Here is a 54467-nt window from a genome sequence, read left to right as displayed (position 1 = left end):
AGTTTTCAGTTCTTTCCACTGATTCTCAACTGGATTGAGGTGTGGACTTTGATTTGGCCATTCAAACACCTTGATGTATTTTCTTTTGTGAACCATTCCATTGTAGCTTTTGCTTTATGTTTTGGATCATTGTCTTGTTGGAAGACAAATCTCCATCCCAGTCTCAGGTCTTTTGTGGACTCCATCAGGTTTTCTTCCAGAATGATCTTGTATTTGGCTCCATCCATCTTCCCATCAATTTTAACCATCTTCCCTGTCACTGCTAAAGAAAAGCAAGCCCAAACCATGATGCTGCCACCACCATGTTTGACTATGGGGATGATGTGTTGAGGGTGATGTGCTGTGCTGCTTTTACGCCAAACATAACGTCTTGCATTGTTGCCCAAAAGTTCGATTTTGGTCTCATCTGACCAGAGCACCTTTTTCCACATGTTTGTTGTGTCTCCCAGGTGGCTTGTAGCAAACTTTAAACGACACCTTTTATGGATGTCTTTAAGAAATGACTTCCTTCTTGCCACTCTTTCATAATGGCCAGATTTGTGCAGTATACCACTGATTGTTGTCCCATGGACAGATTCTCCCACCTCAGCTGTAGACCTCTGCAGTTCGTCCAGAATGATCATGGGCCTCTTGGCTGCACTCTGATCAGTTTTCTCCTTGTATGAGCTGAAAGTTTAGCGGGATGGCCCGATCTTGGTCGATTTGCAGTGGTCTGATACTCCTTCCATTTCAATATTATTGCTTGCACAGTGCTCCTTGGGATGTTTAAAGTTTGGGAAATCTTTTTGTATTCAAATCCAGCTTTAAACTCCTCCACAACAGTATCTCTGACCTGCCTGGTGTGTTCCTCGTTCTTCATGATGCTCTGCGCTTTAAAGAGACCTCTGAGACTATCACAGTGCAGGTGCATTTATACAGAAACTTAATTACACACAGGTGAATTCCATTTATCGTCGTTATTTAGATCAACATTGAATCATTTAGAGATCCTCACTGAACTTCTGGAGTTTGCTGCACTAAAAGTAAAGGGGCTGAATAATTTTGCACACCCACTTTTTTGTTTTTTATTTTTTTTAAAGTTTAAAATATCCAATAAAGTGTGTTCCACTCTATGATTGCGTCCCACTTGTTGATTTTTCACAAGAAATTACAGTTTTATATTTTAACGTTTGAAGTCTGAAATGTGGCAAAAGGTCACAAAGTTTAAGGGGGCCCAAATAGTTTCGCAAGCAATTGTATGTGTAGATTTTAGGAATTCTTGCATGTCTTCTAACACCTTGGTACTGTATGATCAAGTGTCTTTATGAAAAAGTACATCTTAGATAAGGTATTGAAGAAGGAAGGACTATTCTCCCGAGTTTTCGTTCAACATCTGGGTCTTAAACAAGATAAAAGATAGAAAAAGTTTGAATGTCATAAGTGAACAGTCAAATTCACTGACAATTACTTTTATACTGGGAGGGTGGTTCCACACCTAAGGAAAACAATACTAAGTAAGCTGAAGTGAAAATCCCCCAAAACAAGTATTTGCTTCTAACAGGATTGATATGATGAGCCAGATTTCTGGATACAACAGCTGAGATAATGGAGAATCTCAATCATAGGCATAACTAGCCCTTTTTTGGAGGGGTGGCTTAAGCACCAGACAGGAAAGGCTTAAAATATGATTAAAAAAAAAATATATATATATATCTATATAATGTATACTCACTTTCTTAAAACAAAAAAATGTGAACAATGTAGCTTGGGAACTGCCTTGAAATGGTTCAGTCCTTTCGATTTATAGCACCGTTTTCACCAATCTTTCGCGAGCTAGTATCATAGCGGCAGAGTCTGTGGAGGCTCCGGTGTATTACGGTGACACTCCTGAACAGTGTTGAATGATCCTAAATTACTTTAAGTGAAATGAAAAAAAATTGTAACCACCCAGACACTGGGTGCTTAGAACCTCTAAAGCTCTTAACCCCAAATCGCCCCTGATCTCAATAATTACAACCCAATAAATCATGACAATAATTAATTACGACAGAAGTGATAAATGATCAATTACTGAAATAGGAAAACGTTATGAACAAATCATACAAACATGACCCTAAGTGTGCAATGCATACCTGTCAACCTGTACGTTTTTGCCGTACAAAGTACGTTTATTATGCGTTTTAAGACGTGTACGACGTACAAGAAAATCTACAGAAAAACGCAGATTTGTCAATTGTGGGTACCATCCGGTATACACGACTATCACGAAACGGCAAATCAATCAAGCCAAACAAGTTCACCGCGGTAGCCTCTATCTCTGTATCATTTTTTTTTCGTTGCAAACGAAGCGAGCGGTTTCATCCTACTGTGCGCATGCTTCTGCCGCTGTAGTGCCTAATTTCGACTCCCCTGCAAAATCCTCCCCCCCCCGCGTGAACGCGCATTCTGCTGCGCTTACGACAATCGCGATCGTATTCTATATAATAAGCTTATTAAAACAATGAAGCTATTGTCGGAAGCGCAGCAGAATGCGCGTTCACACGAGCGGGGGAGGATTTTGCAGGGGAGTCGAAATTAGGCACTACACATCAATATTGTGGTTTGGTTTACAAAATAGAAATGCCTATTGCCTACTCATTTTTTCCTCCAAAAATATATTTATTTACAAATTTAAATTTAAAATGTTATTAAGGGATATTTTAGTTACGCTGATAACAATTGTTCCTGATTTTATTCTTTATTTTATTATTAAGAATATGTCCAGAATGATATAACAAAAGACATGTAGAATACAACATGTTCAACTCCATAAATAAACACATTTGAAAAAAAAAAAAGGTGTAAGATTATTTTGTAAGGGAAAATATAACATTTTGTAAGGGCACGGAGCGTTTGAGGTTGACAGGTATGGCAATGACACATTTAAGTATTACAACATTACCTTGATCCAAAGTGAATCATTATATATAATTGATTTACTTTTAAGTACTTTTTAAACACTTAGCAACATGAAATCAGTGTACCGTATTGTATTTAAGAAATACAATACAGTAATCCCTTGGTTATCGCGGTTAATGGGGTACAAAACCACCCGCGAAAAGTGAAAATCCGCGAAGTAGCGACGCCCCTTCAAAAATGCTTAAAAAAATAAAATGATTTTTTTTATTTTTTATTTTTTAAATTATTATTAATTTATTTTATTATTATCGGTGGCCTTGGACTGGGAGGTTGTGGTTCAAGTCTCATACCTGAGACTTAAACATTGGTGGACATTTTTAATTATTTTATTTTATCGTTTATTTTTTTTAGGCCCGCGAAGCTCTGAACCCGCGAACGTGGAACCGCGAAGTAGCGAGGTCCCACTGTACCTGTACACTAGGAGAAAAAAATACAATTCACCATCCACAAAGTCTCGCGATGTTTATCTGCACTTGACGTGTCTCGGCAACACAATAATGGCGGATGCGGTGGAGGAAGCGCTCCCGGGCAGCTGGTGAGACAATGTACTTTTTGTTTGTCTTTATCGTGGAACAACTCATCACATTCGTCCACTTTCAGACGTTTTCATCCCCAGTCGTCTCCCAAATTCTATCGACAACGAGGATTTGGAATTAAATCAGTTTCGCTGACTGCTTTTGTTAGAATGGTTTTCTGTGCTGTCAGCGTATCATGCACTATTTCCTTTCTTTTATAAAATGGTGAAACAGGCAGACACTAAAATGTCAACATAATACAGCAACATTTTTCCGTAATTTATGATGGATTGAAGAATGTTACAATTTTGCGACATCTCTGGACTCTGTTTTGCATGGTCAGCTGATCGAGATGTTGGGCTAGCTCGGCTAACAATGAACAAGTAGGGTCGATGACCGGGATTTGTTTCACTCAACGAAACCAGAACGCTCGCTTCTATTTTGCTTTCCACCCCGATCATTATTAAAAAAAACAGGATTACTGACACAATATGTCCTTTTCCTGCTTGATGGAATCAGAAACGGATCATCTTATCCACTGATGAGTGGAGTGTCGCTTTAAAACGGGAAACAACTCCTCAAATGGATGTTGTCACTTGTTGCAATTCTATCCTCATGTAATGCAGCTTATTTTTGCATCTGTTTTAATTTAATTGGCAGAGGTTTGAACGTATAGATTTTGTAATTATTTTATCTCTAATTTTGTCTGCCTTTTGAAGGTGGGGTGGGTTGTTTGAGGCGTCCTTAAAAAGTGAGAGTTAAATAATTTCTCAATAAAAGTATGTGTTGGCAATCATTCATTCATTCATTCATTATTGATACAGGTGCTGGAGCCCATCCCAGCTATCTTTGGGCAGTGGGTAGGGGACACCCTGAACTGGTTGCCAGCCAGTCGCAGGGCACACAGAGACGGACAACTCACTCGCTCATTCACACCTAGGGACAATTTGGAACGGACAATTAACCTGACATGCATGTTTTTTGGAAAATGGGAGGAAACCGGAGTGCCCGGAGAAAACCCTCACAAGCACGAGGAGAACATGCAAACTCCACACAGGAGGGTTTGATCTCACGACCTCAGAACTGTGCCGCACACGCGCTAACCACCGCACCGCCGTGCTGCCATCATTCATTCATTCATTCATTCATTCATTATTTACAACGCTTACCCTCAGTAGGGTCGTGGGGGTGCTGGAGCCCATCCCAGCCATCTTCGGGCAGTGGGCAGGGGACACATTTGGTTCAAGGAATGGGGGCTGGGTCCCCAACCTTTTCCAAGCTGTGAGCTACTTTTTGTTACTAATTAGTGCAAAAGGCACCTAGTTTTTATGCATCTCTAAGACGACAACTTAATCATGTTATTACTAAGTTGTTACTATTTTATTACCTGGTAAATAATTGGAAGTGGACTTTAATAGACTCAACTACTTTAAGAAATGATTTTACTAGAAAAATCACAATGACCCAAAATTGGTGAGTTATTTTCAGAACAGGTCCGCGGGCACCTCAGCTGTCTTCAGGAGGCCCCCGGTGCCCGCGGGCACCACGTTGGAGACTTCTGCTGCAGAGTGACGTCATGCTCCTCCCCACAGGATTTTTTAAAAATTTCTATTGGCCAGTGCAGCAGAAAAATGTTGAAAGTAAGAAAAGGCCGGTGTCCAAATGTCAACCACAACCCCCAAACAGATGAAAAAAGAAGAGTTTATTCAAACACATGTAAGAAATGCATGTACTGACATGACTGAGCTGACTGGGGTTGCCAGGACATTGTGGCAGAGAGTAAAAAAAGTTCCAAAATCTGTACTGGTCCTTTAAGATTTGATGGAAAAACTTGCATTGTAAATTATTTAAACAACATTAAGGGAAACTAGCCTTCAATTTAAAATAGAATCAATAAAACGGGGATTATGTTGACTTTTTTATGAGGTTACACCTCTTCTGGTAGGGTCTCTTTGAAATCAAATTTGGATAAACATGTCCCCTTAATTCAAATAAGTACAACAACAATGAAAGTCTCAAACATACATTACTCACAACAATTTTGGAATACTTCGGGATAAACGTAGCCTGTAGAATAAATTTTGATATTCATTTTACGTTTTATTTTCGTGATGCAAAGAGAGGATTGTATGAAAGTGTGCTAGTTCCAGCAGTGTTGTATGGCTCAGAGGGGCGGGGTTTCAGAGTAAATGAGCGTAATAGGTCAAATGTCTTTGAAATTAGATGTTTGCATAGTATTTGTGGAATGACACGGCCAGGTAGGCTGAGGAATGAGGAAGTAAGGAGAAGAACTGGTGCGGTGAGAGGGCTTGTAAAGATGGTTTAGATATATGAAAAAATGGATGAAGGCTGTTCGACAAAGAGAGTATGTAGTGCAGAAATGGTGGGAAATAAAATGACCGAAATATGGTTGGATTGATGGGGTGAAACGTGCTCTGGATGTGAGGTTTGTTAAATTAATGGATGCAAGAATGTGTGTTCGGGATAGATCTGAATGGTAAAGGATAGTTGAGAATGACTGGTATCGAAGCAGGTCGAACTGGCTAACCTGAGGCGTGTTCAGGAGAGTGAGTGATTGCTATCGCGAGCTATCGCTAGCTTCTGAACGGCCAGTGATTATTGAGCGCTCGCGTGCCCGAGTAATCACGGGAGAAAGACCGCTTACTTTGATTTCCAACATGGCGTCGACAGTGCAGAAGATGGAGGATCTCACCCTGACGAGTGCTGTTGGCGATGTAATATATCGTCTTACATTGCCTGGTAATGTTTGTGAACAATGCAAGACAGGTATGACCCTTCCACTGCGTTTAGGATAACCTTAACTGTGTCAATATGCGAACTGTCGCTCATATCAGCCAACTCGCTCAAAGCAAGCTGCAGAACGAAATCCATTGTACTGTCGTCGGCCATTTTGGATCAGTAAGGCAATCACAGTGAGCGATTACAACCGTTCAGCAGTGCGCGGCAAGCGATTAACAAGAGACTACATGTCTGATCACTCTCCTGAACACGCCTCTGGGCTCCCGGGTGGTCTGCTTAGGCCAGCAAGGGAGCCGAGGTGGGATCGAACCATGTGATACGGAGGGGGTAAACCGGTGCATTCTGCCGGGCCTCTCTGCTGATGAAAGGTTGCTTGGAGCAGCAACTTACCCCTTGTTGTGGCGAGGGCTTAATGTTTCCTTTCAGGTTGTGGATCAAAGTGGAATGAATGTTTGGTGAATGTGAGTGTGTTCTTGACTCTAGCCTCCTCCCAATAAGGGCATATGGTCTATGTATATCGATAGATTTATCACAGATAATTTATAGAATTAGAATTTAATTTATTGTCATTGATAGCAAAGTAGTGAGCATTGGATGTGCGACTCCAGAAAATCACGTTATAAAAGCTCAAAAAAGAGAAAAACAAGTTGACTGCTGTGAATCCTTGTTTGTTTGGGACCTTTAATGGGTACCAAAGGGCAGCTGCACAAAGAGGTGGTGAACGGGGTAAGTTGTGGTTGGCTCTGCTGCGGTATTGCAAACCAGCAATGTCTTCTAAACTGTGCAGACAGCATCCAACAATTTTTTGGGCTGTGTTGATGACTCTCTGTTAATAGCAGGTGTATTGGATCCAGAAAAGCTATTTCTATTTGCATGATCTTCTAGGAAGGTACCGGTACATATTACATACATACCTTCTGTCATCTATTGGAAGAGCATTCCACTGTTTAGAATCAAATGTTAATGAACGTAATTTATCTGAAACCAACCTGTTGCACGTAATCTTGACAAGATGCAACACAAAAACTATTATCAAAAATATTCTCAATTAAAAAATAGAATTAAAATGCTGTGTTTATTACCCTTAGGGACCAGGATCTAGCTGAGGCTCTGGACTCTGGCTCCGACATGGAGATGGACAAAGGCATGTTTCACGTTCAGGAAACTTCAGCTCAAGAAAGAGCAAAGATGTGGATGGTATGATTGACTGTAAATACATTTTTAATGTCACAAAATGAACATTGATGAATTGTGTGTGACTAGATCGCGCTGAACGTATCTGGTAAAGGGGACTCTCTCGCTCCCTGGGATGGTGTCCTTGATTTGCCAGAACAGACACTTATTCATAGTCGGTGTGAGCAGCTGATTGGTGAGGAAGTGCCCGCTCTAGCTAAGCATTCAAATCCAATTGACTTCTTTTAATGTTTTCCAACTTTCAGACCAGCTCCAAGTTTCTGAAGAGGCGCGGGATGACATGGTGTCGGACGTAGAGGCGGTGGTCACCTTCTACTGCAAATCGAGAAACATCAGCTTCACTTCGGACCTGAGCTGGCCGCACCTCCTCAAACCGCTCTTGGGACTTGGGCTAGCCCGCAGCGACCTCTACAACTGCTTTTATGCCATTATGAACAAACACGTACCCCGGTGGGTAAGCTGGCCAGATGCTTGACATCATGAGTTGAACTCTTAGTAGTTTTATTTCACTAAGTTGAATTGAGTTGTCTTTATTGTTATTGATATCAAAATGTGAAACATTGTATACACCAAGATTAAACATGACACTCCAGGGCAAACACGCTATAAAGACTTTAATAAAAAATAAGACAAAAGGCTCAGGATAAATTGGCAATACAAATTACAAAGTAGTGCTTAGTCCAACTGATAATAATAGTGCAATCCAAGAATAGTGCGTTATCACTGTCGTGCAATAACATTTTAATAGCAATAAAAAAATTCTCAAATAAGTCGCAATATATGTATCTTCAGTTTTGCACGCTTCTTTGGCTGGTGAACCGTCTGAGTCCTTGTTTTAATGGACCTGTAGCGCCTAGCAAAAGGCAACAGGTGAAAGAGTTGGTGGCCGGGGTGAGAAGACCCTTTTATTATGTTAATAGCTATGTAATAAATATTGTTTTCAGAAAAAAATTTGTGCAAAAAATGATGACGATGGTTGCAAGATTAAAATACATAAGCAGGGAACGAGACAGATTTTATTCATTAGTAATATTATTTATCAAGACATTTCGCCTCTATGACAATTCTCAACCATTTTCCAAGTATGAAATATCTCTATTTTAAATAATGATCCTGGTAAAATATATATATAATTTTCTCTTCTTTTTATAGTTTGATTTGCTCTGATGTGTTTTCAAAATTTAGTTTTTGATTTGGATGGCACTCATGTTATTTTTTCTTGGATATTTTTCCTCTATTTTATTCTTATTTTTATGATGTTAATGATTTTTTTGTGAAATAAGTAAATAGGAAAAAAAGTAACATTAATAAAGTAACTTACTATTTTGCAATTTTATAAACATTTCTAAAATCTACAAATTGCAATTAAATCTCAAAGCTCATATACAAATAATTGAATAATAATTGACAGTTTTAGGTCTTGACTTGTAATCATTTAAGTTGATTTTTTTTTTATCATGTTCTTTTCTGTTTGATTTTGTTGCCAAAAAATTCTTTTTTTTCTTACCTCGAGTTTCTTGTTTTTGTTATTGTTTGTTAAGTAGACATGGGGAAGTATCAATAAGGCTAAAACCTGGGCTATTTTTAGAGTGTTGATATTACTTGCTGTATGTATCGGTCACTTTGCTGTCACTTTTACAAAAAGGAAATTTTAAAACATGCCATTAATTATCTAACTACGAGGACACATTATGTATACAGATCCCTTAACCACAAGGGCCTTAGAGGGTTTGCTCCCCCACATGAAACAGATAGTTCTGGTTTCCATGGTTACCAGTAGCAGGAGAAACCTCTGACTCAGATACAGCACCTTCATCATCTGGTTGCTGTTGTTTTTCTGTGTAAAGAGTCATCCCGCTCTTCAGAGATGCGCCGCATCTTGGTATTGACGATTGGCGGCGTGTGTGTAACAACATGATACTGAATCTTAAATCACTGGGGGAAAACTCTTTAGTTCTAAAATTTAGAGTAGGCCCGTTTTGTTTATATTCACATATAAAAGGCTCAAAGGGTATTTGTCGGGTAAATGACTTTGCGTTTGCATGTTTTATCTATTTTCAAGTCATTTATGTATTTAAATGGATAAATAACAAGTTCGATTAAAAAATGAAATGGTTTCTTCCCAAAAGTTTATAGACTTGTATGCAAATATAGATTCTTTTTATTTCTATAAAAGGAGGGATTTTGTTTTTGTAGCAACTTGTTTAGTGTTTCAAAATAACTTATTGAACTGTTAACATTCTTTGCAAACCTTTGTCAGGGAGTGTGTGCCCAAAGGCCGCCCGTTCCACCTCTACAGACTGCTCCTGCAGTACCACGAGCCCGAACTCTGCTCCTTCTTGGATACCAAAAAGATCACGCCTGATTCGTATGCTATCAACTGGGTGTGTTGGAATTTGTCAAGTTTCTCCCTGATTTTTTTCCCCGCAACTTATGAATTGATGCCCGTGGGCTTTTTTCTCCCTCCCTTCACAGATGGGCAGCCTTTTCTCCAGCCACTGCCTGCCTGATGTCACCCAAGCTCTGTGGGACTGCTACCTTCAGCAGGCTGACCCGTTCCTCATCTTTTTTCTAATGCTCATCATCCTTGTCAATGCCAAGTAGGATTGTCTCATTTTCTCACTATAGAATATTTGATTTATTGTCATTTTTAATTGTTTCTATTTTTAGAGAGAGCATCCTTGATAGAGAAGGTGAAAGCAAAGAGGATATTATAAGTAAGTAATCAGTCTTCATGGTTGAACAAATTTACCACAAGATGGCATTAAAGTACCTTTTAATGAAAGGAAGTCTATTTTGGCCTTTGACATGAAACACTTCTACAGTAATTCCTTGTTTATTGCGGTTGATGAGGATCTGAACTTCTTGCAAATCCGCTATGTAGCCCCCCCACACTTTTAAAATGCACTTTGCCGGCCTCTGCTTGCAGCAATAGTCAACCGGGGATATTGAATCGCCGCCACACTGGTGCTGTTCATTCGACTGGAAAGAACGGACAAAAAGTGCAGCACACATGACACAAATTTGCTCCCTCTGGCTAGCTCTCAGCAATAGTCGACATAAGATAACAGATCTTGGCCAAAACAGTTCCTTTAATATCAGGCATGATACAATGGTCCTAACCCCTCCCCAACATTGCACTCTGCTTGCTCCTGCTTTCAGCAATAGTCTACTGCGGATAAAAAATCACGGCTACAACTGTGCATTAAATTTTAGGCGGGCCAGAACGGCACGCCACTCAAAAAAATGCCCTTTGCCAGTCCCTGTTTGTAGCATTAAGGAATTGGGAATAATGGATCATGGACTCATGAGTGCAGTTCATTTTTTAATGGACAAAACAGCAGAAAAAGCCTCCAGGTTTGATAAAAATGCGCTGTACTGGCCCCTGCTCGGAGCAATATGCCATCAGGTATATTTTTTTATCTGCAATGCACTGTGCTGGCATAACATGAAGCATGCAGTAGTGAGGTATCACAGTATATTCTTTTTTTAGTGAGATATAAGATCTTTTCTACCAACCCAAGCTGCATATCAGCATTAAAGAAAAAAATGACTTTCTCTCTATCAGAATCGCTGGAAGAATCTCCATCGCTCTTCGAGGCTGAGGATATTGAGGATTTGTTTGCCCTGGCCCAGTACTACCAGAGCAAGACCCCTCTGTCACTCAGGAAGGTCGGGCAACGTCTTCTCGGTGAACATCTACCACATGCCGGGTTAGACCACTGATGCCGTTCTCTCCTTCCAGATGAACCAAAACCTGTTTGGCAGCAGCCTTGTGGCTCTGAAGGAGGAGGACATCGACCTGAGTCAGGCACTCTGTCTTCCCGTATCTGTCCCGGAAATCCTGCAGGCCAACCAGCATCAGCAGGTGGTTGAGGTTCCAATTTTTATAAAAGCGAAGCAATTTGCGCTAACGAATCCTCTGTTCCAATCAGGACGGTGTGCGCTTCTTTGTGGTGGACTGCAGGCCAGCTGAGCAGTACAACGCTGGACATCTGTCCACTGCCTTTCACTTGGACTCAGACCTGGTGAATACTGGTAGAATGAAAAACTGAACAAATTGTTTTGGCCACGGGTGTCCAACCCTTTTTATTTTAGAGACACATGCAGGAAAATTGATGTGGAAATACATATAAAGACAAAAGTAGCTGGGTTTTTTTTTGTTTCCGACCCTTTTTCTACAAGGTTAGTTTAGAATTTTACAAAAAGTATGTATTGAATAAGTAAGTTTTTAAATGGTCGACAGAGAGTTTTCATTTGATCATATCAGTGTTAAAGGTTTACTCTTTAGGTGTCAAGTCATGTTTATTTGTATAGCCCTTAATCAAGTCTCAGAGGGCAAAACAGACTTCAGACTTTTACTGCAAGGAAAAACTCAAAACCTTATCATGAGGAAAATGAAGGAATCACACATGAGCAATGTTCTCTCCAAGCTGCGTGTGTGCGCAATGGCGCACTACCCAGAGCTTTTCCGCGAAAATCTAGCCAGCTCACAAAAATGAGGGATCGAAATTGCTAATTAAAAAGCGAATTAAGTCAAAGTTGCAGTGCATGAAGGTAAAAATACACGGGTTCCCCTGACGCTGTGTTCTAAATTCGGTATTTTGAAGTCGAAGTAGAACGAAGTTGAGTAAAGTCAGTAGAGTTTTTCGAGAACCGGCTTCTTCGGCTCAGCTCACTAAAAAGAACTGGCTCTTTCGGGTCCCAAACAGCTCCTCAGGTTGTTTTTGCTTCTTTCATCCCTACACGACCAAATATTATGTATAATTGTGCACAAAATGACTTAAAGGAAGGGGGGGAAATGGAACAAAAAGAAAAAAAATACCAAAATGAAAAAGTAGTGAAAAGCTGAGGAAAAAAACGAAACAAAAGGAGAGAAAAAGAGAAAAAAAGGAGCAGGAAAAATACAAAAAAAAGGCCAGAAGGAAAGAAAGAAGCAAATAAAGGGAAAAAAGGTAATAGAGAACAAAAAAGCAATAAAAAAGTAACTGCTAGGAAAAAATAAACACAATGAGATTTTTTTTAAAAGGAATTTAAAAAAGGGAGAAAAAAACAGGGAAAAAGAGGAAAAAGTTTGTGTTGCATTCAATTAATTTCCAATGATATCAAGTCAATCTTGTAGCCAACATTGTACTTCCACTAAAAAATGGAATTAAATACAGTTCTGTATCATGCAACCGACTAAATAAGCCCCCAAAAATGTTAGTGTCATGCGACAAAAGATACCAGGAACAAAAGAAATGGAAATCTTGTGAAAGAATTGTAAAAACAAATGACGTTTGTAGGCCCTGCAACCGTTGCAATCGTACATTGGTCAATTCATTCAAAAGTGAAAAATAATTTTGCATTGCCGGAAACTCAGCAAAATGTAACGGGATGTCAAGTTTTGAACATGTTTGATAATGGATTAGTTGCCACACTTGGGGTTGCTGTTGCTCACTGTTGTTTCAAGCGTTGCTCACCGACTTTGTGAACGCTCAGACCCGTGGAAAATTGAAGGGAACATTGCACATGAGGTAATCCCCTTTCAGTATGTCCATGCTGCAAGGGTTGTTGCAAGGGCATCAACAAACAATACACAGACATGCAGCATTCTGGCAGAAAAGACATCCATGTGTCGCTATCTCTTGCCTTCATTTTATAAATAATATAAGTACGTTTTTAAATCGTGAACAGAGAGTTTTCATTTCACCATATAACGTTTTTATTAACAGATGCTCCAGAATCCATCTGAGTTCGCCCTGTCGGTCAAATCCCTCCTGGAAGCCCAGAAGCAATCCTTGGAATCGGGCTCCATCGCCAGCGGGGAGCACCTTTGCTTCATGGGAAGCGGCAGAGAAGAGGAGGACATGTACATGAACATGGTGCTGGCCCACTTCCTGCAGGTGGGAGACATGAAAACGGGCAATAAAGCACCAAGAGACTGACTTAGCTGTTTGTATTGCAGAAAAACAAGGAATACGTCAGCATTGCCAAGGGGGGATTCATGGGTAAGTAGTCTAGATAAATTAAATGAAGTCTGACTCAGTAATATGAAACTTCTTATTGCAATACCTCACCTATTCTTTATGTGATTGTAGCTTTACAGCAGCATCTCGTGGATATGAACGTTGAGGGGCTGGATTCGTCGTATATCCACTGGATCGTCAGCACATCGGGATCTCATAGCAGCCTTAGCTCGGCAGACGTATGTGGAATGAATGAATGAATGAATGAATGAAAATTTTATTTCGAACATGACAAAAGTAAATACAAAACAAATTTAAAAAATCAAAAATAAGCACAAATAAATGTGAATGTACATGTTCGAAAGGGAGTAGGAAGAAGCATATGCTTATTTTATCCCGCCGCCAAACTTCCTTAACAAATGCAACCCACATCGAGATCCCCTGTGTATTTACACGTAAAAAAGTAACGTAGGAATAAACATATCTACATTGGCTCTGTAGATATGCATTCTCTTCATTGTCATCATCATCATCTCCATCACTACCTCCATCACTTTTTTTCACCATTAACATCATTGCTGTCTCCATACATTTTCAGCATCTATTATGTTAACAATAGTTCTCTTTGGGTGCTCATGGTGAATCTGACTGCTTTTGGGTGTTGTCTGTCATACAAGTATCTTTGGACCTGCTACCTTAGGGGGTCCGCCCCCAGGCAGCAGGACCACCCATTCTTGAGTGTCCTAATCTGTGCATTAAAAAAACAAGGTACTGGAAGCATTTGGCTCAAGCTCCCACTTGTCTGCCCTAACAATGAGATGTGCAGATTATTTCTGTTTTGTGTTCTTTTTGAAATGTGCAGATTATTTCTGTTTTGTGTTCTTTTTAAAATATACATCTATCTGATTCTATCCCCATTTATTTAGTTTTTGTTTGTTTTTCACCATCCTCACCAACATATTTATTCAACTAATAGTTTTTTGTTTATAAATATATGTCCAGATTGTGATGGATTTGCATAATATGATAGTGCCAGTTGTACAATACCAATGTTCAACAATAGCAATAAGAATAGGCATATTTTTGATAATGATAATAATATCAACAACAATAAACATAATAGTCATGAGAGTTGTTGCAATAACAATAAGCTTCATTATTAGCTTGACCCATCTATTGACTGTAGTCAAGTCATGTTTATTTGAATAGCCCATCATCACATAAGGCTTCTTCTCACTTACATTATTTGGATACCAATAATACTAATAATAACAATAATATCACCTAAATCTTATAATAATAATCATCATAATAACCGTTATAATAATACCAGATTAATTTAGTTTTATGCATCTATTAACTGTATAATGCTAGTACAGTGGGATCTCTCTACTTTGCGGTTCCACGTTCGCGGGTTCAGAGCTACGCGGGTCTAAAAAAAATAAAAAATAAAAAATTTAAGCATTTTTGAAGGGGCGTCGCTACTTCGCGGATTTTTACTTTTCACGGGTGGTTTTGATCCCCATTAACCGCGATAACCGAGGGATTACTGTAATCACTAAATACCATTCAGACACTAATAATGACAAAAATAACAAGTAATGAAGGTTGTAATAATTACAAATATTATTATTTTATGATAATTATAATAACAATAACAATGTTGATTTGCTTACATCTTCCATTTTGCTATATCATTCAGACGCCATTTTCTTTTGCCAATATTGTTCTTTTGTATCTGGATTTGAACAGGTGAATATTTGGACATTGTTCGAGCTCAAATATTCACCTGTTCAAATCCAGATACAAAAAACAATATTGATTTTGTTGAGAACTTTATTCTTGGGATGAAATTTAAGTGGGAAGAAAACACGTCTGTTGTCATCCAGGGGGAGTCCATGAGTGACGGCAAAGGCGTCAAGAGTCTGGTCAACAAAATGACTTTTGCCCTCAAGTCCAAGTCTGTGAACGTGAAAGAGAAGATGATCAGCTTCATTGAGAACACATCAACACCTGTAGACAAGTGAGAAATTGTCTTGTTTTTATTTGCATCTTTTGGTTCAAGATCACTCATGCAGGTATTTAATTAGTTGGTTACAACATAACATATCTTTTAATCACTTAGACCAAAGAGGTCAAATAAATGTACCTTTTCCCCTTAATAGATGTATTTATTCAAGGTATGCAGGGAATATGTGATATGCATTTTTGAAATTCTAATTGTGTTTTTGCTTAAGACAAATTCTTGCATTTTGTAATTAAATATTTTGGCATTTGATGTGCAAAAGATAATCTTTTAGGGAAATAATCTTGTTGAAAATTATAAGTATTTTGATCTGCCCAACTGGGTATTTTTAGATTTCACCAAGGAACTTGTTGTCTTATGTTTTCTTCTTCTTTTTTTTCTTTTTGGTAAAATTTTGTCAAATGTTTTGGGCATTTTCGTTTTTTATTTATTTATTTATTTATTTATTTTTGCCTCTTTCTGACTTGGCATATATGCTCGCACATAGGCCAGATTTAGAACTATGAAATACTAAACTGAAATCAGGGGGTCGGCTTAAACGTGCATAAAAAAATGAACATAAGGGGGCGTAAGACAGACATAGCCACCCGATGGCTTATGATTCTCCCTCGTTTGATTGTGTTGACGGACCACATCTGATTTTATTGTGATCTGGGGCGTTTTTTTGCCTTTGTTATTATAATAATGGGTCCCAAGAAACTTGGTGGAAATGATTGCGAAATATGAAATGGCTTATAAGTGTCTGCAATCCAAGCGCTGCTTGGAGGGCACAGTAAATGGTTGAAATACTTTTTTTTTTAATCATTACTATCAATGCATTTAAATAATCAATGTTTAGGTACAGGGCAGCACGGTGGAGCAGTGGTTAGCGCGTGTGTGGCACAGTTCTGAGGTCATGAGATCGAACTTAACTGTGTGGAGTTTGCATGTTCTCCCCGTGCTTGCGTGGGTTTTCTCCGGGCACTCCGGTTTCCTCCCACATTCCAAAAACATGAATATTAGTTTAATTGGCCGGTCCAAATTGTCCCTAAGTGTGAATGAGCGGGCGAATTGTCTGTCCCTGTGTGCCCTGCGACTGGCTGGCAACCAGTTCAAGGTGTCCCCTGCCCACTGCCCGAGGATGGCTGGGATGGACTGCAGCACCCCCGCGACTCTACTGAGGATAAGTGGTTCAGATAATGCATGTATGTATGGATAGATGGATGTTTAGGTACACGTTTTATCAATATTCTGGGCTATTTTATAGCAGTTTTAGGAGGTCAGCTTGAATGCGTTGTAGGCTTATATGTGAGTATTTATAGTAGTTTTTTACGATTGGATGTTATGTTTTGCAAACAAAGCTTTCATTCTGATTTTGTCTTAATTTATTTTATTATTTTTTTAATTTTGTTGTATTTAATTTTTCAAAGCATTTTTTTATCACAAGTTATGTAATAATGTATTATTATTTTTTTAGCATCTTTTCTTTTATACTGGCCAAAGATCTTTTTCACCATGGAGATTGGAAGTTGCCCCCTTAAGAGAACTCTTTATTAATATGTCATTTTTTTCCCACTCCGAGTCTCAAAGCAATTTATATTCACCGTACCTTGTACCTTATTTCATGCTAGAATATCTTTCAATCTGCCGTGGCCAGAGAAGGCGATTCCTGATAGGTAAGCGCTTGTTATTAGCATTAGCCTTAGAGCTATTTTGTCACTAGCATGACAGCGACTGGCTGGAGCGCGTTCAGAAGGATGCGTATCACTTGTGTCCCATAAACGCATGCCACTCTAAATTAGCTTTCATGGTTCTCTATTAACCCCTAAACACAAACATGGTAGTCATTAGGCTTTCACTAACAAAATAAAAGATTGTATTTTTAAGCGTCCATCCATTCTTACTTGAGCACTCATTGCCTCTTTTTTCTCAGAATGTCACGTAGAAATTACTTCGGCTTCACTTTTTGCTTGGCAGTGACAGTCTTGTCTTTCCATTTCATATTTCTTACCCTCTCCAAATCTCATATCCAATTTGAGACATGATCTTGGATGTACCATAGACAGAATTTTCAAATTTTCTTTTAGAGAGGCACAATTGAGATATGCCGCCTGATTTTTATCTGCTATTTAAAAACTGCACTGATTTCCACTGACTTCCTTTGCAGACATTTCAGACAAATCAATTGATTAGACTACCTCTACGATTTTTAAAGGGCATTGTATATTATTTAGGACCTCCTTGTGGTTAAAAAAAAACTTAATTTGTTAAAAAAACAATATTGATTTAATGAATGAGCAAAGATACACAAACCCTCATACAAATGTCCTTTTGTTTTGAATACTCTAAAGTTGTGACATTTTTATTTATTTTACAGGAACTGACATGATTGTCGGCCATCTTGCTGCTACGTGTACCCCCAAAACTCAAAACCTTGTGAAAGGCTGGTTAAAAAAAAGAAAAGTGGTAGAGTTTGGACACTTTTGAGTGTCCGTAGTTTTTATTCTTGTGCTTTTAGCACTTGTTTTTGGTGGCACAACACAATCCAGTGACATCTAGTGTGGTCAGATAATATCCCTTTTTTCAAGCCTTTCGTGAGGTTTTTGATTTTCGGACACCCGAAGTATTTTAATCAATATTGATTTTTTATTAAAAACTGTTTTTTTACCACTAGGAGGCCCTAAATAATACACACTTTAGTTGAGTATTTTTAAAGGGGTTGAACAGCTTGTGCCGTCAAGCAAATATGTCTCTTGGTAAATATCGATTTGGACGAGCCACTTTCATTTTTGGAGCTTTTTCTCTACAGCTTGGAGGTCTTCATCTGCCACCGCCATTTGTGGAGAATAGATTTATTGTGTCTTTACTACAGGGGTCTCCAACCATTTTTCAGCTGAGCTGCTTTTTGTTACTAATAATCCCAACAGGCACCCAGTTTGATGAAAATTTTGAAAATAGCAGCTTAGCTAGATGACTTGCTAACTAGCCAAAAAGGTAGCTTGATAGTTAGCTAGAAATATAAACTGGTAAAAAACTAAAGGGGAGCGTGATAGCTAGCTTAAAGGGGTAAAGAGCCATCTAAACAGCCAGATTTAAAGTACAAAACTAAGTTAAATAGCCAGCTAAAGAGGAGCCCATAATTTACTCTTGAGTCCTGGCAAAAATGTAAAATGTTAGCTATAAAGCATACAAAAAAATGTAAAAAGCTAGCTAGGTTGCGTTCTAAATAGCTAAAAAGGTATCTTGGTATTTAGCTAGAATATAAACAGGTAAAAAAATAATAGGGTGCTAGATAGAGAGCTAAAAGAGTAAAAAGCCATCTAAATAGCCAGTTAGAAGGCTAAAAACAAAGCTGGATAGCTAGCTAGAAAAGAGCCCAAAATGTAGCTTGATAACTAGCGAAAAAGTTAAAATGTTAGCTAGCGTGCAAAAAATGTAAAACGCTAGCTAGATAGCTTGCTAAATAGCTAAAAAGGTTAGAAGATAGCTAGCTTTAAAAAAAACTGCACATTTATTTGCTCATTCGATTTATAAAACTCATAAGTTTAGTTTGTTGTATTTCTTGTAAAATAAATCAATTAAAAGATAAACAAAAAATATTTAATACAAAATTAGATCCTGAAATTACTCCCCATAATTAATTATTAAAAATAATTATCAATACATTTTTAGTCCATAAAGACCATTAACTGGAATTTACTTAGTTTAATTTTTAAAATAACTTATTATGGTATTACTATGTTGTTACCAGGTTAGGTTTTAAAAATATGTGTTAAATAGAGTCAGTCATCCGACAAAAAAATAATTTTACAGAAAATCACAATGACCCAGCACTGGTGAGCTACTTTCAGAACTGGTCTGCAGACACCACAACTGTCCTTAGGTGGCCTTATGTTGGAGACCCCTGCTTTCCTACATTAGCGTTTTTTTGTTTTGGTTTTTTTGTAAAAGTTTTTCTTTTCTTTAGGCATGTAAGCAGCAGCGACCGTGTGGGCAAACCTTACCGTGGGGTGAAGCCCGTTTTCAGTATCGCCGACGAAGAGGAGTACGACACAGGTGATGCTTGTTCTTCTTTTGTTGTGTGTTGCTGAGAAAAAAAGCAACTATCGTATTTTCTGCATGAAGAGGCACACTGGATTATAAGACGCACCCTCAAAAATAGCCCTTTGTGAAATATTTTCATATACAAGGCGCACAGGACTATAATCACTGAAATTTAAAGTAGTTTAAATTCATCATTCCAAAAACCGCAGGGTTGAAAGCTTAGGGAAAAAGTTGCGGTTTATAATCTTAATTTTACGGTATTTGGGTTGCATCAAAAAATGTCATTTTTTATAGAATATTAACGAACATTGTGAAATGTAGTTTAACTGTTATCATTAATTGATTCATTCATAAACCTTTACTGTATTTCATTGTAGTAAAACATCTCCAAAATGTATAAGGTGCATTTGCAAATTTCTGTCAAATTGTTGTATTTTAGGTGAATATTAGTCCAGAAAATTCCTTTTATGGTAACGTAATTTAAAATGTAATTCTGTTACCCCCCAGATTACTGACACCAAAAAGTATTTACTTGCATATAAGCTGACACCCTTAAATTTCTTTGAAATAGCCACATAATGAAATAAATACACGAAAATGTATACATTAACCTGGGGAAGCAAAGAACCCTTCATATTTCTTGCAATCTTGAAAGCTTGCAAACGAACAGTTAGCTGAGACACTCCATATCCATTTTGTCTCCGTGCTTCAAGCCACTCGAAGAGCTTCTCTATTTCCGGGTACTGTCCAAGACGACATAATTTTTACCATAGGTTCTGTGCTCATTGCCCCATTAATTTCTCGTTGGGTTGTTGTTCCTGTATAGAATCACACCCTTTCCCCACACGCTGCCTACCATTTGCTTCTACACATATAAGCATATATAAGCAAATAAACAGATTCCCTAATTTTAGTATTGTATTTTGTTTGGTTTATGTCTGGCTTGGATGCAAATAAATACACTAAGTAGAGTATCTTTATGATGAGAAATTCTCACTCTCGTACTCTGTGCTTGAGATGGAGCTGCCATAACTCTATTTAGTTGTACTCTGTGGGTTAGTATTAACATGCTTGCCATTTAGAGATTATTGCTGACTGATCAAGGGTTGTAAGTGGCAAGGTAAGTGATATAGGAATATCTAGCGATTTGCATTTAATACGTAGCAAAACAACGCAGTTACACACTAAGCAGTAGCGAAAATAGTTACAGTATTTTGTCAATAACGCTTTGCAGTAATTGCGTTTCAGGAACACGTTCCTTTGTAATGCATTCGTCTCAATAATGCTCTTGTGTGGAGCATTTTTTCTTGACTGTTGATCTTTGTTCAGATGAGATCGATAGTTCGTCTATGTCGGATGACGACCGCAAAGAGATCGTCAATGTTCAGACGTGGATCAACAAGCCCGACGTTAAGCATCACATCCCGTGCAATGAAGTGAAGGAGACGGGTCATATGTTCCCCAGGTGAGACTTAGTTTTTACATTTATTTTTTTCCTTTCTGTGATGTAACTCAAAATCATTGTTATGGTCGATTTCAGCCACCTGCTGGTCACAGCAACGCACATGTACTGTTTGCGCGAGATCGCCTCCAGGAAGGGTTTCGCTTACATCCAATCCAGACAAGCGCTGAGCTCAGTGGTCAAGATTACATCGAAGAAGAAGCATCCGGAGCTTATCACTTTCAAGTTTGGAAGCAACAACTCCAACAGCGGAGTGGAGATCTCGGCAGTGGAACGGTGACATTTTCCTTGTCTTTAATTACAGTTTAATTAAGAAATCCTAATACAGTGTGCTTACTGGTGCTTGAAATCCTTAAAATTGCTTGAATTGTAATGTTGTCTTTTCAAGGTCAGGAAAAGGCTTGAACTTTGCGTGAAGTGCTTGAAAATGCTCGAAACAGTTGCCATGGCCATGTTTCTTGGCAGTCTGACTGTATAGACCAGGGGTGGCGAACACACGGCTCTAGAGCCGCATGCGGCTCTTGGCCAATAAGAATGCGGCTCTTTGCCTCATCATATTGTCTATATACTGTGGCTCTTTGCCTAGTGTCATGTCTAGTTTTTTTTCCCCTCTTAAAACGTACTTGAATCCATCAGAGTTAATAACAAATAATAAATAATAGTTTGAAATTAATTTGGCAGATATGTTGTTTTTATGCTGCTCCGGACACATAAATGACTGCCAATCATCTGCGTTGGTTATGTCTAATGCCAGTGCGTGGTGTGGCTCTTTGACTCTAACAGTTAAAAATTTCGGCTCTTTGTGTCAAACTTGTTCGCCACCCTTGGTATAGACAATGTAATAAATCAATAGTATTTTAAAGTGTGTGAAATTGACACTGACACGCCTGATCTAGTAGTTTGTCATCATACCGCCGCCTACTTGTCACACCCAAGAGGACAACTCTATTTATATACTCGGCTCTTTTGGCTCCGAACAGCTCCTCAGAATTGTCTTCCGTCGTGACTTTGATTATTACCCAACACCTGTAGTGCCCTTTATGTATTTGTAAACACATGTGCATCCATTGGTGAGGCAGAACGGCAGAATTCATGTCAGTCTATAGCAGCCCATTGACACGAAAAGATCATGGATAGGAACAGCTCAAATGGCACAAAGAATTCGAGGAAGTGAATTTATTTTAGTCATCAAAGTCAACACAGAAAAACATTCATTTTATTAGCGCTGGATTTCGTCCTTCGAAGGTACTGGAAAAATTGGACTGGAAAGTGCTTGAAAAGTGCCTGAATTTGGCTATGAAAAAAATGTGTACGATCCCTGTACTCACAGGGTACTGAGTTGTGAGAAGTTCAAGATACAAGATGTCTTTCTTGCCAAAATCTTGACCGACACATGAGAGAAAATCCAGGTTACAACAATTTCCTGATGCTACCATTTGATGTTATGGTTTTACTTAATAATTTTAGGAGGCCTGGAACAGATTAATTGGTTTTCACTAGATTCTTATGGGGAAAATTAATTTCGAGATACAAGAAATTCCAGATACGAGCTCTATCCGGGAACGAATCAATCTGTGAAGGAGCTACTTAACAGTAGAACATGGGTGTCAAGCATAGGGTCTACGGGCTGGATCAGGCCCGCCAATGGATGTAATGTGGTCCGCAAGACAAGGCACCAGGGCACTCAAACCTATTGGAGAACTACCTTCTGTTTCCTGGGCACTGATTGGAGCAATCAACATTAAGTTATGACATAAATAGTAAAAAATAATTCTGTATACATGCCAAATCCAAAGCTTTCCAGTACTTTTTAATACTTTTTGTAAATGTTCATACTTTTTAGTACTTATTTATTGTTTTCACTTTGTACATTTTTTTTTACCTATTTTTGTCATTACTTATCAATATGTTTTATTACGGGGCAGCATGGTGGCGCAGTGGTTAGAATGTGTGCGTCACAGTTCTGAGGTCATGAGATTGAACCTTCCTGTGCGAAGATTGCATGTTCTCCCTGTGCCTGCGTGGGTTTCCTCCCACATGCCAAAAACATGCATGTTAGGTTAATTGGCCGGTCCAAATTGTCCCTAGGTTGGAATAAGCGAGTGAGTTGTCTGTCTCTGTGTGCCCTGCGACTGGCTGGCAACCAGTTCAGGGTGTCCCCTGCCGACTGCCCGAGGATTGCTGAGATGGGCTCCAGCACCCCCGCAACCCTACTGAGGATAAGAGGTGCAGATAATGAATGAATGAATGTTTTATTCCTTACAGCACTTTTTGTTTATTTTCATACTATTTAGTACTTCTACTTGTATTTAATACATTTTTACTCCTTTCAATATGGTTTAATACTTTAGTTTATGTTTCACTTTTTTTTTTTTTTACATTCACATTTTTCAACACTCCAGTACATTTTCACTTTTTGCTAGGTGTAAGTACTTTTTCATTCTCATCACTTTTTGTATACTTCATACTTTTGTGTACTTTATTGATAAGTTTTCAGACTATTTAATAATTTTCAATATGTTTTAATGGTTTTAGAACTTTTTCATACTTTTCAGTACATTTTTCACTTTTTTACATTTCATTATTGTAAACTACTTTGGTACCGGTTTAAACTTTATAGTACTTTTATAGTAGCTCACCAGTACTTTTTTTTAAATTATTTTTTTAAACTTTTCCCACCTTGTTGCACCAGAGCAAAAAAATAATAATATGACGCGCCCCTGAGGTGTTTCATTAAATGTTTTGTGTAAGGAGTGTCTATTACATTTCAGTTTAAGTTCCTTATTATATCATTTTTGTGTTCTGGCCCACTTTATATCTAGCAAATGAGTTTGACACCTATGCTTTAGAGCAAAAAATGCAATCCACACCAATACTTTCCCTCTTTTTTTCCATTCCATTCAGATATCTTATCCCTAACGCTGGAGACGCCACCAAGGTGATTAAGCAGCAGATCATGAAAGTCTTGGATGCGCTGGAGGCTTTGTAAAAAGGAAGAAGATAATGATGAAAACGACAACGGCGGCATATGGCGGCTGGCCAGCCCCTGCAGATTTAAACTGTTGGGATCCCCTCGAGACTCAAATTGGTCCGGATTTGGCCCCAGGCCAAGCTAAGAAACAGCACAACTGCGTGAGCCAAGAGCGCGTCATTTTGCCCTCTTCACGGCAATTTATAAATCACTTATTACATATTCTGTACTATTTGTCAAGACTAAAACAGTTCTTTCCACTTTGGGAGCTTCCCTCCGGCCTTAAAGGGACATTACTCTCCAAGCACTTGTTCAATCATTATGTGACATTCTGTGTTAAAATTTGGCCTGCGTTTCCATGCCAGATGAGTTTTGTTTTTAGGGCAGAGAATGTACAAAACTAGCTACAGGTGTGTTTGTTGGACAAAGCTAGTTCCTCCATTTTGTTTCTCCCCAGCAGGCGGCCTTAAGTAGAAAACCCTGCAGGGTTCATTATAAATATGTACATATGATATTCTGCTGTTCTGTGAAGCATATCCAGAGCATTATGCAGCAAGGCTTTAAAGTCCCCTCAAGTGTGTGTGATGTAGCAAACGAGTATCAACCTGTGTTTGCGCCACGAGGTTCAGTGATGAGCATTCATCACACATTTATTTGGTTGTTTTTTGGGGCGGGTTGTTTTTCCTGTATTTTGCATTTGCACTTATAAAGGAACATTACACTGTACTATATGGTCAACGCAAACTTGAATACAAGACTTAATATGACTGCCTTTGTTCACGCCAATTGTTGTGTTCTATCCAGTACACTGTGCTGTCGATTTGATACTTGCAGTATTTGAACCGAAATAAAACTAAAAGGGGTGGGTGATGAGCAACCAATGGTAAAGGGATAAGACACCACTAAGGTTGTGATGCAAAAAAAACCCATTGTTATTACTGTTCTATTGTTTTCTGAACATTATCGGTTTTAATAAAAGGAAAGAAATGATGCCGGTGAAGTCAAAGAATTTGGTATTTGTTATGAACATAAATTATATGCAGGGTTGGGTAGGGTTACTTTAACTTGATTATCTTCAATTACTTTTGGATTACTCCAATACCAAATATGCTAATAAAAGACAAAAGAAACTAAATACGAATAAAATGATGACTCACAACACGTGGTAAGCTTTCTCTCCTGGCTTTGATCTATTTGATCTCCGGCAAAACTAACCTAAAATGCGACAGAAACAAAATGAAAATAAATCCAAACAGCTTGCCAACATCATTTTTGCCGTTCCATGTATTCCGTTACTCCCCAAGCCTGCACAAAATTGAGTCATTTTATTCATATTTAGCTTCTTTTGTCTTTTATTAGCATATTTGGTATTGGAGTAATCTAACAGTAATTGAAAGTAATCAAGTTAAAGTACGGTAACCCTACCCAACTCTGATTATATGATCAAAAATCTCGCTCACGAACACAATTGGTGGCCTCGTTTCTGCCCCACCTCCAACGTCAGTTTAAAACTTTCAAAATAAAACCCGATCTTTCCGAATATTCACGTCCGTGTTTAAAAAGGAAACAATAATAACGTTCACTGATTTAAAATACTTACAAAATGATTTTGAGATACTAAAATCACCACCGATGTTGTTCAAATATGTGAAAAGAAATTTTAGACAATTACTTTGAAGAGATGTTTGGAACGTTAGCCCTTCTGTAGTTAGCAAATACACAGTCGAGTCCCTGCAAACTAATAGTCGCCTAATGTCTACGATATCGAAGGTCATGTCTAGTAAGTTTTTTTGTGACTAAATATCACGTCGCAGGGTGTTTTACTGTTTAATGGCTCTTTATTGTCTGTCTCCTCTGGATGGGGACAAAGTTCAAACAAAACATATACATACAAAATAATTTATATGAAGGTATTTTGGGGGGTTCTTTACAGAGTTCCGGCTTGCCGTCATCCAGCTGCAGGTGACTAGCGTCAAGGCGGACAACCTTAGCCGGGCCCGGAAACTCATCGACGAGGCGGCGGGACAAGGCAGCAAAGTGGTGCTATTGCCGGTGAGAATTTGAGGAGAAAGTTCAGTTTGTACCATGAGCGTAAACAGCAGCGTTTTGGGGGGTCCATCCATCCAGTATCTGCACCGCTTATCCTCAGTAGGGTCGCGGGGGTGCTGGAGCCCATGCCAGCCATCCTTGGGCAGTGGGCAGGGGACACCCTGAACTGGTTGCGAGCCTGTCGCAGGGCACAAAGGGACAGACAACTCACTCGCTCATTCACACCAATTAGGACCGGCCAATTCACCCAACATGCATGTTTTAGGAATGTGGGAGGAAACCCACGCAAGCACGGGGAGAACATGCAAACTGCACACAGGAGGTTCGATCTCATGACCTCAGAACTGTGCCGCACACGCACTAACCACTGCCCCGCCGTGCTCAAGCCAATTCAACCCAAGCAACCCCAGAAATAATAGCATTTGTGAAACTTTCTTTTCCTTAATAAAAGACACGATCGGCTAGAACCGGGGCGTCAAACTCATTTTAACTCGGGGGCCACACGATTCATTCTGTGGGGGGGGCGGACTAGTAGATTAAAGAGAAAGAAAAAGAGAGATAAAGAAATAAGAGAAAGAGGGAGGGAAAGGGAGAGAGGGCGGGACAAAGAAAGAAAAAGAGAGAGGGGGAGAGAGCGCGAGAAACAAAATATAAAAAGTCGTGAGGGGGGGGAAGAAAGGGAGAAGAAGAAAGAAATCCAAAGAGAAATAGAGAGACAGAAGGAGAGAAAAGAGAAAAGAAAGCGCGAAGGGTATGAAGAGAGAAAGAGAAAAGACAAAAGGAAGTTAGAGCAAAAGAGGTTAAAAGACACAGAGTGACAGAGACAGAGTGGGAGAAAAGGGGTGGAAAAGAAATGGAGAGAGAGAAATAAATACAAGTACAGTGTCTTTGTGAGAGGCACCTGGCTTTGGCAACATCAAGGTGACATATTTCAACCTGCAGCTTGTTTTTCTCTTGCGCTTCTCTGAGTGTTGTCTCGCGGGCCGGATTCAATCCCTTAGCGGGCCTGATCTGGCCCGCGGGCCGCCTGTTTGACACTTTTGGGCTAGAATATGGAGGAAAAACTCTAGATACAAATAAAAAACAAAAATGAGAATAACGCAACATCTGAAATACTTCACTGTCTAGGAATGAAATATTAAAATGTAGCGTTTACCAAATTGTTCGAATTAGTTATCTGACTCCATTAACCAAACACAACCTACATTCACCCAACAATTTATGCGCACTTGTTTCTTGATGGATAAGATGAACAAGAAAAGCCGACATTTTCACACGGGGGCAGATTTAATGTTATAAACAATTTAACTTGGTGAACTCAGTCGAATATGGCCGAATTAGTGTCATCGGAGTCTCTGGGTAGCCTCTCTGAAGTCCTCCAGCCTTTTTTTCTCGGCCCACGTCTTTCTGCAAGATGGTGTTCCAGCTCCTCCCATGGGCGTGCCAATGAAGCCCAACCAACGTGAGCTCCACCACAACGTATAAAATCCTTCACACTGCATCGTAATACAATATACTGTATCTACCGTAGCCTAGTATTTTTGTAGTATTTCCTGTAGTAAATTTTTTTCGTATAACTGTAGTCTAACTAGTTGTATTTTTTGTGGTATTTCTGTAGTCATAATGTTGTAGTATTGCTGTTTTACTATTTTAGCTATATATTTGAAGTTTTTTTGTCATAATATTTTTGTAGTATTTTTGTCATATTTCTGTAGAAGTAATCTTCTAGTGTTTCTGTCGTAATATTTATGTAGCAGTTTTTTTGTATTATAGTGTTACTGTGGTGGTGATTTTGTAGTATTTCTATAGAAATATTTTGAAATATTTCCATACTAGTATATTTGTAGTATATCTTAAGTATTTTTAGTATTACTGTATTTGTATTTTTTTAGTATTTCTGTATTAGTATTTTTGTATCATAGTAGTATTTCTGTACTATATTTTCTGATTAAAATAATATGTTAGACGTTTTTTTAAGCACTCAATATGACATTTAGTTTTGTGGTAATTTTGTAGTATTTTTGTTGCAGACACACATAGGGACAATGGGAACAATGTTGGTACCAAAAAAACAAGCAATTTTATTGCTTTTATATATACTGGACTGTCTCAGAAAATTAGAATATTGTGATAAAGTTCTTTATTTTCTGTAATGCAATTAAAAAAACAAAAATGTCATACATTCTGGATTCATTACACATCAACTGAACTATTTCAAGCCTTTTATTATTTGAATATTGCTGATTTTGGCTTACAGCTGAAAAAAACTCAAAAATCCTATCTCAAAATATTAGAATACTTCCTCAGACCAAGTAAAAAAATAATTTTATAACAGCAAAACTAAATCAAACATTTGAAAATGTCCATTGATGCACTCAGTACTTGGTTGGGAATCCTTTTGCACGGATTACTGCATCAATCCGGCGTGGCATGGAGGCAATCAGCCTGTGGCATTGCTGAGGTGTTATTGATGCCCAGGATGCTTCGATAGTGGCCTTCAGCTCATTTGCATTTGTAGGTCTGGTGTCTTTCATCTTCTTCTTAACTATACCCCACAAATTCTCGATGGGGTTCAGGTCAGGGGAATTAGTAGGCCAATCAAGGACAGTGATGCCATGGTCAGTGCACCAGTTACTGATGGTTTTGGCACTGTGGGCAGGTGCCAGATCATGCTTGAAAATGAAATCCTCATCTCCATAGAGCTTTTCAGCAGATGGAAGCATGTAGTGCTCTAAAATCTCTTGGTACACAGTTGCATTTACTCTGGACTTGATGAAACACAGTGGACCAACACCAGCAGCTGACATGGCTCCCCAAACCATTGCTGACTGTGGGAACTTCACACTGGATTTCAAGCAACTTGGATTTTGCTCTTCTCCAGCCTTTCTCCAGACTCTGGCGCCTTGACTTCCAAATGAAATGCAAAACTTGCTTTTGTCTGAAAAGAGGACTTTGGACCACTCTGCAACTGTCCAGTGCTTCTTCTCTATAGCCCAAGTCAGACGCTTCTTCCGTTGTCTTGAGTTCAGAAGTGGCTTGACCATGGGAATACGGCTATTGTAGCCCATTTCCCGGACACGTCTGTGAACTGTGGCTTTTGATACCTGGACTCCAGCTTCAGCCCACTGTCTTTGAAGCTCCCTCAAATTCTGGAAGCGGCTCTTCGTCACAATTTTGTTAAGGCTGCGGTCATCTCTCTTGGTTGTGGAGCGTTTCCGGCCACATTTTTCCCTTCCAACAGACTTTTTGTGGATATGCTTTGAAACTGCACTCTGTGAACAGCCTGCACTTTGAGAATTTTCCTTTTGTGTCTTACCCTCCTGATGGAGGGTATCAATGATGGTCCTATGGACAGCAGTCTTCCCCATACTTGTGATTTAGTTTACTGAACCAAGCTGAGTGTTTTTAAGGCTCAGGAAACCTCGCAAGGTGTTTCGAGTTAATTAGATGATTCAGGTGATTAGTTGAATAGCCTACTTGTATACTTTTTCATGATATTCTAATATTTTGAGATAGGATTTTTGAGTTTTCTTAAGCTGTAAGCCAAATTCAGCAATATTAAAATAATAAAAGGCTTGAAATAGTTCAGTTGATGTGTAATGAATCCAGAATGTATGACATTTTTGTTTTTTTAATTGCATTACAGAAAATAAAGAACTTTATCACAATATTCTAATTTTCTGAGACAGTCCAGTATATATATATATATATATATATATATATATATATATATATATATATATATATATATATAAGCAGCCCCTTGAGACTCTTTGTGATTAAGGGCTATACAAATAAACATGACTTGACATGTGATTGATTAAAATTTACAGTGTTCCCTCAAATTTCACGGTTAATCGAATCCATCACCACCCATATTAAACGAATTTCCCAGAAGTAGGAACTAAATACAGTAATCCCCTATTATACCACCGTTACCTTTTTGCGTCTTTTTCTACATAGCGGATTTTTATCGTGCACTGAATTCTGCATTCTGATTGGCTTACAGTTACTCCCGCTGTTTACCTGCGGTTTATCTAATTTTTGGGCATTATGACATTCAGAGCACTGGGCAGAAATCACATGGCATCAATACCTGCTGCAGTCCCTTACAATGCTTTGCCTTGATTAAATAGTCAAATTCCCTTGGTCCACACAATCTCCTCAATCTTGTACCAATCTCCTCAATCTTGTACCATTCGCCTCCACGTGAGCCGCATTATAAATGTAAAAAAAAAAATTAAGATTTCTACTTTGCAGATTTTATCTGTCGCTGATCATTTTCGGAATGCAATCCTGTGAAAAACGAGGGATTAATGTATATGACTTCTCCAGGACATCTCTGTTTAATTTCTCTTTCCAAAAAAGGTTCCAGTCCATATTTAGTGAACGCAACAGTTGTATCCATCCATGTGTTTTGTAAGTCTATGCTTTTGGCCAGCCACGTACAGCACACATAGTAAAAGAAGCCCACTCTACTTAATTTTTGTGAGTAACATTTTCCGAGCGCAGACTCCGTGCAGGAACATAGGGGGAGATCAAAAGTCCATGCAAACATTTACATGTTAATAAGAGAACCTTAAAGTCACATCTTAAGTGGACTGGGAGCCAGTGCAAGTTGGCCAATAAAGGAGTAATATGCTCAAACTTTTTGGTCTTAGTCAAAAGTCGAGCTGCCGCATTCTGAACCAGCTGCAAACTTTTGATGCTAGACATCGGGAGACCAGAAAGCAATACATTACAGTAATCTAAGCCGAGAAGTAATGAAGGCATGAATTAAAACCTCTGCATCTGATTGGGACAGCATCGAACGAATCTACGCAATATTACGGAGGTGTTAGAAAGCTATTCTAGTAATATTTTTCACGTGTGACTGAAACGACAGATTAGGATCAAATATAACACCTAGATTTTTGACCGAGTCACTATGGGTGATATTACATTTGTCTAGGTTCAGGGTAGTGTTTGAAAACAACTCACGACAGTGATCTGGACTAATAATCAACATTTCAGTTTTTTCTGGGTTAAGGCGCGCAAAAAAGTTAGTTACTATTTATGTAAATGATTCATTTAGATTGCTCCATTCAGCGCCCAAGAAACAGGAGGCAGGTCACTGATTGGTTTGAGTGTACTGGTGCTTTTAAAGCACAGGTGTCAAACAGGCAGCCCGCGGGCCAGATCAGGCCCGCTAAGGGCTTGAATCCGGCCCGCGAGACAACACTCAAAGAATCACAAGAGAAAAACAAGCTGCAGTTTGAAATATGTCAACTTGATGTTGCCAAAGCCAGGTGCCTCGAACAAAGACACTGTACTTGTATTCCTCTCTCTCTCTCTCTCTCTCTCTCTCTCTTCCTTTGTTGCCCTTAGTCTCTTTCTCTCTCTCTGTCTTTTTAACTTCTTTTGCCCTAACTTCCTTTTTTCCTTTTCTCTCTTTCTCTCTTCATACCCTCTGCGCTTTCTTTTCTCTTTTCTCTCCTTCTGTCTTTCTATTTCTCTTTGGATTTCTTTCTTCCTCTGCCTTTCTTTTCCCCCTCTCTCATGACTTTTTATCTTTTGTTTCTCACGCTCTCTCCCTCTCTCTCTTTCTTTGTCCCGCCCTCTCTCCTTTTCCCTCCCTCTTTCTCTTATTTCTTTATCTCTCTTTCTTTCTCTTAATCTACTCGTCCGGCCCCCGACAAAATGTTTGCTCTATCGTGTGGCCCCCGAGTTAAAATGAGTTTGACACCCCTGTTTTAAAGTGATACCTAAATTCCCTGGTGTACGCGTAAATGCGCAGAATAACAGAAAAAAACCTCTGTGTCGCACCGAGGACTTAGTGTTGATATGGCAAAGGAACTCTGTATAGTATAACCTTGAGTAACTTTTATATCTCATTGAAATTTGTAGGAATGCTTCAATTCACCTTATGGAAGCGGCTTCTTTCCCTCCTATGCGGAGAAGGTCCCAGGAGAGTCCACAGAGCTTCTCTCCCAAGCAGCTAAAGACAACAAGGTCTATCTTGTAGGAGGTGAGAAGCTGCTGGTTTGTTTTTCACAATTTCCACCTCATTACCTCCAAACAGTCTTTATAATTCAAATCCTATCATTATTTATGGTGTTTTTACCATATTTTCACGACCATAAGGTGCACATCATGGTCTCAGGTTTTCTCGGCGGCCTTAGAGTTTGGTGCCCGCCCCGAGACTGGGAGGTCACAGGTTCGAGCCTTGGTAAAACCATAGGCTAGGTTCACACAGCAGGGAAATCAGATGTTTTTGCACGGACGCAACCTGTATCCAAATTGTTCAAGTACAGCGGAACCTCGGTTCTCGACCATAATCCGCTCCAGAACCCTGTTCGAAAACCGATTTGTTCAATCACCGAAATCATTTTTCCCATTGAAAATAATGTAAATCGTTTTAATCCGTTCCAACACCCTGAATGTTTATCTTGAATGTTTAACGTAAACATGAAGCTAACCCAGGCTAATCGTACGTTCGCATTATTGTAATCTTCCGTACGAAAGATTACTCTGACATGAACGTGTAAAAATAAAAAAATCAGGTCGTTTACAAGTCATTTAGCACCCGGGTCTCCACAACAAGTGGTGAGCGGTTCATTGGAAAAGGGGCTGCGTTAAAACACTCTGAATGTTGGGCTCCGTTCCAACACCCTGAATGTTTACCTTGAATGTTCAACGTAAACATAAAGCTAACCCAGGCTAATCGTACGTTTGTGTTATCGTTATCTTCCGTACGAAAGATTACGCTAACATGAACGTGTAAAAATAAAAAAAAGGATAAAGAAAAGAATTATGCATAGGATTTCTTACCTTTGTGGTGGTCAGCAGAAGGCGTAGGTGGACAGTGGGGTATTCCCTAGCAAGATCAGACACTCGCACACCTCTTTGTTATTTTGCTATTATTTCTTTCTTAAATGCAATAGTTGTACGCACTACTTTTCTTTTTTCACCTGTAGCAACTTTTCTGCTTGCACTGACTTTTTTCGGAGGCTAAAACACTTGGTACACCTAGATCAAAAGCGAAAGTAAAACTAAGCACGTCCGCACGCGATAACAGTTGGTCACGAAAAGAGCGATCTACACCCGTACGCCGCTCAGCATCGCACCCTAGCGTACGCACTCACGCATTACCGGCGTAAGAACTCCGATTTTTTGACCGAACAGCCAAGCAAGAATTGCTCGAAATTTTTGGTCGGACTCCAATTTGTTCGAACTGAGAGGCGTTCGAAAACCGAGGTTCCACTGCATATCCAATCTTCTGGAATGCGACACGCATTTATGCGAGCTGCACATCATCGATAGGCAGCGGACGTCCCTTTTCTGCCCTGAACCAGGCGGGAAGGAATGGAGAATTCAACAACCACGGCGGACGAAAACACAGGGTGTTATTTAATCACAAATTCATGGAAGACGCACACTCGTTTATCTTGTATCCCATGGAACAGCCAACTTCGCATCTCAGATTCAGAAAACATGTCGCTCAAGTCAAGTTATTTCTTAAAGCGATAGTATCCTTTATTGACAGTTAACAATATTTACATTCAAATCCCAGCAGAAAGACAGCATTCAATGGAGGGAAACGGGTTTTGTTTTGAATTAATATTTAGGGGGGATAGCGCGCTGCTGTTAACATCCATGAGTAGTTCCGCAAACATGAGTGCATTGCATGTGACGTCACGTGTCCTCTTGTGGCATGCATGACAGTTGCGACGCTTTCACACAGTTGCATACATGTGTCGGAAATGTGAACAGTCTCAAAAAACACGAGCTTTCGGAAATGAGCATTAAGCTCTGCAGTGTGAACCTATCCCTAGACTTACATTTTTGGGTGAAATCTAATGGTTTTGTAAAATTGTCACATTCCAACTAAATTGTATGTGAGCTCCTGTGACCTCAATGCGTCTCCTGTTTGAATGCCACCATGTCCCGCTTGTACAGAAGAAGACACGTGACATCACACCTAATGCGTCAGGTGTTTGTGGAAGTACTCATGGATGCTAATGCCGTAGAGTTTCTAGCAATTATATACAGGAATAGTACCAGCTACGGAGACTGCGCTTTCTGACACAGTGCGCCTTATGGTTTTGTACATACAGTATGTGTTAATGCTGGGGTGGGGAACTTATGGCTTGCGAGCCATATATGGCTCTTTTCATGAGTACATATGGCTCGGATACAAAAATTCATATGTTGCACATTTTCTTCATGTTGTTCTAACTTGGTCCGAGAAAAGCCTAATGTGATACAAAAAACGGATAGTCAAGAATAAAATTTACCATAGTACTGGTATACAGTATACAGGGTACATTTCTAACTACAGTTTACAGTCACAGTGTCACACCGACAAACTTTTTTATATGGAGGCTCATAAAATAATCCATCTTAACTGTTGAGAACAACTATAAACGTGTCAAAACGCCAGAAAAACACGCACAGCAATATGAGTGAGTGAGTGGTTGGGATGGGCTGAGCTATGCACAGAACGCAAGCACTTCCTTCTGTCTTTCGCCCTGTGCCGTCTGCGCCAAAGGTAACAGTCGGGATCCTGGTTTGTAGAATGTTGTGACATTTTTACGAAAGGACTTTGCCTTCACCTTGTTTTGAATAAATTATTTGGGACACAAATGTCACTTAAAATCAGCCGTAACACTATTAAGTAACTGCAGAAGGTTGACACATTTTAAGTGGTACAGTATATTGACATGGGACACAGGCTCTTGCATTACTGTATTACTATTCCTATATATATATATATATATATATATATATATAGTTGGATCCACCCATCTCCGTCTGTCCCTCACCCCCTCATAACCCCCCCCCCCCCCCTCCGGAGGAAAACACAGCCTATACAACAAGGACAGTACAAACATCTTCTTTGTTCCTTTATCTCTTTGTTTTCCTTATCCTCACTGTAAAATGTGGACCTGGAGTGCCACGTCCAATTTCGTTGTCACAAAATATCCCATGTTGTAACAATGACAATAAAGGTATATTCTATTCTATTCTATTTCCTAGATGATATCAAATCATCAAACATAAGCCAATGAACTAAAATGCGCTGAACAATAAGCTATTGTCTGGAGAACATTTTTATTTTATTTTTTTCTAATTTTGTCCTGATACATATGGTGTGGCAGCACGGCGGCGCAGTGGTTAGCCTTTGTGCGGCACAGTTCATGTCATGGGAACCTGTCGTGGGTTCAAATCCAGCTCCAGACTTCCTGTGCGGCGTTTGTATGTTCTCCCCGCGCTTGCGTGGGTTTCCTCCGGGCACTCCGGTTTCCTTCCACGTTCCAAAAACATGCATTTCAGGTGAATTGGCCGGTCCAAATTGTCCCTAGGTGTGAATGAGCCAATGAGTTGTCTGTCCCTGTGTGCCCTGCGATTGGCTGGCAACCAGTTCAGGGTGTCCCCTGCCCACTGCCCGAAGATGGCTGGGATGGGCTCCAGCCCCCCCGCGACCCTAATGAGGATAAGTGGTACGGCTAATGAGATGAGATGAGACATATGGTGTGGCTCTCTCCCCCCAAAACAAATGTACTTTTTGCTTTCATGGCTTTTTGAGTCAAAAACGTTCCCGACCCTTGTGTTAATGTATCACAGTTCTAATTCTCATTGTGAGCTCCTTCCCGTTGTCCAGGATCCATCCCAGAAGAAGATGCAGGCAAATTGTACAATAGCTGTCTCGTGTTTGGACCCAATGGACAGCTCCTTGTCAAACACAGGAAGGTATGCACCCGTAATGTTTGGGAAGCAGGCAAAAAGCATTAACAATAGACACATGTAATGTCTTCCTTTGTCCCCCTTTTTAAGATCCACCTTTTTGATATTGACATCCCAGGCAAGATCTGCTTTCAAGAGTCTGAGACGCTGAGCCCAGGCAACACTTTGTCCATGTTTGAAACGCGTGAGTGATATTTATGAGTCTGTTTTTGCTCTTGTTTTGTTTTCATAATTCTCAAATGCATAATCTGCCCTCAGCCTTCTGCAAAGTGGGCGTGGGGATTTGTTACGACCTGAGGTTTGCCGAGCTAGCGCAGCTCTACAGCAGAAAGGGTGAGTGCGTCTCTTATGTCAACATTGTTGATGCTTACAGAAAGACACGAGTTGTGTTTCAGCTTAAATTGGAAATGCATACTTGACCAAGGGTGAGGTTTTTATTTACCTTTGTAATAATAGAAGACTGTTGACTATTAGATAGATAGATAGATAGATAGATACTTTATTCATCCCCGTAGGGAAATTCACACTTCCAGCAGTCTACCCCGTTGTTTATTAACAGATGAACATGATGCCCTAGGGGTGCTTGTAGCGGAGTGGATGACGTCACGCCAGTCCAAAAGTTCGACATCGCTGCGGCAGATGGAAAACTTCTTAATGAAGATCCAGGGATACACCACCTCGTGTTAGCAAGTCCGCCTCCTCTCCGATTCCCCCCGGCTTTCGTGTCTCTGTTTAGCGGCGTTGAAGCCGGATTGCTCCGGGTAGCTCCGGGTGGCTTCACGTTAGCGTCCAGAATGCTAAACGTGAGCCACGTTTCCGCAAAACACAGCAACTGCGCTCTCTGTGCGCTTCGATGTTTTCCACCAGCACTCGATGATCTTATTTGGTCGTGAGTTCGCATTTACCATGATTACGGATGGTACCGAAGACTTATAACGCCGCTAGCCGCTTCGCTAGCTCCGGCTCTTCCTCCACGATAGGCCCCTTCATCACGCCGGCACGTGAATTCTTCAGGGCAAGGAGTTGAAATTCCTTGAATACACGCATTTTTTGTGCGCTAAAACCCATGTCCATAGGATAGAAGTAATCCATAGTGTAGTTGTCAAAACGGGAAGAAAAAACACCGAAGATAGGAGCAGACAATAAAACAATTGGGCAGCTGCTGGAAAAGGCAGCCGCTCGTGGCAGCGCCGCTTTATTAGGTCTATTGTAGCATTTTTTTAAACATATGAAAACTTAAATGGAGAGAATCATGTAATTTAGGGAAAATGGCTGTAATTTTGAACTTGGGAGTTGATTTTCACAGATTTTTTGCACAATATAATCTCAGTTTATGTATTTAATGACTTAGAGAATACCTTATGAACTACAATGTACAGTGACATTATAATTTTACAAGAAGGCATTTTATTATTTTAAGAACTGTAGAACGACAGAACTATGAGAAAACTAGCGTTTATTGCGGGAAAAAATGAATTGTAATGTAAGATTTCAAAGTTATAATACAGTTGAAGTTAAAACACTGTGTTAAAGACTTCTTAGCAACAGTTGAAGAATATTCAGAGTTAACATTTGAGTTAAAGCTTTCAAACTTAAAATTGAAATCTTAAAGACAATTGAATCCAACTAAAGTGACCTTTAAACTTTTAATTAAAAAGTCGAATAAAATCTAAAGCTTCCGCCTAAAATGTTGAAGCTTTGAAATAGAACCATTAGAGTTAAAGCTTATTAGTGTTAATTCAAAGTGTTAAAGCAGCATTTCAACTTTAATTCAAGAGTTAACTACACTTTAAGACTTGAGAGCAGGAGTTAAAGAACCTCTAAATAGTTAGTTTTTTCGAAATTAAATGGGAAGTATTAAATAAATTCTATTTTAATCAAGGAACATTAAAACTTTAATATTTAAGTATGATTTCAAGTTTCAACTTAATTCTTTAATATATAAGTGTCGATTTCAAATCGTTAATTTAGGCCTTAACACATTAATTTAAGAGCTGAATCAGATATAAGGGTAAATCTCTAGAGTTCAGGCAGATTAAAAGCTTTAACCTTTATACAATTAAAAATTGATAAAGTTAAAACTTATATGAACTCTATGTTGGCAGAATTAAACAAATAAAAACAAGCATTAAGGTAAATAAAATTTATTAGCATTGGTGATGGCCCAAACACCACTCGCCCCGGCTGGGCTCCCGGCCACACTGCGCGCCCCCGTGTGTCTAGTTAACTTTAGTCACACAGGAAAGAGATAAATACACCGGAAATGCAACTTCAAAATAAAAGAGCACAAAACTGATAAACGTACAAAAAAATGCAATTAGACTGATTATTGAACCGTTACTTCATGTGTGTGTGTGTGTGTGTGTGTGAGAGTGAAAGATTGTTTTTATATATAATAATATAAAAACAAGTTATATTCACACAGTGAATTCTGAGAAATGTTACAACCAAAACGACCAACCTATCAAAAATACATTCAAAGATTAAATAGAATGACAAGAAAGCATGTTTCTTCAAAATTTAATTTTGTAATAAAAGACAAAAACGGGAAAAATATAGAATGTTTCAGACAAAATGACAGTCAAATGGTCTTTGCTTACAAAAATGCATTTTTAATATTTTTGGGACAAACGGGAAACAGTTTACAGAAGACGGGGAAAAAAAACACACCACATTGTCTTGAATTATAGAAACACTTATATTTGGATTCCACTTTTAAAAAAACAATCCAAATTGTTTTGAGCATTTACAATGCAGTACCAAGAAAAACCTCAAACCAAATGTGAACTACAGCTAAAATCGTGTTTTGGGACCACTTCGAGACCTCATCTCATCAGCCACACCGCTTATCCTCAGTAGGGTCGCGGGGGTGCTGGAGCCCATCCCAGCAATCATTGGGCAGTGGGCAGGGGACACCCTGAACTGGTTGCCAGCCAATCGCAGGGCACACTTCGAGACCTAATCATTGCAATTTTCCTTTTAGTGGATTATGTATTGAAGCTTGCTTTCAGCAAACGATATCTAGAACAGCATGTTCCTTTTTTCTGTTCAGGGTGTCAGTTGCTACTGTACCCAGGAGCCTTCAACATGACCACTGGCCCGGCCCACTGGGAGCTCCTACAGAGAGCCAGGTGAAGTTTTGATTTACCGCCTTCATATTTGTGATTGACTTATGGATCCTTCTCTTCTGAAGGGCTTTGGACAACCAAGTGTACGTGGCGACGGCTTCGCCCGCCAGGGACGAGAGTTCCACCTACGTGGCCTGGGGCCACAGTACTGTAGTCAACCCCTGGTGAGAATTTACACTTTGCAAAACGTCTAACGCTGGTCTTTACAGTTCATGGGCCACATGCTGCTTCACCAAAGCTTAATCTCATTTCCAGGGGGGAAGTTATCACCAAAGCCGGAGCTGAGGAAGCCGTGATTTACGCCGATATTGGTGAGTATCATTATCTGCGAGACAAATCCCTGTTTTTATTTAATAGTTATCTTTGGAGGAGGATAACTTTGAGACTTTTTGAGCTAAACAAACAGAAATTTCAGACTTGCAGTACTTAGAAGATGTGAGGCGGCAGATCCCGATCACGGCTCAGCGCCGCCACGACGTTTATGCCGTCACCGCCGTGCAGGGAGAAGCCAGTTGACGGACGACGCAATGTCGAATATTTTTTACCCCGGTGCCGGCTGAAGTTACTACCGGTAATTATGATCTTCCACTGAAAATATAAAGCCAACAATCAGAATGTAAATTGTAAAATGTGCTAGGTAATAGTTTTGAGGAAAGATCTAGAAGATAACAAACCTATACAATGTTCATTAAACATATTTAAATGAAACAAATCGAGCTTTGTTGGTATGACTTCCATGTTTTTTACTTGTATTCCGTGCATCGATTTGGACAATCTCAGGTTTGAGGTGCGATGATTAAACCCTCATATCTCCTGCTTTAATTTAATTTTTATTATTTCAGCAACAGAGTCACAATTAAGCAATGGTGGTGCTACATGTGGGCACATACCATCCTTGGATTTCTCTTAAAGAGCCGGGCTTCTTTATCAATCTTGTCCATGGGAGGCCTTCGTCCATACAATTCCATTACCAAGCATCAAAATCCATTCAATAAGAAAGGCTTGTTTCAAACCAAAACCGCTTTCGTTAAAAAGGACTTTTTCCTTGGCAGAGGTAATGACCAGGAGTGGGCACGTAAATCCCCTGTTAAATGGACTCCGATGACTGTAATGTGACCACCTCTGTTTCCTCAGTTTGCTGACGTCTCCTGTAGTAACCTGCAGACAGCATTGAATTAGCATAATGTTTCCAGCACAGGGGTCGGGAACCTTTTTGACCCAAAGAGCCACAAGGGCAAAATATTTTTGATATATCTATTTTGTTAGCGAGCCATACCATAGGTTTAGACAAAATTCAGCAAAACAGCCAAAGCCGCTCTCCAGACAAAAGCTAATGTTTAGCACATTTTATTTTTCTGATGTTATATGATCCAAACCCAACAAATATATCACTTTAAACTTGTCTCCCTCCCACAATTACTTAAGATGATTGAGGCTCATTTTAAGCTTAATTTTTTCATAAATAATGGTGTTAAAACATGGCGCAAGCAGAGTTTTTTTTTTCTCTTTTAAAAATGTCACAAAAAACTGCAAACGCAAAACAGTGCAATAGGTGCGTGTGTGAGAGAGGAGCGCACTGTGTTGTATAGCTCCGCCCACTCTCCCCGTTCACCCAATCAAATTGTTCTGTGTGCTTGGGTAGCATTTGTGGGTGATTATAGTTTTTGTGTGGGTTTTTATCATAAAGTGTCTCAACTATGAATATACATGATTTAAATAGCTTTAATATAACAGATTTCTTATACACGTGCAGCCAAAACGGGGTCTGTTGGTGTGACACGTCGACTGTAAACTGTAGGTTAAATTCTTCCCTTTACATATTGGACCAAACAATATGCATAAAGTAACTATGCATCGAACCCGGCACTGAGCTTTAAAGAATTGAAAGGCTGCGGTGGAATTTGCACATGTAGCATTTTGTCACTGAGCCATATGTACTCATGAAAAAAGCCATGGTCTAGCACGAGGTTAGACAGAGAACAGATTCTTTCAGCTTTATATTTACCTCTATTCCTCTGACTCAGATGTTGTATCTTCCTCCTTTTGCTCACCCGGTCCAGGTGGATTTGGTAGGCCAGGCCCACGACCACCATGGCACCCACTACCACGCAAAGCACTGTGCTGAAGACCCACAAGGCGTCGGTGGCCCGGGTCACAACAGGGCCATGCCACACGGCGTCTAAACAGACACAAAAACAATAGAGGCTGCCATATTGGATGAGCCAGAATGTACTGTAAACCCTCATTCATTGCGGTTGATAGGGACCAGAACCCCCCGCGATATTCAGAAATTCATTGAAATTACTGAATAACCTTGTACGCAATTTTGCGAAGTAAATGTAACCATCATGTGAGACATAAACAAAAAAGTCTGCCTCAATGTAACCTCTACTATGTAATCATTAAGCAGTAAAAGCTTGTCAACCCATATGATTTTATCCTATTTGATACATTTTTGGAGTACAATAATATTATGGTAGTGTAATCCCTCGTTGATCACTGTAATGGGGACAACCCCCCCTTCGATATCTGAAAATCTGTGAAGTAGCCATTTCCTTCTTTTTTAACAGACTCCGTTTGCAGCAATAGTCAATAGGGGATAATGGATCGCAGCTGCCTAGGTGCTGTTTATTATAGATGCAGATAATGGGAGAAAAAAGAGCCTCATGCATTACACAAATTTGCTCTCTCAGCAACAGTTGACCTTGGATAACGGATCGAGGCTAAACAGTGCAGTTCATTTTAGGCAAGCAACATTGGCACACTTCAGCACCCTAGACCGGAAAGAAAACGGTCTGCCATCGCCTGTTTTAAGCAATAGTTGACTGGGGATAATGGATCGAAGCCACAACAGTGCATTTCATTTTAGGGGGGGCTGAAATGTCACACCTCCCGACAAGTGTCTTCTGCTCTTTCCTGCTCAGCAATAGTTGCATTGCTGCCAAAACTTCAGCGAACCAGAAAATATGGTTTGTACTGGTGCTTGAAATCCTTTAAAAATGCTTGCTTTTTAATCTAGTGTTTTCAAGGTCAGGAAAATGCTCTGATTTTAGGTGAAGTGCTTGATAATGCTCGAAATTGTTACCATTGCCATGTTTTCTGGCAGTCTGACTTTATAGACTACACATGAATAGTATTCTTTTTTTCAAAGAGTGAAAATATTGCCGACACGCCTGTGAAGTGTCACCGCCCCCTACTGGTCTTATCCAAAACATTTAGACCAAGGTGCTCTGAAACACATGCAAAAAAATATAGACCAAAATGTGTAAAACAAAAAGCAAAACATTAGCAGTCTCAATGATTAAAAAAATGAATACACTCTGCTTTGGAGCAATCGATATTGTTAAAATGAGTCCAAATTTGGCTCGATTTCTGCTCACTATACTTACAGTACTTTATTTTGTTGTCTTCTGTATTAAACTCAATTATTACCCAACACCTATAGAGAGCCTTTTCCGTATTTGTAAACAAGTGTGACGTAGCATTCCAGAATGCAGAATTCTTGTCAGTTTATAACAGCCCACACACTAAAAGATTGTAGATCAGAGACAGGAACAATCTCAAAATAGCACAAAGTATGCTAGCAGTAAGATAGTGACTTTATTTTAGTCATCTGAGTCAACAACAAAAAAAACCTTTTTGATCATCCCTGGATTTCTTCCTTTTAGGGTACTGGAAAATTTGAAAAGTTGGCCTTGAAAGTGCTTGAATTTGGCAGTGAAAGAATGTACGAACCCTGATGCAATAGGGATATTAGATTACATGAGTGCAGTTCATTTTTTGGTGGACAGAACGGCAAGAAAGATCTATCATGAATGCGCTCAGTCAGCCCCCGTTCGCAGCAATATGCGTTTGGGGATAATGGCATACCTGTCAACCTGTACGTTTTTGCCATACAAAGTACGTTTATTATGCATTTTAGGACATGTACGACGTACAAGAAAATCTGTACGGAAAAACAAAAATTTGTGGTAGTTGTGTAGTGAAAGGAAGTCCGTCTCTTTTTAGAGAACCGGCTTTTTCGGCTCAACTCATTAAAGAGAGCCGGCTCTCAAACGGCTTACTTGCTTTGACGCTTTATATTACAAATTATGTTGTATGAAGTGTTGTGGTAAAGAGACGTGCTGACTTCAGACAAACAATCCCCCTTAAGAGAAGCATTTGACCTGCCAAGACTTTCTGAGAAAACTGAGGGAAAAACATGTCCGGAGAAGTTACGTAAGCCCTCTCGCGGGGCTGAACCCCCCCTTTCAGTTTTACTCCTTTGAAGCTATAAAAGCTCTGTTATGTCCAAAATTTTCTGAGTTCTCTTGTGACGCTGAAGATGCAAAAATAAAGCAAGAAACTCCCTCTGACGTAATCTGCATTCCTGCATTTCTTTGAACGCATACGAGAAGAATTAATTAATTCTCGAACCTATATTTCTCCAACAGAAGAAATTAAGAAAAAAAGGAAGTATAAAAGGAGAAAATGAAAAAAGACAAGTTTGTGGATATCCCTTGAATTTGTATTATTACCAACAATAATTTAATGCAGAAAACGAATTCATAATTTGTATAAGAAAATGTATCATTCTACTTAATTATATTTGCATGTATTTTTTTCCTTCTACAATGAACGTCCCAGCTACTTCATTTTTTAACTTTTTTATAATAAACCTCATTCATGTCGAGCAACTCAGTATCTCACAGCAAAAAGTTAATTAACAATATATATGAAATAACGAAACACATATACAAAATATAACATGTTAAACTACATAAATAAACACGTTTGACAGAAAAATATGGTGTAAGATTATTTTGTAAGGGAAAATACGACCGTTGGTAAGGGCATGGAGGTTGACAGGTATGTAATGGATTGCGGAATATTTTTTCAACCCGCAAAGCTCTGAGGCGCAAAGTGCAAAGGCTTGCGGTAGAGGAGGTAGAGAGCTCGTCTTGGGATCAAGAGATCGCAGGTTTGATTCCCGGCTCCTCCGTGTTACATGTCTAAGTGTCCTTGGGTAAGACACTGAACCCCTAATGCCCCCAATAAGCAGGCCTTACATGGCTGCACAGCCGCTATTGGGAAATGTGAAGCACACTGTAAAGCGCTTTGGGAAGTCTTGACTTGAAAAGCGCTATATAAATGCAGATCATTTCATTTTATTTCAAATGACATTTCAAGCCCCTCCTCAAGTACAGTCACTTACGTGTGGTGGTAATGAGCGTGTGGTTGGTGGCCGTGTTCTGCACAACGCAAGACACGTTAGCATCCGTCACGTTAACGGTCAAGTAGCTGGTGACGTCGTAGAGGCCCGAGTCGGATTGCGGCTCCACGCGGGTCTGGACCGCACCCTCCGGCGTGTCCTGGTCCCCACCGTTTATCAACCAGTAGACAACCGGTTCTGGGAAGCCTCCAAATGAGTCGCACTGGAAAACACTGGGGGTGTCCTCAACTGCCGGCTCCCACTGCACATCTGGGGGACTGAAAGGAGCTGACACAAACACAGAGGAATCATTTGACTTGGAAACTGGCTATTTTTCTACTATGCTACTAGTTCTTTGCGTTAAGGGACATGAATGAATGAATAAAAACTTTATTTCGAACATTACAAAATAAAAAAAGGACAAAATGACTCACCAACAAAAAAAATATAAACATAACATGTTTGAAAAGGGGGCAGCACGGCGGCGCAGTGGTTAATGCGTGTGCGGCACAGTTCTAAGGTCTTGGGAACCTCCTGTGTGTGTTCAAATCCAGCTACCGGACTTCCTGTGCGGAGTTTGTATGTTCTCCCCGTGCTTGCGTGGGTTTCCTCCAAATTGTCCCTAGGTGTGAATGAGCGAGCGAGATGTCTGTCCCTGTGTGCCCTGCGATTGGCTGGCAACCAGTTCAGGGTGTCCCCTGCCCACTGCCCGATGATTGCTGGGATGGGCTCCGGCACCCCCGCGACCCTACTGAGGATGAGAGGTGCAGCTAATGAGATGAGATGTTCGAAAAGGGGTATTTAGAAACAGACGCTTGTTTTCCCCTAACCCTTCATTTTCCTTATTAATTACATTACACAGAGAGCTCCTCTTTTGTGTATATATAATAAAACCTCACGAATATACAAATTACATAGGTCAGATATCAATAATTATAATAATAACAATAGTCACATGTTTTATACACAATTCATCGTAGTACCCATCTATTAACGTCATAATGCTACTAGTCACTAAATATCATTGAGACCCCAATGATAATAACAACAATAGAAATAATAATCATAACTGATATCATAATAGTACTATTAACAACAAGGTTAACCATAGTTGTAAACGCAGTATTTCCAATCTCTAGTATCACTCATACCCCATTTTCTGCATCTCTGTATTCTGGTTTGATATTGGACCACTTGGTGTTTCCATATGTCAAGAACCTTTTTGACCCAAAGAGCCATTAAAACAAGAAATGTTTTAAAAAGAAATTGAGAGAGCCACATCATATATTTTCGAACAAAATTGAAAAAACTGCCAAACACGCTCTCTAGACAAAAGCTAATTCTTCAGCACATTTGATTTCACTGTGTGTCATTTGATGATTTCATCAAATGTACGAAATGATGATAATGCCAAATCCTGTGTCCCAAATCAATGTAAATATGCCATTTACAATTTGTCTTCCACCTTCAGTTAAGAGTGTTGAGGCATTTTTTTCCATGAAATTTGTCCTTAATAACGGTTTCAACATAATGTGCATGCAAAGTTGTTTTGTAAAAATGTCACAAATTACTGCAAACGATAAGCATATCGTCATATTCACTTTCGGTGTAGACTCCACTGAGCGAGAAAGAGAAGGAAGTGCCTTGCGCTGTGGGCAGGGATCCGCCCACCTGTACTGCTCACCCAATCAAAGTCGTTTGCCAGCGTTTTTATTTATCAGTTTAAATGGTTTCTTATCGAACTCCTGCATTAAGTTGCTTCGGCTTTATATGGACCAAAATCGGGATGAAATCACTTGACTTTGGAACGCCACAGAGAGATGTGCAATAGTTACGTTTTATTTCGGAGCCATATGTACTCATGAAAAGAGCCATATATGGCTCCCGAGCCATAGGTTCCCTACTCCTGCCCTATACTGTGCCAATCTAGTGAATTTTTTTTAGACTGCATCTCTCGGGTACTCATTTCGCCTCGAGTCCAACTGGTAACTGTTGCCTCTGTTTATTTTAATAACAAAGCAATTTAAACAAACAAGGCAGAAATGTTTGAGCCTTCTCCCACTCTCCTTAATATGTAACTGTTGCACCGTCTCTTTGATCTTCATATCAAATTATACTCTTCTCCCTCCTTCATTAATGGAGACAGCCAGTATTAGTGATTGCTCTCATTTTTTAACTTTTGCCCAATCCCTGCAAAAAAAAAACATTCAGAAAGACGAACTTACCAGCAACCCTAATGCATAGCGTGCAGGCCTCATGCCTGAGGGTTTCCCAAGAGCTCACAATGATGCTGTAGGACACGTTGTCCTCTTTCGGCTCTACAACAGGAAGCTTCAGAGTGAAGTTGCCAGTCTGAAGAGCATCGTCGTCCTCTTGGTCTGGAACCACCTCCTCGCCGTTCCTCATCCACTCCACGGAAACATTGGCCAAGGCGATGGCGTCCGGGTAAAAGCAGGAAAGCTGCAGCGGATGGCCCACAATGCCCAGCACACACTCCTTGTCTAGGGAAGGCATTAGTCTTGTCATGTTGTTTGAAATGGAAAGTTAATTAGATCAGTGGTTTTCAACCCGTGTGGCGGGGCCTATTAGTGTGCCGTGAGACCTTGTAGACCAGGGATGTCAAACTTAATTGCACAAGGGGCCAACATTCAAAACACACTTAAGGTCGCGGGCCAACCAGGATAAACATTTATTGAACACACTTAAACTAAATGTTTTTGGAACATAAATATGAGTGAAAACAGACAAGAATATTAAATTTAAACCTTAAAATCACTTATGCAGTATTTATTATTTTGCTGTGAATAAAAATATCTTGTTAAACTATACAACTTAGAACTTAACATTAAAATAACGTTCAAATTCCTTTGCTCCTATGTCAATGTATACATTAAAAAAATTAAATATCCCAAAAGATTTTGCTCTCCTTAATATATCTCCTGTCAAAAGTAGAAATATGAAAATGCTACACAAATTATTTTGTAAAAACGTCACAACATTTTGAGAACAGGGAGCCTGATGTGCTTACCTTTGGCGCAGACGGAGTAGGGCGAGAGATGGGAGGGAGTGCTTGCACTTTTTGCATAGCTCCACCCATCCCTCCCACTCACCCAATCAAATAACTAAGTTCTCTTCCCGTGTTTTGGCGTATTTACAATTTGTTCATCAAAAAATATCAGAACACTGAACACAGATTATATAGTGAGCCAAAACGAGTTTTATTTGTGTGACACCTTGACTGTAAATTGTAGTGAAAACGTGCCCTATATATTCTGAAAATTACTGCTTTGTAAGTCAGCTTTGGTTTGGCTTTGCGTGTATCTGAACAGGATCAATTGCTCAAATTCTGAATGAGATGGAGAAATATTGCATGCAATTAAATTTGTTTCTGAGCCATAGGTACTCTTAGAAAGAGTCATATATGGCTCGCGAGCCATAGGTTTCCGACCCCTGGTATATAGTATAGTATACGTCATACATGAAGGAATAGGTACAGTGACTAAAACGTCAGAATATGATTTCCAGGGATGAGACGGCATTGTTCATATTGACGGGCCATTAATAACAATAATGGAAAATGGTCTTGCGGGCCGGATATGATTACACGGCGGGCCGGACGTGGCCCGCGGGCTGCAAGTTTGAAACATGTGTTGTAGACCGTGCCACAGGAAACTGCCCAAATTTTTCTTTTCAAAAAAGCATGCCATTGTTTGTTATATTGGCCCCCTTGCAGTGATTAGCTGAATCAACACTATCGCATTTGACGACCGAATCCAGAGTGTTTCCATCTTTATGAGGCAGTTGGTCAATTATTTGATTAAAACCAAATTTATCAAGTGGCCACTGAAACGCAACAGTAAGCGAACTAGTTGGGAAATTCATGTAGACGTTAGAGTCCCTCATAATTATCATTTTGTTTTACAAAGGTTATTGGGGTTTGGGGTTTTTAAGGGTTATTGTTCTATCTTCGTTATTCATTATCCATTATCCGTTATCGGTCAGTTCATAATACGCTACAAAGCCTAGGAGCCGGGACACTTACTCTCAGCCAAATGGCCAAGCTAAGGTCCTAGCCCTAAAGCCTTGCTGCGATCATTGCGAATGCACCGTTCCCGGAGGTTTTACAAAGGTTATTGGGTCTGTTAAAAGTTCACAGAATTCATCTAAGAAAACACAGTAAGTGTAATATTCATACGTATAAGTGGGCAGAAGCAGATTACTTTATTCCCGGTTGTATATTAACTCTCTGCCCATGAGGTAGTACAGGGAAATACACTCACTGACTACTTTACTAGGTACACCTGTCCAAGTACTCGTCAACCCTTAATTTCTAAACAGCAAATCACATGGCGGCAACTCAGTACATTTAGGCATGTGGACATAAGTCAAGACAATCTCCTGCAGTTCAAACTGAGCATCAGTTTGGGGAAGAAAGGTAATTCGAGTGACTTTGAACGTCCCATGGTTGTTGATGCTAGAAAGGCTGGTCTGAGTATCTCAGTACAGTGGAACCTCGGTTCTCGACCATAATCCGTTCCAGAACCCAGTTCGAGAACCGATTTGTTCAATCACCGAAATCATTTTTCCCATTAAAAATAATGTAAATCGTTTTAATCCGTTCCAACACCCTGAATGTTTACCATGCATGTTTAACGTAAACATGAAGCTAACCCAGGCTAATCGTACGTTCGCGTTATCGTAATCTTCCGTACGAAAGATTACGCTAACATGAACGTGTAAAAATAAAAAAATCAGATCGTTTACAAGTCATTTAGCACCACAAGTGGCTAGCGCTTCATTGGAAAGGGGGCTCCGTTCCAACACCCTGAATGTTTACCTGAATGTTCAACGTAATCATTGTGCTAACCCAGGCTAATCGTACGTTCGCGTTATCGTAATCCTCCGTACGAAAGATTACGCTAACACGAACGTGTATAAAAAAAAAAAGATAAAGAAAATAATTATGAATAGGATTTCTTACCTTTGTGGTGGTCAGCAGAAGGTGCATGCTGTATTCCCTAGCAAGATCGGAAACTCGCACACCTCTTTCATATTTAGCTATTATGTCTTTCTTAAAGGCAATAGTAGTACGAACAACTTTCCTTTTTTCACTTGTCCTGCTTGCACCGACCTTCTTCAGAGGCATAGTTAGGGGCTAAAACACTCCGTTCACCGATATTAAAAGCGAAAGCAAAAAGAGGCAAGTGCGCACGTGATAACAGTTGGTAACGAGGGGTGGGGGCGTACGCCGCTCAGCATCGCACTCTAGCCTACGCACTCACGCATTACCGGCGTTCGAACTCCGAATTTTTGACCGAACAGCGAAGCAAGAATTTCTCGAAATTTTTGGTCGAACACCGATTTGTTCGAACTGAGAGGCGTTCGAAAACCGAGGTTCCACTGTAACTGCTGATCTACTGGGATTTTCACACACAGCCATCTCTAGGGTTTACAGAGTAGGACTGAAAAAGAAAAAATATCCAGTGAATGGCAGTTCTGTGAGCGGAATTGCCTTGTTGATGTTAGACGTCAGAGGAGAATGGCCGGACTGGTTCCAGCTGATAGAAAGGCAACAGTGACTCAAATAACCACCCGTTACAAACATGGTATGCGGAAGAGCATCTTTGAACGCACAGTACGTTAAAATTTGAGGCAAATGGGCTACAGCAGCAGAATAATACGCCAGAGGCCACTCCTTTCAGCTAAGAACAGGAAACTGAGGCTACAGCATTTGGAGTCAACAACATGAACGCATAGATCCATTCTGCCTTGTATCAACGGTTAGGCTGGTGGTGTAATGGTGTAGGGAATATTTTCTTCGCACTCTTTGGGCCCCTAGGTACCAATAGAGCATCGTTGCAACACCACAGCCTACCCGAGTATTGTTCCTCACCATGTCCATCCCTTTACTCAACCTCTGATGGCTACTTTTGGCGTGATAATGCCCCATTTCATAAAGCTGGAATCATCTAAGACTGGTTTCTTGAAGATGACAATAAGTTCATTGTACTCAAATGGCCTTCAGAGTAACCAGATCCAATAGAGCACATATGTCAGAGTCAAGGCCCGCGGGCCACATTAGGCCCGCGAGAGGGTTTTACCTGGCCCGCGTGACGATATCAATATATTATTAGATCCGGCCCGCAGGCCGCTGCAAGCCAGCAGCCCGCAGTATGCATGAATACTACATTTCCCACAATGCAACGGGGACGCGCCGAGCGGGAGCAAAGCGGGAGGCGGTTTGATTTATTCAGCAGTCGATCAGCAGCAGTCATTAGCATAACAGCAAAAATTAGCCCACATATACCCATCAACAATGGCTAAACGGAAGGTGGACACTGAAAACCGGGGCTTTCAAACAAGGTGGGAGTTGGAGTACATGTTCACGGAGGTAGCTGGAAAAGTATCAGCGTCAGCCTCAAACAAGTAATGTAGAGTTGTAGTAATACAGTACTGTATATAAATGTATGTAAATACAGTAATAATACAGTAATGTTTCCTGTGAAATTACACATTTGAAGTTTTTACTCCGTTCAAGTTTAAAAGTTAAATATGCACATAAAGAAGGTCTTGTTTTTTGTTGTTCCCCTCGGGAATTTTAAAGCTTTATTGTCTATGTTGACTATGTTGTTTTTGTTTGCCGACTCTGTCCTGGGAGTGTTTCTTGTTTTTCGGCTTTTCATGGAAAATAGATCTTGATGTGGACAACAGTCTTTTGATAAAATTGTCTCCTATTTAGCAGAGAAAGAGACTTTTGATGGTTACTTTTTGTTAGTCAGTAATTCCTTTTTTTCACACTAACCCAGAGAAAGCCCAGAAAGGAAAGTCAATGTACATTTGAGCAGGACAGATGAGGTCCAGTGTGTTGATTGCTATTGGTTTTAAGTAACAAGAGATTTTTGCACTTTATTTTATTGTATTTCGAGGCAATATTTCTTTTTAATAATTTCAGATGATTGAATGATAGAAAATGGTTATGAGTTGTTGTTATGAGATATGTTATGAGTTTTTTATATAAAGGACATTTGTAGTATTTTGTGCCTGCTGAAATTAAAAATGACTGACAGAGTCATAAGAAAATATTGCTTTATTTATACAATCATATTGTAATATATTTGTTGTGTTTTCAGTAGGTTAAATCTTGGTTTCAGTAAAGATTGGACAGTCCGGCCCTCGGCTTGTAGCCAAATGTTTTATTTGGCCCTCCGTCCATTTGACTTTGACACCCCTGCAATAGAGCATCTTTGGGATGTGGTATAACTTAGATTCACATCTTGGATGTCCAGCCGACAAATCTGCGCCAACTGTGTGATGCCATCATGTCAATATGGACCAAACTCTCTGAGGAACGCTTCTAGCACCTTGTTGAATCTATGCCACCAAGAATTGAGGCAGTTCTTAAGGTAAAAGGGGGTCCAGCACATTGGTAGCATGTTGTACCTAAAAAGTGGCCGGTGAGCGTATATTAAACAACTTGGTTTGTTTGTTTGAAGCTGCACTCCAAAAAAATAAATATATGAAGTATAGATCTTCCACACATTTTCTTTATTTTAATTATTAGCTTGTTTTACTTTTTTCTAAGCTGATCATTTTTGCTACTAAGTATTTTGTGATTCTTTTTTTTTAGAAAAACAAGTTAATAATCGGGCAGCACAGCGGCGCATTATAAGATCGAACCTCCTGTGTGAAGTTTGCATGTTCTCCCCGTGCTTGCGTGGGTTTCCTCCGGGCACTCCGGTTTCCTCCCACATTCCAAAGACATGCATGTCAGGTGAATTGGCCGGTCCAAATTGTCCTTAGGTGTGAATGAGCGAGCAAATTGTCTGTCTCTGTGTGCCCTGCGACTGGCTGGCAACCAGTTCAGGGTGTCCCCTGCCCACTGCCCGAAGATAGCTCCAGCACCCCCGCGACCCTACTGAGGATAAGCGGTGCAGATAATGGGTGGATGGATGGAAGTTAATAATCAAGCAAAACTTGAAATCGGTTAAAAGTATAGTAAAGTCAAATTTACAGCAAAATCAATGCCCAAAATGATAAATATTACTACACAAATGCATTTTATAATGCAATCAACATTACTGGCGGGCCACATATTATTGATATAATGACAGAGGCGGCGGCCAGTAAAGATTTGATCCCTGGCCTTAACTGGCCCGAGAGCCAGACTTTGGATGCGGTTGGTCTATGTGTTTGGCTTGTTATTTAAATCAATATAGTTTTCATGAATTCATTTCATGACCACCAGGGTTGGGTAGGGTTAATTTAACTTGATTACTTTCAATGACTTTTGGATTACTCCAATACCAAATATGCTAATAAAAGACAAAAGAAACTAAATATGAATAAAATTAATACATTTTGTGCAGGCTTGGGGAGTAACGGAACATATGGAACGGCAAAAATGATGTTGGCAAGCTGTTTGGATTTATTTTCATTTTGTTTCGGTCGCATTTTGTGTTAGTTTTGCCGGAGATCAAAGAAATCAAAGCCAGGAGAGAAAGCTTACCACGTGTTGTGAGTCATCATTTGATTCATATTTAGTTTCTTTTGTCTTTTATGAGCATATTTGGTATTGGAGTCATCCAAAAGTCATTGAAAGTAAAAGTAAAAGTAACCCTACCCACTAAATGATACACAATGCCCCTTTGACGAAGATGGTGCACATTGGCTGAAAATGTTTGAGAAACACTGAATTAGACAGTCCATTGCTCATTTAGAATTGTTGACTACTAATAACCCAATCTAAACGTTCTAAATGAGCTGCAGATAATTGAATTCAATAATGTTCGGAAGGAAAACTACATAGATGTCTGTGTAGGGCTGGCCGATTTTCTTTTTATAAAAAAAAAAAAAGTTTCAAAAGTTCGTTTGGACTTTTCGCTTTTTCTTTGACACTAATTGGAATTTTTGTGCAGGTATGTTGTTGAGTGACGTCATGAAATGTAGAGATTTGATTTCTTACCCCAAGTTTTGCTGCAGGTGAAGAAGAAGCTGAATAGCAGTCCTGTGCGCCAAAGTGACCCTAGCATCGCCTCCTTGGCCACCTTGAAACTCAACTTCTACTTTTTTTTCCCAAACTCTTGTTTTCTAACTCCGCCAAAGGAATGTCAGCGTCATGTCGCGTCTTGTTGCGCCCCCAAAAGCTTCTGACGCTCTTCTGTGCCGTCGCTGCAAGACGATTAACAAGAGTGAGAAGAATGAAAGGGAAACTCGACTAATACTGTTTACTCTGTTTTCAGGTGTTGTTTCGTCCAACCTGTTCAGCTTCTCTTACCTTTGAAGCACACGCCCACAATAATGTGGAGGCGTCCACTGCAGGGGATTTTATTCCCATGAATCACACACACACACTCATATTGACATTTATATCTATATATTGTTAGTGAAAAAACTATATTACAAATGTAGCATTTATCAAATTGTTCGAATGAGTTATCTGACTCCATTAACCAAACACAAACTTCATTCTCCTAACAATGCATGCTCTTTTCTTAATTTAGGGAAAATATTGACAAGAGACCGGGGCAGCACGGCGCCGCAGTGGTTAGCGCGTGTGCGGCACAGTTCTAAGGTCTTGGGAACCTCCTGAGTGGGTTCAAATCCAGCTACCGGACTTCCTGTGCAGAGTTTGTATGTTCTCCCCGTGCTTGTGTGGGTTTCCTCCGGGCACTCCGGTTTCCTCCCATGCATTTCAGGTGGATTGGTCGGTCCAAATTGTCCCTAGGTGTGAATGAGCGAGCGAGTTGTCTGTCCCTGTGTGCCCTGCGATTGGCTGGCAACCAGTTCAGGGTGTCCCCTGCCCACTGCCCGATGATTGCTGGGATGGACTCCAGCAGCCCCGCGACCCTACTGAAGATAAGCGGTGCAGCTAATGAGATGAGATGAGATGAGATGAGATTGACAAGAGACCGGCATTTCCACACGGGGGCAGATTTATTTTCTTAAAGTGTTCAACGAAGTGAATTCTATCGAATTTAGCCGAATTATTGTCGAATTAGTCTAATTAGTCTTCGTCGAGCCTATACCATTTCCACCAAGTTTCTTGGGACCCATTATCATTATAATAACAAAGGCAATAAAACACCCTAGATCACAATAAAATCAGATGTGGTCCGTCAACACAGTCAAACGAGGGGGAATCATAAGCCATTGGGTGGCTATGCCTGTCTTACGCCCCCCTTATGTTCATTTTTTTATGCACGTTTAAGCTATATATGTGTGTGTTAGAAAGATTGATTGATTGGTCAGTGTGTAACGGGTGTAATAATAACTTTTATTTTATTGAAATTCCTGCTAAAATATGTGTATAGTTTTTGGTAAATGTCCTGCAATGCTGAGTCCAACAGTGCCATCTGCTGGTATGGGGTGGGGTTTGGTTTTGGCTTCTAACATGTGACCAGGAGGCGGGGTTTTGTCAGTTTAACCAGAGTACTACAAAGGTAAGACATATCTTTTGGTGCTCCACAAAATAAGTTAATTTTAAACTTTATAACCCCAGCTGACAAATCTCTCACCATGCATAGTAATGTGATTGATA

The 54467-nt window shown here is 39.8% G+C and overlaps 3 protein-coding genes across 6 annotated transcripts; 2 read left to right on the top strand and 1 right to left on the bottom strand.

Moving 5' to 3' along the window:
- Window positions 1-3404: 3404 nt before the first annotated feature.
- On the top strand, window positions 3405-24603 carry tbc1d23 (TBC1 domain family, member 23). Of its 2 annotated transcripts, XM_088350000.1 has the most exons (19): window positions 3405-3472; window positions 7301-7409; window positions 7476-7581; window positions 7652-7856; window positions 9667-9790; window positions 9882-10006; window positions 10077-10123; window positions 10975-11078; window positions 11152-11274; window positions 11342-11434; window positions 13121-13291; window positions 13354-13396; window positions 13487-13593; window positions 15244-15377; window positions 16991-17035; window positions 19327-19415; window positions 20733-20868; window positions 20944-21141; window positions 23770-24603. In XM_088350000.1, exons 1-19 carry the CDS (start codon window positions 3435-3437, stop codon window positions 23852-23854), a joined length of 2082 nt encoding a protein of 693 aa, XP_088206126.1. In that variant the 5' UTR covers window positions 3405-3434; the 3' UTR covers window positions 23855-24603. The 2 variants fall into 2 exon arrangements, with proteins under 2 accessions (XP_088206126.1, XP_088206127.1); XM_088350001.1 differs by lacking the exon at window positions 16991-17035.
- Window positions 24604-25421: 818 nt separating this feature from the next.
- nit2 (nitrilase family, member 2) lies at window positions 25422-39561 on the top strand. Of its 2 annotated transcripts, XM_088349812.1 has the most exons (10): window positions 25426-25616; window positions 25770-25888; window positions 31772-31892; window positions 35529-35617; window positions 35702-35795; window positions 35870-35944; window positions 38664-38742; window positions 38805-38903; window positions 38995-39050; window positions 39155-39561. In XM_088349812.1, the coding sequence occupies exons 1-10, from the start codon at window positions 25589-25591 to the stop codon at window positions 39253-39255; spliced, it is 861 nt and encodes a 286-aa protein (XP_088205938.1). In that variant the 5' UTR covers window positions 25426-25588; the 3' UTR covers window positions 39256-39561. The 2 variants fall into 2 exon arrangements, with proteins under 2 accessions (XP_088205937.1, XP_088205938.1); XM_088349811.1 differs by having other exon boundaries at window positions 25422-25616; window positions 38995-39561.
- Window positions 38116-53239, bottom strand: LOC148355443 (ICOS ligand-like). Of its 2 annotated transcripts, none has more exons than XR_015852234.1 (6): window positions 52893-53177; window positions 46156-46431; window positions 43934-44218; window positions 40745-40918; window positions 39630-39897; window positions 38116-39327 (listed from the first exon to the last, which is right to left on the bottom strand). XR_015852234.1 is itself a non-coding variant. In XM_088349813.1 (6 exons), exons 2-6 carry the CDS (start codon window positions 52957-52959, stop codon window positions 39827-39829), a joined length of 873 nt encoding a protein of 290 aa, XP_088205939.1. In that variant the 5' UTR covers window positions 52960-53098; window positions 53205-53239; the 3' UTR covers window positions 38116-39826. The 2 variants fall into 2 exon arrangements, 1 of the variants encoding a protein (XP_088205939.1); XM_088349813.1 differs by adding an exon at window positions 53205-53239 and having other exon boundaries at window positions 38116-39897; window positions 52893-53098.
- Window positions 53240-54467: the final 1228 nt, after the last annotated feature.

The sequence above is a fragment of the Urocampus carinirostris genome, chromosome 12, assembly GCF_059441175.1.
Source record: "Urocampus carinirostris isolate Australia breed hairy pipefish chromosome 12, RoL_Ucar_1.0, whole genome shotgun sequence".
Lineage (NCBI taxonomy): Eukaryota > Metazoa > Chordata > Actinopteri > Syngnathiformes > Syngnathidae > Urocampus > Urocampus carinirostris.
This window is presented reverse-complemented; position numbering and strand designations above follow the sequence as displayed.

Excerpts from the sequence above, each read along its gene's own strand:
- LOC148355443 (XM_088349813.1), bottom strand. The coding sequence starts at position 52,959 with ATGCTAGGGTCACTTTGGCGCACAGGACTGCTATTCAGCTTCTTCTTC. Across the intron at positions 44,219-46,155 it reads GCTATGCATTAGGGTTGCTG|CTCCTTTCAGTCCCCCAGAT; the intron begins GTAAGTTCGTCT and ends TGTTTGTGTCAG. Across the intron at positions 39,898-40,744 it reads TCTGAGTCAGAGGAATAGAG|GTTACTACAGGAGACGTCAG; the intron begins GTAAATATAAAG and ends TGCTGTCTGCAG.
- tbc1d23 (XM_088350000.1), top strand. The coding sequence starts at position 3,435 with ATGGCGGATGCGGTGGAGGAAGCGCTCCCGGGCAGCTG. Across the intron at positions 3,473-7,300 it reads GAAGCGCTCCCGGGCAGCTG|GGACCAGGATCTAGCTGAGG; the intron begins GTGAGACAATGT and ends TATTACCCTTAG. Across the intron at positions 13,292-13,353 it reads TGCTGGCCCACTTCCTGCAG|AAAAACAAGGAATACGTCAG; the intron begins GTGGGAGACATG and ends TTTGTATTGCAG.
- nit2 (XM_088349811.1), top strand. The coding sequence starts at position 25,589 with ATGTCTACGATATCGAAGGTCATGTCTA. Across the intron at positions 35,796-35,869 it reads TTTGTCCATGTTTGAAACGC|CCTTCTGCAAAGTGGGCGTG; the intron begins GTGAGTGATATT and ends ATCTGCCCTCAG. Across the intron at positions 38,743-38,804 it reads GAGCTCCTACAGAGAGCCAG|GGCTTTGGACAACCAAGTGT; the intron begins GTGAAGTTTTGA and ends TCTCTTCTGAAG.